A 66,704-nucleotide genomic window follows, 5' to 3' on the forward strand; every position below is an offset into this window, starting at 1 on the left:
CTTGGGAGGAACAGTAGTCATATGTATGCTTTGTTAATGGAAATGCAGCTCTTAAACGTTACATTTTAAGACCTAGAAAGCTGACCTCAATGTAGTGCTTGAAAAAGGACACTTTTTTTTTTTTTGCAGATTCGTTTTATATTCCCTTGGTAAATGTTATTATACATGTTTATTACAAAAAAACTACTTATTGCCCTGTACTGAAAATAAATGATAAACCAAACATTGTTTTATTAGTAAAAAATTAACCATGACTTAACATTGATGTTGGAAATATTCTGTATATGAACAGGTGGGTTAGGCACATGTAAAAGTAATGGTACAATAGTTACAAAACGTGATAAGCAGTTTTTTTTTTTTAATTAATGTATGTATTTAGGTTGTATTTGTTCCTCAGTTTTTGTTCCCGTACAGTTTGGAAGTTGCTCATTTTCTTTTAAAATATACTGTATATATTCCATTGGTTATATAAAACTAGAGAAAAAAAGAGGGAGAAAACAACGGTAACGGGCAGGGTTTTACGTAGTCTGCATTTCACAGATATGTAAGGAATAGGAGTTCGGACAGTTGGACACAAATATATACTAACTATATAGAAAGATATCAACACAGTGTGCTTGTTTTAACTTTTATTTGTACAGACTTGTTTACCTGAACAGCAGTAAACTTTCAATTTTGCTTTCAAAACCAAAAGTGATTGTTAACCTGACATACGCAGACAAACTCTTATTATTCCATTATTTCTTGGAACAGAGCAGGTACTTTCCAGCAGCCTCCCACATGCCGCTAACAGTGTAAAATGTTCAGTGAAATTACAATGTGCATAAGATATAGCCAAAAATGTGTTTCAACAACCCTCTCATTTTCCTTTCATTCTTTGAGTTCTTGCATAATTATTCTGTAGTATGATAGAGATATGTTCAAGGCACTATATGGATCCAACTATTGATACCTTCATAACTTACCCATGGGATCATTACAGGTTGCTCGTAAACTAAGTTATTATATAGCAGTAGTATAAACCAAATGTCAAAAAAAGAAAAAAACGTGAATTAGTTGATGATTCATAGCAAACACTTATTTATGTTAGGTGTATGTAAGGCATTTGTATTAAGTTAAGTCTCAGTGCAAGGCTGTCTACTTGAATCTAATCAAATATTCAGGATAAGCTTGGCTGTCATGGAAGATAACGAACATGGTGGGTCTGGCCACGTTGTCCACGACGCTGTCGTACTTCTGAACCGAGACGGGGCCCTTGGCCGGCGGGATGATCATGTTTTGTTGTCCGGCGGTGAAATCCCCGGTTAGCACTCGACAGAGGTACATGCACTTCTCCCCAGTTTGATTCGGCTGGGAGTAGGTGTTTGAGGCAGAGTAACTAGCATTGACAGCAAAGTATGTGCCATTGCCATAACAAGCAGCTGGAAATGCAAAACGATAGAGTTAATCTGTGAGGTAGTTGCTTTCATTTTCTTATTTTTGTTTTCAACTGTAGTATTCTGAACATTCAAATTAAACTGGGACGGTAACTTCTTTCTAAATACAGTTTTCTTGTAATTGTTCTAAAGCAACTGAGGTACAGTACCGACCAAACTGATTTTAAAATATGCTAAATTGTGATGTAAAAACTACTAATCAGAACTACGAGGAATGGGCTGTGTCACACTGGAATTGTTACAATTGTCGATACAGATGGAGGACATTTTCGGACAAAAAAATGTCCCGTGTTTTCAACTTAAACTTCTCACCGTTCTTTCCTGCGTAACTCCGGTTGAAGCCGTGCTCGTTGATGTGGTCCACCGTGGTGTGGCAGGTGCCGTGGAAGAGACGTCGCTCGTTGTTCTGATGATTGTTTCTCTGCTCCATGTCGCGCTTCTTGATCTGTAGGCTCTTCCACAATACAGGGTTCTGGATCCTCTCGATCTAAGAGGAGGGCAGAGTATATTATTGAGTGTCTGAGTTTTAGGTCCATTACATTATCTGCTTGTCCTGTATAATGGATTTTTTAATAGTTAAAAGAAATAGATGCATTGTCAATGTCAATTTATTTATATAGCATGTTTAAAAACAACTGGGTTGACCAATTGAGTAACAACTGAATACAGAGTACATCACAAGGCGTGTTAATTCCAGCTGATGGGTCATTTGATGTAGATTTGAAAAATAAAACATGAATAATTACATACACTGAGTCCATGGTAAATGCAGTCTACCTTAATAACGTTTTGTTGGCATGTGGCCCGGAACAGATTCAGGACTTCAGTGTGCTCCGCCACCCCGGCCGCGATGGGGACAGCCAGGCACGAGGTGTTGGCTGGCATGACATCCCAGAACTCAGGCACGTCTTCATCTAGTGGCATAAGAAACTATTTCATTTTTGGTGCAACAATTTATTATTATGTATAATATATATATTTTTTTTAAACAAATAATATATATATATTAACTATATATACATTGTTCACTCATTTGTGGTTTAATTGCACTTTATTCTGTCTGCATAATGAAGACATAAGCAGTTTCCCCTGTGTTATTGTGGATGTTAGGCAGGACACAGAAGCACTGTTGCAACAAATAACATGTTTGTACTTATCAGAGGACACAGGTAAGATACCTTTTAGTCTGTCAATTCGCTTTATCTGCAGGGTGCGTCCCTGGTTATCAGTGGCAGGTCCCTTTGGCATGGTGACTGTGTAGTCTTGACCCTGGACTGTAACTTTTACATTTGGTAGCTTCTTTTCCAATGCTTGCTCGAGCTCGAAGTTGCTCATTGAATCAAAGCTCTGAAACTGTTGCCCCTGCTGCAGGTACTGCCATTCTGCCATTGTGCCCGCCAGCTCCACTTTCTTCTTCAGCTCCTCCTTATCTCTCGCCACCTTCAGCATCTTATGGATCTCACGGCTGGCTTTGAGCACGTCCTTGCCGAGCCCCTCGATGGTGACTGAGGCCTGGTCCATCTTGCTCTCAATCTTTATTGTCACGTCCATGGTTTTCTGGATGTCAACAATGCGCTGGTGGTCTGCATCAGAGAAGCTAAGGATGGAGTTGTCTTGAATGCAATTGCTTTGTTGCTCTTTGGATATTAGGTCGTTGATCCACTGCTTGGCTGAGTCTACTTTTGCCTGTGACTCACCGCAGATGTGGAAAGCAGCAGGGTCCACTTTCAGAGCCTCAATGACAAAATCCCCTTCTTTCTTTGGCTTGTCATCACTTCCACTAATAAATAACGCTGCAAGACCAAATTTCAAGATCAAAATCAGGAAAGTAACATTTAAAAGTGATTATGAATTGAAGAATATAAACACCAAAATGATTCTCTTCTGTTCTTACATTTGATTTTGGAGCCAATGGTTCCCCAGAACCCTCCTGTTCCTTTCGGGTCAGTGTCTTCTCTTTGTTGCATACTGCTGCAGAACTCTTTTAGCATGGGTGGCTGGAAAATAACTATCCGAATTGTCTTCAGGGGCCCGGCTGGGTTTTGGCTCAGGACGTCAACCACTGCATCCAACATGGCGTCTGCTACTTGTCTTGCCTGAACATTGCCTTGACCTGAAAGAGTACAGCATTGATCACTTTTGCTACTAATTGTGTACATGTGTGCAGCAGCCCCAAAAGGCACAATCCAAATTAAAAAAAGACTGTACAAAACACATTGAAGAAGCTGTAATTTCTGAGTTTTGTACATGTACACACACCCCTCAACCAAGATAGATTTAAAGAGAAACGCCACATCCTGCAAATAAATCTCACCTGTGCCAATGGCAGGAAATGAGACAGAAGTGTGTGAGTTTTTCACACACATTTGGAGTGCATCTTTCACAACCTTGTTGATTTTCACTGGGTCCGTCTGTCCAGCTAGGTGGAGGATCTTCTTACACTTGAGGTTGCCTGGCTGGGTCATTATCATGCCTGTGTTGGGCTGGGCACCTACAGGTGTAGACAGTGGATTTAAATGCCTTTGAACCTTGACAACTGTGTGTGTGTGTGTGTGTGTGTGTGTGTGTGTGTGTGTGTGTGTGTGTGTGTGTGTGTGTGTGTGTGTGTGTGTGTGTGTGTGTGTGTGTGTGTGTGTGTGTGTGTGTGTGTGTGTGTGTGTGTGTGTTATTTAGGCCATACTCAGTTATGATTACAGAATTGGCTTAATAATTAACTCTTTATCCATGTCATTAAAGTACCAAGCAAGAAGATTATTATACTGTGTTTGGTGTCAACTCTTTGAGTAAATGTTTCCTTACCGAGGTTTTGGCATTCTGCATCAACAGCCTGACCAGCTGCATCCATAATGGCCTTCGATACTCCTAGAAGAAAGGAAGACAAACACAATATCATATATAAAATAAATATAAAATCAATATATAAATATAAAAACAAACAGGATTGTTGATATGTTGCCCTGTAGTGGATAGTACTTTTAAGGTATCATACTTCTAAAGTACTCTCCACTACATGTACATATTCATTTTAAATCTAAAAAGAATCTGAAATTATACTTGTTTTTGCATTGTTGAAAGAAAGCTAAGCTATCATTTACCTGACTTAAGAGAGAAGGTTTCATTGGTGGAGTTGACGATGACATCACTGGTCTCCTTGGTTATGTCTCCCGTGACAACCTGTACGGCCACACTTCCCATTTTGGTCTCATGCATTCCTGAGCTCGAGACAACTTTAGAGAAGGGACCTTGAGGCAGTAGACATAGGAAAAGAATTAAGAGTGGTACAAAAGCCCCTTAAATAAAGCTTTTTGTTAAAACACAAACCCTATTCAGTACTGTTGAAATGACAAATTAGTTTATCGAAAAAAAATTGCATGACTTTATCATTACTGAACTATTTAAATCATTCAATTAAATTTTTTTTTGTTTTTTTTCAGTTTCAGCTTTATAAATGCTATGATCTGCCTGCTATTCTGCATATCATTACAAAATAAATATTTTTGTTGGGTGTATGAATACACTACAAAGTGTTTCAGTCAATAATTATGTTATTTTTTTCCTTACACATTTCTAAATACAGCATTATATTATAATTCCACGTTAAAATGTTGCAACAATGTCGCCTACCTGTACTTTGTTGGGAAGTCGTGGGCAACGGACCAACTGAGGCATTAGGGAACTTCTTTGTAAATTCATCACTAAAAACCTGTAGACAGAAGCACAGAGACACCTGATAACAAAACACTCACAAATACCACGGCACAACAGAAGAAACACAAACACTCTTTGTTAACAGTGCTGTAGGAGTGAGTTATTATTAATGGTTCACACTTTATTTATGGTTGGCATTTTTCAATGCATGCCCAGGTCCCCCACTGACACTAGATGGTTGACATTGATGTGAAATTAAGGCATGGTCAGTGTGTGATCAGATTGTGGCCTCTTAGCACTGGGTGAAAGTTAGTATCTTTGGGCAGCCAGCCAATCACATTCAAGTTATTCTACTATAAAAGATGCCTTTTGTCTCTTTTGGCAGAAGATATGCTTTGACTTCTGGGCTTGGTAATAAGGTTGCCATGATTGTTTTGTGCATTATTTCATGCATGTTTGAGTGCTTACAGGCAATTTTCCATGACCAAATAAATCAGGAGTAAAATCTTTAAATTATAATTTTAAATTAATCTAATGGCAAACTTTATTTTAGTACTGGGGGCATGGAAGTACTACAAAGCTTGTTTTTCTTTCCTTACCTGGATAGTCTGTGCATCTTGTGAGTATAGGATGATCACGACTTTCTTCAAGTGCTTAGGTTGTTTCTTACTGCTAAACGCTAAGATTTCGTCCAACATCAATGATGCTGCAAGGTCTTTCGGGAAACCCAGGTTTCCAGTACCGATGGCAGGGAAGGATATGGAGGTCAGACCACCCTCCTCTGCCTTGCCCAGGCAACCCTTGTAAATGCCACCCAAGGTCTGGAAGGCAAAACATAAATGCTATTAATATCTAGGTAAAATCGAAACAACCCCTGCAACAAAGATATGACTTGTGGCCACAAACCGAGCAGACAAAAAAACTGAAAGCAATCTGTGTTACACAAATTAGCTGGATAATGTTTTACATGACATGCAGAGAAAGGTAAGAGAACGAAAATGTAGACCTTTCATCAAATTCCGATCATACTGTAGAAGTCGTTTAACCCTAAATGTACATGATGTAACACTTTACCTTGTCAGCTGTGCCTTGTCCCTTGTCCCAATGAGGTGCAACTACATGAAAGACCTTTTTGCTCTTCAGCTTGCAGCCATCAGTAACGATGATCTCACCAAAATCTCCAGTGGCATTATTTGCGTTTACCAACTGCTGAAGTTTGGGTCCAGCCATAGCCAGGATGGCACTGGAAACTGCCCCTCTGTTCAGTGCAAGATCTTCAAATACAGTATTCACCGTCACCTCCGTCTAAGAATGTGTAAACAAAATGTTATCAGTTGCATGTTCTTCTTTTCACAACATCGTTATTATTTAATAGAAGAGTCAAGAATCCAGGCTGTAAGAATCGTTCAGAAAACAATCATTCAAGCCCTATAAGACTACATTCAATGATGGAAATACTTAAGAGCTAGAGGATAGTCAGTAGTTAAATCCTACACACTCTAAATATGTAGTCTCTCTGTAGGAATGTTTCACTCCTAAACTAATTGTTGGAAATTGAAATTACCGTGGCATTCTCAATATTTCCTTTAGTGAGAGTGATGTCCAAGCCCTCTTTGGTCTGCACTTGACCCAAGCAGTTTGGGTCGGATGCAGCATGTTTCACAGGGGACGACTTGGTGGTCTTGGTAGGTAGAGTTTGTTGAGAAAGACTGACACCTTGATTTCCAAACTCCTGTCTGACAGCTGCCTCCATAGCCTGAACAGTTTTGTCGTCATTGTTCACCAAATGGATCTTCTTCAGGGCGTTGTGGTCATACCCATCACAGTATTCCTTCACTGCTTTGACGATGGTGGATGCACACAAATTGAGAGGAAAGCCTTGGTTCCTGCTGATGGCAGGCAGAGCCACAGAAACGCAGCCGTGCTTTGCAGCAAGTTCTAAGCTTCCCATAACAGTTTTTTTCAACTGAGTCAGAGGCTTCTGGGGATGAGCTTGATCAAACTGGGGTCCCACTGCATGGATGACTTTTTTGCAGCAAAGCTGCCCGCCTGCATCAGTTATGACACTATCTCCAGGCTTAAGCTTTCCATTCGAGTTAATTATTTTGTCACATATATTCTGCAACTGAGGGCCAGCAGCATTAAGAAGTGCTAGTGAAAGACCTCCGTTATGTTGCAAGTCCTGATTAGAAGCATTGACAACTGCATGCACGGGGTAGCTGCACATATCTGCCTTGCAAATGGCTATTTCCACTCCATCAAGAGTCTGAAGCTGATACACAGGCTTTGGTACGTGTCTGTGGGCCAAGTCGTCCTGTCCACCACTAGTCTCATCAACCAGCTGGACCAGGCAGCCAGTTTCATGAAAGAGTGAGGAAACATACATGGCTTCTTTATCCTGGAAGAACTTCTTCCCTCCAGGCATGGGGACTTTTAATGTTTCAAAGAACACAGAAGAGACCAGGTTTTTAACCAAGGTATGGCAGTCTGCGACATCAACTCTAGAACCACTGAGACAGATAGCATCATTTTGGTAAGACACCACAACTTTTTCTCCCACTTGCTCCATCCAAGATGTTTCATGTTTTTTAATGTATTCAACTATGGCGTCGGCCTTGACCACAACGCTTTCTTCAACTTGAGCATTCTGAGTCAAGAAGTCATCAAGTTCACTGCTAACTGTTGTGACCCTATCCTTGTGGCCAGACACCACCACTTGTTGCTCAGTGGTGTTGATTAGAATTCTCCTGCATGACTTATCGTCAGCATTCTCTAATTGACTGACCAGGTCCTTCCACTCTGGCTTCTCCAGGACATTAATGTCTTCAACATCAGTGTATTGAGATATTAGCAGCCTCCCCAGGTGGTCTTCTGCATCCTTCAGATCTCTGTCGGAAGAAGCAAGGAGCTGCACCCTGTGTGCATTGATCTCAAATGCTGCATTTATTCCATTGGATGTAAGGAGGTCATTTGTAAGCTCCTCTTGTTCTTCCTCCTTCAACAAGTCAAGCACATAGTTATCTATTTCTAAATTCTGTCGTTTTAAGGCAAACATTGCATCATATATGACTTTGCTTGCTGCCAAAATCTCTTCCTGAAAGCCAGTTACTATCAAATCCGGACTCTCTTTCCTAAATGACATTTTGAGTTCTGGGTACACGTGTAGCAGCTTGTCCTGAAGACCGTCTTGACACAGGATGTGGAAAATCGATGGCGACACTTTGATCTCTTGGGTCACGCTCAATGTCTCCCTCTTCACCCTTTTGGCAATCTCGTTTACTAGTTCACAAAGAGTTTGCTCTAGTCTGCTGACATCAGCCACAAGACCAACCACTGACAAGACACCACTGACTTTGTCAGGCACTACAACCACATCCTCATTCAGTAGCATCTGTCTGATCTTCTCCTCAGCCTCTTCCCATACTGTCTCTGGCTCTGGCCGGAGCTTCAGGGATTTGAACTTTGACAGAGCTTGTGCAAATGCTGACTTTACAGTATCTCTCCACTCTTTGATGATGGTTTTGGCATTCTGTTGCTGTAGTAGTGAAGATACGGGGCTCAGGCACACAGTAGATTGGGTGAGGTTTACGCTGCAGAAGTCTTTTGCCAATTGACTACGAACGCTCTCTGCTGCCGATTGATTGTCATTTAGGTATCTCCAGACAGCTTTGTCAATGGGTTCCGAGAGGGCAGCAGGGAGTTTAAGTGAGGGCTTATCTTTGCCATAAAGGGCCGTTCCCAAAGAGATATAAAATGGATACACTTTGATCTCTTCCTGCTTGATGTGATGCTTCTTCTTCATGATTTTCTGAACAGCTATGGGGAAAAAAAATCCAATCCATTATTACATTGCCGAATTTACTTGAATTCATCTAAAAAGAGGCAATTTCTGATGACATACAGTAGAATATTTAATGTGTACTGTAATTTGCATTACCTTTAAGGTCTTTAAAGGTGATGAAGATAGACTGCTCTGCTTCATTAAACACGACTTTTTCCACATCCCCACCTGCATTCTCAAAATAAAGGCGGAGGAGATCTTCACTAATATTTTGTATGTCTTCAACTACAACTTGCTCTGTGAGTTCAAGAGGCCGGACTGATAGTCCCTTCTTAGCGAACGTCCTGTTTTTGGGGCATCTTGTCACGAAATCAGTGTTTTCTGTGAGATAGTGATAAAAAGGTAAGGTAGTTAGGCAATAACACGTTTATAAAACACAAAAAATAAACAGCTCTTTGTGCTTTCTTAGAAAACAGCATCAGCCTTGTGGGGACCTTTCTGTAAGTTTCTGTTCTGTCAAGTTTTTATGAGCTGGTTCACATTTTGTTTATCTCAAGCACATGCAGAAGGAAAACACATGCATGCACCTGTACCAGCAGGGGACATGATTCACAATCCTGCGGATGTTTTCACACTAATCCACTGATAGACAGCCTGCAGCAGTAATGAGCCAAGGAACATAACAATGTGCCAACAAATGCAGGGAAGAAGAAGAAGACTGCTAGGCTGCATACGTAATGGTAAACTGATGCTTTTGAATTATTAAAAAAACGTAGCATTGCAAATATTTTAAGAAGGGGAAATATATATCAAATTTGTTTCAAGATACAATGATTCACACATAGGCCTGTAACAATTATTACACATAATTGTCAATTTTCTTTTACATAATCAACGTTTCTTTGTTTAACCGCAATTAATTGATAACATTAGCTTGGTCTTGAGGCTTATGACTAATAATTGTTGACTTTGTTGAGATGTGCCAAATTGTATTTATATATATAAGTCATTATTGGTTGGACTATATATTTTGATTATTTAAATTTTTAAGTTGTTGGCAATACACGTTCATAGCAACAAAAATGACACAGTGATACGGTTTGTAAAAATGTTTTATGATTATACGAGGCGTGGTTTACTTTATAGGCTTTGTACTTGTGTTATTACATTATCTGGTTCACATAACAGGGATATAACCAAAAGATGTATCCTGGAATTCATTCAAAACTTTAATTTGTTTTTAAAAAGTAATACATGAATTAAGATTTTTAAATTTGAATGAAAGAGACAATTATATTGTTAATTGCAATTAACTGTACAGCCAAATTTGGAATTGTTACAGCTCTATTCACACAATGCATTTTGGTGAAAAACACTGAAGTTAAACATAACTTTATTTAAAAGAAAAATCACTAAAAAGGTACTTTAAATGTTCAGCGGTAATTTCATAAAAAGTACATCAATTTGTCAGGTTCTATTGCATTGCTGATCAATAAGTGTATATTCTGGCATATATATGGCACGTGTGTTTCCTGCTGGCAAACAGCAGGAATGTTATATTGGCTACTAGTATTTAAGATGAGGACACCTCTGTGTTCTTTATCTGTGCTGCTCATTTATGGTCTGCGAAAGTGCATTACTCACCACTTGCAGAAAGTAATTTGTGTGGGATTAATTTGGAATAATTTACTTTATTGTTATGCAAGGTCATGTTAGCTAGAGCCATCAGCTGTCTATTAATGTATGTCATAAAGTCATGTTTTCTCATACCATTTCTTTTTGCAGCAGCAGCAGTTTTGTGTTATTTCCTAATCAAAAATCACCAGAGGGATGCTGGAGATTATAAAAGTGCAACCATGATTGTCTGTAAAATGAAAACCTCAGCATAAATTAATCTTTTTGGAACTATTGTAGGATCTCACACACACACACACACACACACACACACACACACACACACACACACACACACACACACACACACACACACACACACACACACACACACACACACACACACACACACACACACACACACACACACACTTCTTGACTCAAAAAGTACCTTTTCCACTCTGGAAAGTCACGACAGCAGAGGCGATGCTAGGAATGACTTCCAAAGTGAAGCTTTTGCTGGCAGATGGAGAGTCAGGATCCTTTAAAATGTTCTCCACCAGCATCTCCAAAAACTCCTGGTTCAAGCTCTCTGGAAAATTTTCTAAAACAGCCGAAGTGGAGCAAACCTCTTCGTCTGTTGTCTCATCTTCTCTGCCTTTCGCCTCTGAGCAAACGACCGCAGGTGTGCCTTCATCGGCGCTCGACTGCTCGTTGATCACAGCAACATCCGCTGTTAATGAGACATGAAGGTTAAGTGACTGAACACACAGTTCTTAATGAGGTCAGATCATTTAACACCATGAAGGAAATCTCTATTTGTGTTTATTCCAAGTTTCTCCATGTTTGATTTATTTAGGTGGCCACTCGAAGATATTTAATTATTTTTTCAAATTTTGAAGTGATGCTTACTAGCATGTCATAAAGCACAGTACTTGTGTTTTTGCATGTCAGTATAGCTCATAGACTGTATTATATTAATCGTCAACACATCCGGTTCGCCGAAGTGCTGCAAATTCGTTAGTGCAGGGGTCGGCAACCTTTCTGATATGAAGTGCCCTTTTCAAAATTTCTTGTTTATTAGTGTGCCATGTCAACATTAAATCACATCAAAATGTAATATCCAGGGAATCTGTAATTTTATTCCATAGCAACATTTGATAACATTTATTTCTCATAATCAGGACCTTGTAATTATTATTATTGTATATTATTATTATGATGATTATGGAAACATGGTTTTAGTATGCAGCGTCCTTATTTGTGGAAAATGGGCTGACAAAAATATCACTGTCAAAGAGCCTGAAGCAAAAGTTGACATGGAAAAGCCCAGCTTTAATGATGAATGGACTGATAAGCAGGTCCTGTATGCCTCATTTTCAATGAAACGATGCTATGGCAAAAATAATAATAACACAACCAGCATCATTATCAAGAATGAAGAACACGAACATAACGATTGCGTCATTCACGTGCATATTAAGTAGCCACATGTATTTGTTTTGGTATTATAATGCGTCCATATTTACCGCTCCAGCGGAGAGGATGGTTTCTTCAGCCAGCTTAAGTTTTTTTATTTTTTTTTTATTTGCTATTTGCAGAGTAGAGCTGTGTTTGCGTAAAACAGCGCGGCGGACAAGAGTGAACTGAGCAGACAGAGCAGATTGAAATATCACTTTCTACATGTTTATGCCGGTCTACACAGGTGAGTGCATTGTTAAGTATTGGCTTATAACTCACGAAGGTTTTAATGTAGCCTACTTACAGTAACAAGACTAGCGTTAGTTCATCTGCCCCAGCGGCCGTTGGTAATCCTCTTTGTGTTGTTCCCAGTCAGAGATATGAGTCAATCAAACTACCGTAAATAACAGGTCGCGCAACTGTGGACGTTGTAATTTGGCATGCGGATGAGAGAGTGCTTCAGCATTTCAACCATGATTTCAACACATCAATAACTCTCTTGCACACATATTGCCAGCGTGCCATTGGTTAAGGTGGCACGCGTGCCTAAGGTTGCCGACGCCTGCGTTAGTGCCTTAAACCTGCATTCTATCTGAATTCCTGCTGGGGGCGGCAACGTGCGGTTGCAAAAGGAGTTCAGTTTCTATAGAAGTCTATGAGAAAGTGACCCACTTCTCACTTGATTTATTACCTCAGTAAACATTTTCAAAAGGAGTTTATGGTCTCAATCGCTAGTTTTAAGTCTTCTGCAACACAGAATGATGTTCAGTTTTTTAATTATGGTCTTGTTGATTTTAAAAATCGACGATAAAGCAGGGGGTGTTTTAGGGCGTGGCTATGATGTGGTTCACGGCCTGTCTTATATGTAATATAACTATGGGACAAAAATATATTTAAAACCTAGCGAAGCTAAATCTGACCTCAAATTATGTAGGCTAGCTTTCAGCAGCAGTTGCATCCAGATCACGAGTGAAAGTGTGTAACGTAACGTAGAGCGTAAGCAGCATTGTCAACTCTCAGCTAACGTCACGGTCATATACCGCCCAACAGTCTATGGCTCCTCCCTCTCGTCTAAAATCGTCACATCTGCAACCAGGATGGCTGCGCCCCCAACGGCAAACTCGACGACTCATAGCAGATCCCCACAAACCAATGGGTGAGGTCACACATGCTCTGTCCATTCATATTTACAGTCAATGGTATAGCCTAATTGCTACTAGGAGTCGTGTGCACCCGGTCAACACTGACTGGAGGAAAGGAGGGGAGTTGTTTAACAGCCATTTTAGGTCACTAACTGTGACTTAAAACAAGTCAAGTCACTGCTTGACTGTCGTAATTTATTTTCATGTTATTGATGTTTACATTACAATACAACCAACTACGCAAATACACTCTAATTGAGCAATAAAAAAGAAAGGGTGAAAGAGAGATTGAGAGAGAGCGCGCTAGGGAGAGCAGGAAAGAACAAGTGAGAACCATGCAGAGGGAATCGAAAGTGAAACTAACTGTATTTGTGCCAATGTAATATACTTGTGTGAAAGTCTGTGGCTAAGTAATAAACAGGAGTAAACAAGTGCCCAAATGGTTCAAAGCCCAGTATGAAAGGGTGCAGAATGTTTTTTTTGTTTTTTTTAAAGTGAAGCTATCAGTGGAGAAACATTTTTAAAAAGTTGATAAAAGCAATACGTTAAAAAACTATCATTAAGAACAATCAAACCTGGAAGAGAAACAAAAAGCCACATTGAGAATAGGTTTATGTAAAGATGGTGGCTTGGTTTGGAAGGAAATGATGGTCTAGCAAAATCCCAGGTACTGTAAAGAAGATTTTTTTTTCAAGTAAATTAAATTTCACCCTGTGAATTTGTTTAGCTGATGGCTTGTGATGCTTGTTTTCTTGGCTTTTATTACATTATTACCTGATAAATACATGGTTACATTTGCTACTGCTGATGTATTGTGCAACAATGTGCGTCTGTTTAAGTATATGTTATGTTAAATACAGGTTTTAGTCTACTTGTTTCAGTATAAAACTTCACAAAAATCTTACACACAAAACAAATGTATATCTATACACAAAAGGTCTGGTTTGGCTGACCTGAAATGGCAGATATTATTTGGCCACAGAGCATGTGGCCACAATGGCAAACCAAACGACACAAGTTTTGCACATTACAGAAATAAATCAGACTTACAAGGCTGAGTTCCTGGTTTAAAAAGGTCCAGTGTGTAACGTGTTTAGTCGTTCATCAAAATCTGTGTTGCCCGTTCACAAACTTGTCCTTTTTCATGAATATTTACCACCACCATCAATTCCAAGTATTCCTATTGGCTTGAAATTTTACATTTGCATGAACTGGGGTAGACGCTCCATATTCATGCACCATCTTGAAATACGTTAGCCGTTAAGGGACATACAGGACATGCTGCTCCGCCTTTCACGTTTTCGCTGTCACATGATAAACTCACAGGTGCTACTAATGCTGCTAATGGGTATCGTAGCTTCCCGGCCCCGGCAAGTTTGAAGAAGGAAACACGGAGGACCACGCGTATTCAAAATCCAAATTTCAGGAACAGGAGTCTTCTTCTTCGCCCAGAAAAAGGAGACTGAAAAGAGCAAGAGACCGGCTTTTTGAAGCGTGAAGGCTACCGTAGCTGTAATACGTACTTTGAACTGCGTGGTGCGAGAGAGTTGATTGTGATGTATGATCTCAACGCTAGATGGGAGAAATTCCAACACAGTGGACCTTTAAGAAACTGCTGCAGTCACAACTACCCCATGTTGCTTCTGCTTTCTGGGGCCATCCGGCCAACATGCAAAAATATATATATATATATATATATCTATATCTTTGGTGGCCTTGAGAGTTCAACATACAGCAAATTAAAAAAACATGCAAATGGACACAGCATGGCGCAGCATTTTAGAAAACGCAAAGGAAATACAGAAAAGGCACTGCAAAAAGTTAACAACACAACAGAAAATGTTTCCAGGGGACACTAAAAAGGGATGCACATGGCTAGGAAACACTTTGTAGATTATGAAGATATAAAAGTCGGCAATCCGTCAGTGATGTTGGAAAATGACTTAAATGTTTTTTTTATTGTGATGGCATGATTCAGATATTATTGCAGATATTTGCTGTTAACTGTAAACTTGAAGATGTTTCTTCATCAGTTTGTGTTGAATCTATTTGCATGTGTTTTCTTAATTTGCAGTGCATTGATGGCCAGAACACTCAAAACTGTACTTATTGATCTTAGAGACTACTAATTGAGAAGACATTTATTTCTGAGTTGAGGAATGGCTTCCTGTTTTCACGTCAGTATGGTTTGAATGGTGGGCCGCAAAGTTTAAATGGTCACAGAAAAGTGTTTGTTTAGTGTGTGTATATATATATATATATAAATATATATATATATATATATTTTATTTTTTTTAAGATTTGTTTTGTGGCATTTTAGGCATTTATTAGATAGGACAGCTTTGGACATGAAAGGGGAGAGAAAGGGGGAACGACATGCAGCAAAGGGCCACAGGTCGGAATTGAACCCGCGACCACTGTGTCGAGGACTTTGCCTCTGTATATAGGCGCACACTACCAGGTGAGCTACCCAGGCGCCCATATCCAGATATATTTATAAAGATAACAGCAGTTAATAATTGAAACTAACTTTTTGCTCAGGACATAAACAAAATTATTAACTTGTTATTAGTAGACTATATCTTACCTACGGATAAAACTGACTGCTGTTTATGGAATTTTTGTATTCAAGCTACCATAAATTCCCTTAATCACATACTGTACTACATGAGAAGATGTGGGTGTATGTTTCTGTGTGTGTGAGAATCTGTTCAAGAAACAATCACATATCAAAAATAAGTCAATATTGATATTTGATCTGATTTAACAAAACTCACTGTTACGGAGTAAGACACATTTGTTTTAATGAGTACTTACATGTCTTGTTAAGTCCGTCAGATGGAGCTTCCTGTATAGGATTGGAAAGGTATAATAATGAATCCCCTTTTTTAAATTTATAAATCACTCATGGCATCTCATGCAACCAGTTTCACATGGCACAATGCCCTAAATGTCAGCTGGTTTGAAAAGGAATGGAGTCAGACAAATTATCAATTTTTGTGTCAAGGAGTAAGGCCCTTACACAATATCCTTCCCAAGTGTGTTGTGCTTCTGGTTTGGACCTCTATGATACCCACACAGCAGGAATTGATAAGATTCTAAATCTCAGAATGTATCACCATCTTAGGTTATGATTATTCAAGACTACAGTGAAATGGAAGCCGTACAAGGAACTATTCTCTTTTACAGCTTGCCCCACACTTATAACAGTCCCATCAGATTCAGGGAAGGGAATGATCCCCAGACACTGTCTGATATTTGTCTGGCAGACAGTGAGGAATAGAAAAATATCATTGCCATTTCATTCGAGGACAGGAAGTGAATGTTATAAGAAATGATGGCAGATTTAACTTGCTTCGTGACCTCCCCATGTAGGCTCTTTTAACACCTAAATGACAACATAGCCTGCTCAGGTGGGGCCTCAAAGATAAACACCTTTTTTGTACACTGACCTGCGTTGTTTCTGTTGTTGTTGTTGTTGTCTCATCGGTAGGTAAGCAAACTGTCAACTTTAACACGCCTTTATCCAAACTAATCTGATGCGCCTCTTTCCCCAAAACATTTCGCTGGTCTGTGGAAAAAAAAATACAACCACTCTCAGTAAAGAAGTCGATTTATAATATGGGTATCGAAACGTTTTAGACAAAGTAGAGGTAATTATAAGCTACGGTCTAGTTTATCAGGCCAAACTTACCCTCCTCTCTGCGGAAGCGCAACACCGCTGTGCTGCTGCCATGTTCATACTCAACTTCACAGTCGCCACCGTTAGATTTCTTACTTTGAAAGTATTTTACTAATTTGTTTTTTAGTCTCGGTACGTTGTTTTCTTCGAGCTTCACGAGCAGAGCATACGCATATGCGTCGGCCATCGTGGCTGGTCCAACACTGTCCTGCTTTACTTTCAGTTTTGTTTCTTAGGAAATGAAACGGTGACTTGTGTTTTCGACATCGTCGTCGAGTGCTGCCGTGGAGTGTTAACGCAGAATGGACCAAAGGCAGGACACAGGCATAGACTTAATATAGATGGACACAGGTACGTGCCTATTTACTGGTCAAACCGCACCCCGTCTCACTGTTTCGCTTTCTGTATTTCCTCGGTACTTTCCAGCGTGGTGGGTGAGTATAATATCTCCGCATACATGCCCTTCCGTTAGTCTTTTAAATTTGTTGAAATTAATATAGCTAAGTGTCGAAATACATGTTGGACTTAAAGTATGGTTTATGGACTTAAACCTAGCATAAACCAGTTTGTTTTGTTGTCTCGTCAACACCGCATCAACTCGCCCGCTCGCGCAGATATAAAAAAAACAAAAATGGCGGTTTATTATACGTATCTACTATCTAAACCAAAAATGTTATGTAGTATTCCAACCTCTTTGTCTATACTAGTTAGAAAAGTCTTAATAAATGTTTAAACAGTGAAACGAATACATACAGAATAGTACAGTATGTGTCTTTTGCAGCTTTAGTAGCGCGGTATTCATAAGCTGTCAAAAATTAAGAACTTACTTGATGTCAATATAATGCAAAGCAAACTAGATTTTGAAGTGCAGTGCAATGGAGAGCAACTCAAGTGAGACAACTGCAGGACATATCAGAAAACACAGTATTTGGGGCAAATGTTTTGTTTTCTCTTTCTAGTTTACACATTTAAAAAAAAAATAATAACTTGCTTGTATACTCATTGCCAAGCAGTATACCAAGCATGTTAGTGCACACTATATTCTTTTTGTAGTATTATGGCATGGGAACACATTTTGCTCATGTCTTTTTGAGACAGCTGATTGAGTATTGAGTGGGATACCCTTGTACATTGGTTACTGTCACTGTCTCCCTCTACTGGAGGGAAAGGAAAATAGCACTTATATCTGTCTTATATCTGGGTCTTGTTCAGTCATTTCCCAATTCATCAAGAGTGCTCTCCAAGAGTGTGTGGCCGCAGACCTCCACTGTGGAGTCTCCTCTCCAATTCATAGTAACATAGTTCAGACCTGATAACACTGTCAATAGCAGGGAATTAAGTTGTGTATTAAATGTTAAAATTATTATATATGTCCACAAAACTATGATACAGTTAACTGTGCGTTGGTGGGTTCCTGGTGCTGGGGCAACAGTTTACACAGCTCTGCATCAACAAATAGCCTCAGCTGAAGATGTGATTCCCAGCCGGTCTAATATAAGCTACACACTAAGTGTATAGGGGAGAGTTTTTACCTATGGAATGATACAATGCCATCGAACGATCTATGGTGTGGTGAATAATAACCAATAATCAAATAATTTACGCAGATTGACTGATAATCCTATTTTGTGCCTCACCTGCTGTTACTGTTTAAACATTTTAAAGACACTGACGATCATTTCTCTTCGGCCATAGTTATTTCTTACGTATTCACCTCAATGTATTTATTGAGCGTGTAAAGACTTTATCAGTCATTGTTTTGTGACTTTTGTCTTGATTCACTTTAAAAGTGATGTTTTCTAATGCTGTGTATCAAATATATTAAACACATACTGGTGTCATTGTAAGATTTACTCACAACGTTTTTCCATAGCTCTGTTTAGGAACCATGGACAGTAAATTTGATATTCCTCTTCGTGGACCTTCGGTCAACATTGTGAGACGATGTGGATCTGCTCTGAGTGATGTCCTTCAAAGCAAATTTGGATGTGTTGCCACCATCGATGGTGTTGATTTTGAAAGAGGTCTGAGCACTGTGCAGCAGAGAGGGCCATCCGTTGTCCCAGAGAAAAGGTTTGCTGTTACGCTACATGGAGGTGTTCAGGTGTCTGTGTGGAAGGCCGATCTCACCAATTTCCAGGCGGATGCAGTTGTGAATGCTGCTAATGACCAGCTTCATCATTATGGTGGCCTTGCTCTAGCTCTGTCCATGGCTGGGGGTCCACAAATCCAAAGAGACAGCGATGATTACATCAGCAAGTACGGTGGCTTGAAAACAGGAGATGCAATTGTCTGTGATGCTGGGTCCCTACCATGCAAGAAGATAATCCATGCTGTGGGCCCATATGTATCAAAATATCCCTTGAAGTCAGATGTTTCGGCGGCTAAACAGCTGTTGGAGAGGGCCATCATGAGCATTCTTGACAGAGTTAAGGAAAACCGTCTGCAGTCTGTTGCCATTCCAGCTATAAGCTCCGGTCTGTTCAACTACCCCCTGCCAGACTGTGCAAAAGCCATAGTGACAACGGTGAAACACTACTATGAAAGCTCTGGCTCTTCAGGACATCTTCCTAAAGAGATCTTCCTTGTGAACAATGACGAGCCTACGGTCAAAGAAATGAATAGGGCCTGCCTTCAGTTATTAACCAACCGCAGAACCAGAGGTGATGCCAAAACCTCAACACCGACTGTCCAGTTAGGAAATGTCCATCTGACACTGAAGAGGGGCAAAATTGAGGAACAGCATGTAAGAATCTGTAATGTTTTTTCATCAATTTGCTAATTACTTACCTATTTCATACAATATGGATGGCTGCTTGTGTAAAAGAAATTGTTATGCGTTTCTTTATTATTTCGAGGAATATTTACAAATAAGCTTTTACTCACATTTTGTGTCTGTTGTGGTTGCTCAAAGCATCTTCACAAATATGCACCTAGCCTTGTCCATAGTTGGATTGACATATAAAGTACTACAGAAATATATGGTGTAATATGTTTGAATGTGTGCCTCAGAGGGATTAATATAAGCTTCTGTAATATAGTCAATAGTCCCAGTATGTACATAGTACTTGTCGCAAACCGCATGTTTGCCTTCCCGTGTACTAACTATGTTTTCTCTCAGACAGATGTCATCGTAAACACTGCATCACCACAGCGAGACTTGAACATTGGTGAAATCTCCAGAGCTTTATTGCAGAGAGCTGGTCCTGGAATGCAACAAGAAATATATAATGTCCCTCAGACTGGACATGTGATTGTCACAAACCCCTACAAGCTGCAGTGTAAACAGGTGTATCATACTTTTTGCACTGAAAAGTGGAAAGACCCAGCACAGCAAAGAGTGGCGCAGCAGGTACAGTATGAGATAACTGTTATGGGGCATTTAAGTAAAGGGATAATATATATAATATATAAAATGTGTTAATAGTCTGGTTTAAATTTTGTTTTGATTTGTCTTACTGATCAAGAGAGCACATATTCCAAGTAGCATTAAATTGCGCTCATTGCAAAACAAATATGCATTAAAAAAAAGTACAACTGAAAGCCTGAATACTGAAAATGCACACTGTTAAGAAAGTAAATATTACTGCATATAAAGTAAAGGTTTGACGAGACACCCAGTTCACGAGACAAGACAGGAGATCGAGATGAGACAAGATTTTAACACTATTTTACAGAAAACTACAATGAAGAAATAAGACTGGAAAAATAGGCCTTTTATTCAATAGAAAGTCACAAAATGAAAACCGAGCACTGAAAGGTTTTGACATAAACTCAACTGAAAAACCAACAGTTACACCGTTACTTATTCCATATGTGTGGTGGAGAGAGAGTCTCTTCACTCAGAGAACCAAAGTTACAGTATTACCAAGCATTTTCTGGCAGTAGAGACCAAATGTTTTGTACTTGAATTTGTCATTGTACAGTAGACCGAGAGAAATAAAGCTTATTTTACTATTGTTTCACATTGATAATGTTCTAAAGCACAAATAAACTACCATCAAACACTCAACAGATGATTTTTGTGAAGGAAAAGGAAGGAAGTAGGTTACTCTAGTATCGATTTATGACCATTATAGGACGAAGGGAGAAGGGGGGGCACGAGATCTCGTCACACCTCCTAATATAAAGTGTTGAATGTGTCCATTTCTCTGTCCACTGATTTAATCATTTCAGATTCTTTTCAAGTCGGTATCAGAATGCTTATGGTTGGCGGCCGCAAAACACAAGTCAATCGCCTTTCCTGCCATCGGCACCGGAGCCCTCGGGTTCGATAAAAAAGAAGTTGCCCAGATCATGTCAAATGCAGTGGCCGACTTCGCCCAAAACGCCCCACAGAAGTTTGAAGTTCACTTTGTCATATTTCCTTCTGACAACGACACATTCAAGGTTGTATTGCAACAATACAGGCATGATATTAGAATAATATTACCGTAAATGCAAGTTACAGTTATTTAGTAAATGTGAAATCTGTAATGTTTTAATTAAATAGCATTGTAATTCTATCTTGAGTAATATCTATCTGTTAGGTGGAATGTGGTTATGTTTTTACTCTAGTGTGAGACACTCCCTACACATGCTGAGAACTTGTGTGACCGGGTTGTCCTGGTCACACAAGTTCAGTTGCCAGTACTCTCTAACTTAGTAACTCAAATGCCATTAATGCTTTGTGACTGTGTCTTATACAAAATAAAAAAAATACATTTATATGTATTAATGACCTTCTCTTTGTAGGCTTTTGAGGAACAATTCAGATATCTCCAGCAAAAAGCGTCTGATCCCAACTTTACACATGGTAACACAATATTTCAGTTGTCATTTAATGTACACAAAGGTGTCTTTTGATGCAAATACTTATGGGGATGATGGTTATGGAATGCATCATACTACCTAAAGCACTGCAGTGCAGAACACTAGTTATGATTTAAGAAACTAAATCTACATTATCCTTGTAGTGACCTCCATGTCTGCATATGATTTGTCTTTATTACAGCGGTTGCTGTAGAAACCAGTAAAGCTAATCTAGGACAGCTAATGTTAAAAATGACCAGCATAGTAGGAATGCATGTTTGACCAAACCTATTGCTGAAATGATTGAATATAACAGTGATCTTAACTTGCCGCAGTGGACGTAATGATGTCTTCCCAGCCAGCATTTGAGCACAGAGATGACTTCCAAGGCGACAGAGCTCTCACTCCACAGATCAGCTTGATCGGCCCCTCTGATGAAACCACACGTGAGGCTGAGCGATGGCTCAGTGGCCTTCTCTTCCAAACCTTGGACACTGTTGCTATCCGCAACAACTTCATCCAGCACTTTGGCGAGAAAGAACATCTGCAACTGTCCCGTCTCATCAAAGGAGGAGTTTCCATTGAGGAGTCCTTTGAGAACGGTCGTGCTGGCATAACTGTAAAGGGGAATTCAACTGAAGATGTCGTAGTCGCTGGGTTGCAGGTGGAGGCCATGCTCTGCAACATCCAGAAGGAGTTTGTCACAGAGGAAGAACGTGCCATGCTTTGTGCTGTGTTGCCCGAGGATGTGTCCTTTGAAAGAAAGACAGTTGACCGCTCGAGCCCAGAGTTCTCAGAGAGATCATCCGCATTCAAAAAGCACGGGCTCCTGCGTATATTGAAGGTACAGTATATGTAAATGCAACATGCTTGATGATGTTGTGGAAAACTATAAAGCGTTGTCATTTAAGTTCATGTCACAGTTAGGTTGTTAATGTCTTCATATGGTTTCATGTGTTTGATTTAATCATGCTACACAGGCAGTTTAAAAGTGGGCATATTCTTAAATTGGAGGCGTGTTTGTACTCGTTTTAAATACTGTTAATTATAATTAGCTACAGGTGTCTTATTTTAAACCACTGTTTGACCAATGTAATATTTTATTTTTAGTTGGACAAAGTGGAGAACCCTGCACTGAACGTGCTCTTTGCCCAAAAGAAAAATCAGCTCTGCTGTTTCACGCCACAAACGATGTTTCAACGCATACCTGCGCAGTTCTGTGAGATGGTCAGCCACATTGGATTCCATGCAGAGTACGCACCACCTGATGGTATGATAATGCTTCTAGGAACAGCATTTGATAATGCAAACAAATTCTTTTAATCAGTTTAATGCTAATTTTCTAGGAGTCTTTAAATTTGAATGAGACCTGCAGATACAGAACATTGTTAGAAAAGGGAAAATAACAAAGAAAAAATACAGCTATTTTTCTTTTGTATCTTCCTCTCAATATAGAGCCAAAATATGGAGAGGGCATCTACTTTGCCGGCACAGTGGAGAAGGCCATGGAAGTGTGGAAGGGGCAAAAGGAGGAGTATCTGCACTTTGTGGAGGCCAAGGTGCTGACAGGAAACGCCACCTCTGGTAAACCAGGTCTCATTCTGCCACCTGCTGTGGGGACAGATCCACCAATCCTGTACGACAGCGTGAGCGGAGAACGTGATATCTCGGTCATATTTAGTGGTTATCAAGCTCTGCCCACATACATTATCACATGTAAGGTAGTCTGAAGAGTGGTTTCTTCACGGTTTGCTCTGGGTTTATCGTGTTGTATGGAACAAATACAAGTGTAGCAATGCTTACCCTACTAGAGGAAACTGGACAACAGGAAGATAGATTCTTCTGAAAACAAGCTGATGTGCATTCTTGATTCATGTAATTGCTATTAGAATACAATTTTTATTTTGCATTACTCCTTAAAATCATATAATGGAGGCCATTACTACAATATTAGCTTATATTTGACAAAGATGTCATTCGTTTTGATTATCTTATTTCTTTCATTACTTGTTTCTTTTTGGGTGACTAAATTAAACTTATAGCAACAATAGCATACTTTTACCACTGGATGAGTACTTTTTTTTTAGTGGCACCAAATGATACCATATATGCAAACATTGTATACAGTGATAGACATAAAACTGATTTTATTTTGTTTAGAGGACAACTAATATAACCCTTCATATAACGGGCAAACGTGAAAAGCTTTGGCTACAAGAACCTGATTGTAAAATAATTGTAAATTGTTCATAAAGCTATCAAACACAACATGGAAATTGTGATGGAGCCCATGGGGGCAGCTGGTTGTCTGATGCAGATATCAAAATTAAAGAATGTTAAACCAAAAATGAATTTATTGTATTATTTTTTGGTTTGAAGAATTTCGCAATTTCTGTTGACATCTAATTAAATCACAACTACTCCAGAGAATATGGAAACACAGTCCAGGTTTTTTTAATACTATAATATATAAATATAAAAAAAAACAGTCTTCATCAGTTGATGACTTCCACAGTTGTCATCGAGACCATTTGAGTTCACTCTTTTTTTTTTTTTATATTGGTCAAAACTGATGTCTGGTTTTCACTGTATTTTATGAGTGCTCTATAAGTAAATGCCCCTCTTTTCAAAATGAAAGCATTTGAGATACAATGGAAACCTTTTCAATCTTTAATTTCTGAACATGACTTTATAAAAAAAGCTTACATTCTGTGTCACCACAACATCAAAAAAAAAAAGACTAATAATTTGACAGCACAACAGGATTCCACACATCTCTGACAATAACACAGTCTCCAAAATTTGTCTGGATATCAGTGATTTGCTTCAGCTGTCTATATGATTTATTACTGGCAACAATGTCACTTCCTAATGATTGTCTATGAAACTTCAGCGTTTCAGTTGTATACAATGTACCCTAGAACGTTTGACACATCTTCAGCAGTCTGCCAAAAGCTAATTACATATTACTGTAATATCAACTGGCTGGACCAATCACAGAAAGACCAACACATCAACGTAGTACTACACAATGACTACTTCTGAGAATGGAAGGAATAATCTCGTGGCCTGCTAATTCTCCTACTGCGCAATATTGAAAAATACAAGAAAGCGAGCATGAAGAGCAGGGAGAACAGGTGGAGTCTGGAGTTTGCTGCTTATCTGTAAAGTGGCTTGTTTTCTCCGAAATGACAACCGGTGCAGAACGTCTCTGAATCAAGACAATCTCAGGCCTATCCACTATCCCCTAAGTGAACGCCAGCTGCAAAATGTCAACAGCCACAGGGCAAACCGAGCTAGGCTGAGTCAAATAAATATGGCACGTCTGGCCTCTAACGCTGATCATATTACTGAAATGGATAGCATTTATATCAATGTACAGTACCAGTTTACAACTCAAAAAAGTGTTTTCAGTGTGAACTTGCATTTTGAGATGCTAAATCCCTTTTTGAGGCTGAAAGGTATAGCTGCAACATCTTTTGTAAAACTGCCCAGACTGCAGGTCCTGTCTTCAACCCTTACTATAATATATTAATTACAGAACAACCCTTACAGGACCAATACATGGCTAATATACCCTGCACAGCATGGCCACCAAAACACAGGAGCGCGTATTTCTGCCAATTGGTCCCCAACTCTACTCTACACTCTGCCTCTATTTCACATAGATACCAAGTCACACGTATGAACCGCGTCTCTGCTTTCATACAAATGTAAACACACATGCGGTCACTCTGTGCATTCAGCTATCTCTGTGCCATCCACGAGCAGCGTGTGAATGATCCCGTCTCGTCTCTTCCCGCTGCTCACGGCCTTCACGCAGCAGTTGTGGTCTCCGAGTGTGAAATGCGTTTCTGTGCCGTCGTCCACAAACTCCCCCTGCAGGTGCAAATCGGGACAAAAAGAGCGGACGGAGAAAAGCAATCGTTCATTTCCATATTGTCGGCTTTGGAGCTGCTCTATACGCATATGACGTCTGTAGAACCACAGGCTGTTTGAGGCTTTCTACCCATAGGAGTCGTAATGTTTATCGTGCTAGGGTTTCTGACTTTAGGAGACAAGCATTCTCAACTGTTGATTTCCCTTGACGCCACAATTAAAAAGGAACACGCCGACTTATTGGGACTTCAGCTTATTCACCGTATCCCCCAGAGTTGGACAAGTCCATACATACCCTTCTCATCTCCGTGCGTGCTGTAACTCTGTCTGACGACCGCAGCGCTAGCTTAGCCTAGCACAGATCCTGGAGGTAACCGGTTCCAACTAGCCTACTGCTCCCAATAAGTGACAAAATAACGCCAACATGTTCCTATTTACATGTTGGGATTTGTAAAGTCACAGCGTGTACAAATAACAAGGTCACATGAGACACAGCCGTCTTCTAACCGTATACAAACTGGGGACTATATTCTCAGAAAGGCGAAGCACTGCTACTTCTGCTACTTGGGCGGAGTGATTTGCTCGCAGCACCTGAAGCCCCGTGGTGAGGAGCAGAGAGTTCGCTCAGAGTTGGAGTAATAGAGTCAACAATTACTAGATAGTAAAAGCATAGTGACCTTGTTATTTGTACACCCTGTGACTATACAAATCACAGCATGTAGACAGGAACATGTTGGCGTTATTTTGTGCTGTATCGGGCTAGTAGTTACCTCCAGGATCTGTGCTAAGCTAGGCTAGCGGTGGGGGCGTCAGACAGAGTTCCAACACGCACGGAGATGAGAGGGGTATGTATGGACTTGTCTAACTCTGGGGGTTACGGTGAATAAGCTGAAGTCCCAATAAGTCGGCGTGTTCCTTTTAAAATATGATTTTTTTAATTGAGTGGTGTGTCATTTTATTGCATAACAAATCAGTATCCATTACTGTTGCTGTACTTACTGCAGTCTCAATGTTTTGTCCATTACACCAAACATCCATGGTGTCTTTCTCTGAAATCAGAATAAGAATCAGAAAAAAGGCTTCTTGCCACACTTAAGTTACACTTAACGAGGAATTTGCTTTGGAGATTGGTGCATGCATAACAAACAAGCACATTAAACATGAATATGAAATAAACAATAAATACAGAAACAAATCTATACAAACAGCTGTTTAACATAAGAAATTAAAGAACTTAAAACAGACACTGAATCAATGAAACACACCACTGTTAGGCAATAAAAGCATGTGATGTGACTGCCAGTTAAAAGTTGCTAAACCAGTCCCAAGGAGTGCACAGCCATGTTTGAGCCATTTGTTTCTGATGCTGTTAGAATGGCGTGAGAATGTCTGAGTTGATGTGATCATCAGGTGGTGTCCCAGAACAAGAGAACAATTAGAGAGCAATGCCCTGGTTGGTATCTGTTCTGTGGATCACATGCAGGCTTTCCCTGACACATAGATCATCTAAGAATAGAAAGGATATCCAGAATATCCACCCTCTTTTGAAATACATAATAATAGTTAAAGTGTATATATGCTTACAAACTGTGGGCAATGTAAATCAAGTTATTCACATACAGTATTTATATCTGTGTAAATCTGTAAATAAAACTTGGTTGGCAGTATTTCAGTAATCTCTCTGAGAACTTTTTTTATTTAATTGGGAAACTTCCAGCTGAACTGAGTTAAAGGTCCCATGACATGGTGCTCTTTGGATGCTTTTATATAGACCTCAGTGGTCCCCTAATACTGTATCTGAAGTCTCTTTTATATAGACCTTGGTGGTCCCCCAATACTGTATCTATAGTCTCTTTTATATAGGCCTTGGTGGTCCCCTAATACTGTATCTGAAGTCTCTTTTATATAGACCTTGGTGGTCCCCCAATACTGTATCTATAGTCTCTTTTATATAGGCCTTAGTGATCCCCTAATACTGTATCTGAAGTCTCTTTCCCGAAATTCAGCCTTGGTGCAGAATTACAGCCACTAGAGCCAGTCCCACAATGAGCTTTCCTTAGGATGTGCCATTTCTGGGTCTGTAGCTATTGAGGAGGAGAGAGGGGGGGCAAGGTGGAGGGTGGGGGTGTGGCCTTGACCAACTGCCACTTTGCTCGTTTGAAAGCCATGATGTCTCTCTCTCATGGGGGGGCCAAATTCTCTGGGTGGGCAAAGCAGAGAAAGGGGAGGTAATCTTGCTCCTTATGACCTCATAAGGAGAAGATTCCAGATCGGCCCATCTGAGCTTTCATTTTCTCAAAGGCAGAGCAGGATACCCAGGGCTCAGTTTACACCTATCACCATTTCTAGTCTCTGGGGGACCATAGGCAGGCTGGGGGAACGCATATTCATGTTAAAAAAACCTCATAAAGTTTTCATGCCATGGGATCTTTAAGATAATTATTATCACAGCACTAAATCAAATCATAAAAGAGGAAATGGCCACTCCCTGAAAATCTTATTTCCTTCTTTTTCATTCTGAAAGTACAATGTTTGTAACCCTGATTGTGTATGAACGTAGACGCTTAATCCCTCTGAGGGTACCGAAAGCTACCGGTGAGTTGAAATTGCAAAGAAAAAGCATGATTTGATCTAGGATGTCCCAATCAGCTTTTTTGTACCCCGATCCTGAGCCGATTTTTTAAATATTGAATATCTGCCCATGCAGAGTCTCTATCCGATATTTACAGTAGATTTGCCTAGATAATAATTCTGCAAACTTTTTTTGTTTAAAAATAATAAAATAACCAAAAGATTCCTTCAGCTTAATACATTTAACTTAGTGCAGTTAGTATTTTTGTAAAACTTACATATAAAATAAACTTCTACTCAGAATGGTATAGAATCTCCTGATGCCCATATCGGCTCCGATCCGATCGGGACATCCCTAACTTGATCTACATCAAATGTCCCATCTAACGTTTCTATGGCACAAGTAGAAAGACTAACGGCCTCCCAGAACACCACACACAAGCAACATTAAGCTGGTTTAGTGGTTCTGATGACAACATGTTGACAAGTTATGTTATTATCAACAACAGCTAACTTGGTGACCATGATGCCACAAAGATTTATGTGTGATGCTGCTACTGCAGATCACACCGACATATTTCTGCCACTTCGGTGAATTATTTACAGTCTTTTACTGTTGAGATGTATGCATATTTATTGCCAGGGTTTTCCATATAAGGCTTAGACGCAACATCCAAGTCCTTTTGGGCATCACGTAAGTCGAATGAATGTAAAATCAATGTGAGCCTCAAAACTAACTAAGTGACTTTTCTCAGGTCTAATGACTGTAGATGGTCCCCAGTGGATTTCCTTAGCGAGTTTTGTCTTTAAGTTTTTTGAGAGGTATTTATGTATTATCAGCTCTAGCTTTTCCAACGTTTGAGATGCAGATATGGTAATAATAATGGTCAAAAATTGCATATGTTTTTTTATTGAAAAATTTCAAAAGATTTTGAGGGAGGATCCCTAAACTACAGAAGAGGATTAGGGCCACTGGTGAAAAATGTATTTGAGGTCTGACTTAATTCTCAGAATTCTGAGTTTAAAGTCAGAATTCTGACTTTATTCTCAGAATTCTGAACTCACAATACATTTTTCACCAGTGGCCCTAATCCTCTTCCGTACTAAACCCCCCCTCCAAATATGTGCACCCAAGTCTTCCATACACCTAGCTAGGAAAAACATGCGTTTATGGCACGCTAATGTACAGTACTTCTTATGTGTTGCACATGCTTCAGGTGGCATGCATCCTAATCTACTGTAAGCAGCATACTTATTAAATGGATTAACTTGCTCAGATGCCAGAGGTGGCTGAAGATGGTTTAGGGCTTAAAGCTGTTAAAGAGCTTAACCTCAGCTCCGACATAATATTAGTGGGTAGTTCTGAAGGGGCAGAAGTCACACTTTGCTAAATATCAATCTGATTTCCATCCTGATTGATTAAGTGGACAAACAAATGAACCCATAGACTATACTGTAAGGTATATCATCATAATAAGCGATGACATGACATGAATAACTAGATGTTGAGGACAGTGGGTGTATAATATACAAACACAAGTGAGGCTCTCACCCAGGACCACCCTGCAGTCAGTGCCGTCCAAGTTGAGAACCCAGGTGCTGGTGACCTTTGATCGGTTCTCCATGTACTTCTTCAAGCTCTTCCCGTTGATCTCCAAGGTGTACTCATAGGCAAACCCGCTGACTGCATCAATGTTGATGGTTGCTTTGGTCTCTGATTTGCCCACACTGAACGCCTCCTTCCCCACAAGTTTGAACATCCAGTCCCGTCTCAGTATCTCCTGCAGTGTGATGTGAAATCAAAACATTAACAGCTGACCTTGTAATGAGAAGCTGTCGTTCATAAAAGGGGTCATAATTAAATACTGCATTACTAAAGATCATGAGCCATACCTTTCCATCAACGTAGATGACCCTTTTCCCGGTGGTCGTGCCGTGTTCAAACTCTATCCTGTGGACTCCATCGCTCAGTGCCACCTCCCACACACCAGCAAGATCATTCGACATCCTAACGTTACCTTCTTCAGACCCTGCAGGAAACGGACTACAAAACAACTAACGTTACAGTTAAATGTCAAGGAAAGTACATGACTCACGTCAACCCCTGTTTACCTAGCTAGCTAACTAACGTGAGATAAGCTGACGATAGTTAGCAGATAACAAAGACGTGAAACCTAATAATACTTTTTAGTGCAGGTATAAGTGTATCTCCACCTGTAAGGTCAGACTATATTAACGTTATCTTAGTACCGTAATTGGAGCGCATTTTACAAAAATATTAACATTAGTTTACTCGTCATAGACGAAGGCTGACGATAACGTGGTAAGTTATCGCTTTTTGTTGCATTGCGACTTCCGGTGTCAGGGTTTCCCTTTCACAATTACAGCACGCAGTGTTTGAAATAAATAACTAAATACTTTTTGTGTTAAAAACAAAGAAGTTGGCTCTCGTCTCGTGTGAGGTTTTTACATTCGAAGTAATACCATTAACACTAGCAAAGCATACGTATGTGACAAATATTCAACGGAGTAATGAGTATTTTACAGAGTCCCTGGGGCCCACGCATGGATATTATGGGCCCATGGTACAAAAAATATTGATGTGGAAACCCCATGGATGTATATTTATCACATATAGGTTTTTTGTCGTACATACGACATACACATATGTCTAATGGCATACAGACAGGCTCCACATAAATATTTTCTTAAATTAAAGTTTCAACAATTTTAAGGCATATTTGCTCTTCAGCAAGACTCATGTGATAATAACAGATTTACAAAGCACTAAAACAGTTTCAAAAAGTATAATAAAAAGGATAAGGTACTGGTTTTCTGTTCACTATCAAAACAGCTGGCCTCAATAAACTACTTTATTTTGAAAAGAAAACGGAAGCATTACTGCGGCAGTCAAGCTTTATGGTATTTTTTCAGTGGCTCTGACCGCTAATGTTACCTTGTTTGGAAAACCTCAGACATGCGCTCTGGAATATCATCCTTCACTATACATCTCGATTACCTTAATGCTGCTGAAGTAAGCACTCTAGCTCACTGGTTAACAGAAATGATCAGCAGGCCACTTTATTCACAGCTAGCTAGCTAGTTAGCTACTGCAGAGCGTGTCTTAATCATAGACAGTATGGTCTTAATACATCCATGGCGTCAACAGGTAAGCTGTGACTCTGCTGTTACTATGGTAACATGATATCCGCCTACGTACAGGCTAGACCACGCCTCCTGGAGGGGGGGGGCTGCTTAAAAATGTGTGAGTGTTGTGTGTTGTAGTCTTTGGGTGGAGCCAGGGTTCAAATTTTACTTTTTCGTCCTCCAGACAAATGGCTAGTAAATGTTCAAATTTTATTAGCCACTCAATAAATTACCACTGTTTTTGGGCTGGTGAGTGATGCAAATCTTACAGCCATTTGCATATTTTAGCAGCATTTGGCTGGTGCTAATTTTGGACCCTGGTTGTAGCCAGACCATATGCTGTAGTATAAAATGGTTGTAGCAAGAAAAAGAAAACAGTCATGAAACCTGAGCCAGGGCAAAGAATTTCTAATATAGGAAGAAGTTCCACTCCCTCATTACTTCCGGCTTCTGAACTGGTTGCAGTTCCAGCAGAGGTCCATATAGGGGGCGCTAACAGGCCAGTGCAGAATGAATGGGACTCTATGGAGCTATACCCCTCAAAATCCACTTTTCTCAGGATATAATTTTTAGTCTAGTAATTTGAATGTTGCATTCCAAAGGGGAGGCTAAGAAAATACACAGTGCTGGGTGTCAGATTTTTTTAAAGTCGTTTTTTTGTTCTAAAAAGCCTTTTAAAATGTCAATGACGTCATACACATATACGGCCGGAGATACTGCTTTACGGGAAGCTCTGAGTCGCTTCCTTTGTTCTCTCGAGGCATCGACAACACAGCTAACAGGTTAGGCTCTCCCTGTTAATACATGTGCTAGAAAGAGGTTTGCTAAAGACCACGCCGAAATATTCACTCTGACATTCAGGCTCTGCTTCGGATGCCGTCAAGCGGGATCTCCGATCGTAATCAGACCTTCACTGACCAATCAGCATCCATTAGCAGAATGCTAGCGTGTTATGGGCTACAACAACTCCCCCTGTAAGAAATCAAAAGGACATAAGTACTCGTTCATTCAACTTTCGACCTATAACCCATGTTGAACTTGCAAAAACGACAATCGGGCGAAAGAGAGAAATTTAGCCGTCTAGCTCCATAGAGTCCCATTCATTTTGCACTGGACCGCGATCACCCCCAGTGGAACTCTGGTGGAACTGCAACCAAATTCGGTACAATGGGGCTGAATGATGGATGTATTAAGAGAACTGAATAGGGAGTGGAACGGCTTTTGTAGACCGGCTTTGGCCAGGGTTACCAACTGTCAACAAACAGCTGGAGTGAGATTCGGATTCTTAAAGAAGGTACAACAATTCAGGTGGAGGAAACCCAATGTCAGTTTATCATTCTACTCCACAACATTTCAGGGGTAATTAATGTCGGCCTACTTTCTATTCCGCTACATTAATCCACCATTAGGAAAAAGTAGGTCTTGTTAAGAATTTGCTTAAGCTTTACCAGCTACAGCAGTAAACTGCTACTGTACCCTAGCATTAATGCATCAGAAATAACAATCCACTAATATATTGAGTATATTACTTGAAATACTTTTAGTATTTTGACATGGCAAACGGGCTTGTGTGAATACTTGCTCCAGTACTGTCTGCCCTCGCAGGTGTTTTCATGCTAATTAGACCTCTGCTCAGGTGAAAGTTGGCAGAGCTATGTAACAAATTAGGCTACCTGATGTCACCAATCATTATGTACTAGTAAGTATTAAAAGATATAAGTTGTCCCACCCTAACAGGTTCAATGATTCAGTGACTGAATGATTTGGTGGAAAACGGCTCCATCTTCTGGCAGAAGGGCCTTGGGCCTACGATATGGAATGGCTTAAAGGACAATTCCGGCGCAAAATGAACCTAGGGGTTAATAACATATGTGTACTGTAGTGGAAGTTTCCTTTGCAGCAGGGGTAAAGGTTTGAGAGTTTAGTAACGTGAAACAAATAAGACAGTCAAAACTAAACCAAGGTAGTTTTTGTATTTTATTAAAAATATATATTTGCAAATACAGGAGCAACATGATTTCACAAAAGGCACAGCAGCCCAGTGTGGAGTCAGTCCCTCAAATGAGTGAACAGAACACTAGGCTTATATGCATCTTCAGAGTGACAGCACACACGCACTTGGCTTATTATGACGCTACAATTTTTACAGGCAGTCTGATACACATGAAGCCAATCAGGAAAAACACAAGAGACATCTCGGAGCCATCTCACCTCCTCCTCCATGTACGACTTTCACCCCCCCAGTTACATCTTAACTGGCATGGGAAAACTAGAGATAGTTTAAGGGTGAGCTTGTAGCCCCTATCTGTTCAGACAAACAGTGCTCACATTATGTTCCAGACTTTGTGAATCAGATTTCTACATGTGGAAATGAGAAAAACTCCCTTTCACCATTTGTGAGAGAATTAAAGTAGAAATAAAACATAAAAATATAAGGAATTATGCTTAAATGTAATTTTGACTCGGTACACATGTGTTATTAACCCCTAGGTTCATTTTGCGCCTGAATTGTCCTTTAATCTGAGTACTCAGAGGGAAAGATGAGTGATTTCATAATTTCATAACATCATGTAAAATCACAGGGCAGACTCCGGTACCAAACCACTGCATTACTCTTTTTTCTTTTTTTAAATGAACCTGATATGGTTTTGTAGTCAGAAGATCCTTTAAGAAGCATTCATTCTTGTCTGTTGTTCACTATTACAGGCTATAAGATCAGAGGGTCATAGAAAGAGTGGCAATGCATTTTTGACATTTTTTGTAATTGATAAAAATAGTAATATTGTATAATGATAATACAAAATAGAACACCTTGACAGACAACATAAAAAAAGCACATTTGTTAAATAGGTGACGTGAATTGTTAAATAAGAGAAAAATGTGCAGAGTATGTTTCCTGAAAACTGTACTTCCTCTATTTGCTTCTAATTATTTTGATCAGATATAAAGTTGACGTGTGAGACATTTTGAGGTCATCTCCTCTTCTCACTTTTCTTTGTTCAGAGCAAAGACTTCCAATGGGAAAACTTAATAAAAAAAATGACTGGCCAGTCTCTGAGTGCACTTAAGCCATGAGTCATCAGTATTCCCAGTTATTTCACATCATAAAACAGTTATTCAACATATTATTCCTACATCTACTCACAGACACAACTGACACTGAGTTAACAGTCTGTGTGTTTTTGCCTTTTTCTTCTTATTATTATTATTCAGTTCTTTTAATAACTTTTTCCTTTCTATTTGGCATGGCTTGTGACATGGTAAATACTAGTTTGGTGACATTTAATTTTCTTAGTGCATATGATAGCCTAAATTAATATTACACAACGTCAGCTGAATTTCGTTGTGCAACCCTGTGTTGTGCAATGACAATACAGTAACCTTGAACTATGGGAATTAGCAGTACACCAGCACACAAACAGGAACGTGGCCCGAACGTGGGCAGCATAAGAAAGCATCAGATAGAGTAACAGAAAAAAGGTTTCTAACCAATAAACTTCACAGTGAGTTGATGACCAAAACCGAAACATGATTACAATGTTTTACTTTCAACTCTTTACCTATTGCTTGGAGAGAACAGTCAAAAATCTTACCTTATACACTTGTTTCCTGCTCCTCAGTACTAAACTGTAATACACGGATAGTAGAATCAATTTAATGAATGAAATAACAAAGTGTCACACAACTTGACTGAGGAAAGACCACACGTGGTTTTGGGTTTAATGGTTTATTTTAACTCAAGTATACATTTCATTTGCTTATTTGCACTACACTATTTGTGTACTTTTGCACTATTAAGCCATTTTCTCATAAAAGCTCAATACTGTATATTAGCTAAATGGGAATTTGTAATTACACTACACATACATGTTGGGTTATATATGTTAGAAAATGCATTTTAAAAAAAACTTTAAAAAAACCAAACAGAACTATTAGAAATCGTTCAGAAGAGTGTAATGAGTTTTGCAGAAACAACAGAGAATAATAGGATAATACCATAATAATTCATATGATTAGACAATGATCATTCTAACCCCTACATGTAATTTGTTTTCCATGTATGGCAGCTGCACAAGTTCTCATGAAGACACTTTCTCCCTTTTGTTTCTTTATATCAGCCACAGAGCTCCCCACACAGGTATGCAAATGCGTTTGCACACACGCGCGCGCGCACACACACACACACACACACACACACACACACCATATCCACACGTACTACCTGCACATACAAGGTGCTGATTCCGATAAACAGATAAAGCATATCTAGAAAACAGTTGCTAGACCTTGAGCATTTTAAGATGATAGCATTGATTACAAAGAACAATGTTATACAGTATGTTTCCTGCACATGCAGTTTGTACAGACCCTAGAGATGTGGCCAAATGAAAAGCATTCATCAAAGAGACAGACAGCACTTGTTTTTGAAAACAGAAAGCTGATTTCATCACATCTTCCTGTTTGAAAGTTTGATATCTCTGATTACGATAAAAAAATGTTTCTACTAATGTCTGGAGTAGGGACAAAAAAAAAAAAAACAGGTTCACAGTGTTTCTATGAAAAGACTGCAAAATAAGAAGATGGCTCTCCAGTCACATCCGTGTCTCACAATCAAAAACACAAGAAAAATGACATTATTAAAAGACATAAAGGACTGTCTTACCAAGAAAAAACACACAAGCTTTGTACAACATACACAAACAATTTCAATAATTGCACCAGTTCTCAAAGTTACAAAGGATGGCACATGATCAAAGTATCAATAGCTGCACGTCTTTCTCATTCACTATTTTGATAGCTTCACATCTGATTTATATTTTTGAGGTTGTTTTGAGGATCTTGAGTCCAAAATTGTTATGCTCAATAATTACCCTTCAAACGAGGTGAAATCACTTAGCATCAAAAGACATTAAGGCAAGATTTTTTGTTGTTGTTGCAAATGCTCTCTGAGGCTATAGGGGACACATCTGGGTCGTGACAGGATCCTAAAGCAGACATCCTGCTGAAGTTTTGACTATACCATTTTAACTTTAGTACCATACATGTGAACCATGCACGTCCTTAGTAATATTTGTTCAGAATTTGGGGATGACATGATTTAAAGAAATATTTCGACATTTTTGGGAAATAAGCTTGTTCACTTTCTTTGCAGAGAGTTATTCGTGAATGCCTGTCTATTCAACATAAGGCTACAGCCAGCTGCCAGTAGCATAGCTAAAGACTGAAAACAGGGGGAAACAGCTAGCCTGGTTCCAAAAAATACAGAGCAAGGTTAGCTGTTAACCCCTGTTTTTTGGGGGTTTTTTACATGCTAGCAGAGGTGATTCTAGATTTAATGCTCCCTGCACTGTTGACTGATCCCTTCCTGTGAGCCACCAGGAGCTTCTTGCTGATGATCCCGTGTTTGTACAGAGCTAAGAGCAGCTGGTTACGGAACTTCTCCCCAATGAAGGCGTACAGCACTGGATTCACTGCACAGTGCATGAAGGCCAACACTTGGGTCACATTTAGCACCATTTCCACTGTATAGCGAGTTTCACATGTCTCCATTGGAAGTGTTCCGCCTCGTATGAGTGTGTCAATCAGGACAGTGATGTTATAAGGCAGCCAGCAAAGAACGAATGCTGACACCACTGCCATGATGACGCGTATGACCTTTTGCTTTTGTCGATTGCGTGCGTTGAACAGCGTCACCAAGATCCAGCCGTAGCAGACAGCCATCACCACCAGTGGCAGGAAAAAGCCCAAAATGTGGCGCATGACACGCAGGCCAACACGCCAGTGGTCACTGCTTTCACCGGTTAGGTTTTCATAGCAAATGGTTTGGCCCAGGTCTTCAGCATGCAGGCTCTCCCTTTGAATCGCCACGGGTAAGCACAGCACTCCGGCCACCAGCCACACCATACCGCACACCACTTTCACCAACAGGTGATGGGAGGTCAGGACACGTGTAGCTCTCACAATGGCAAAGTGGCGGTCAACACTGATGCACACCAGCAAGAAGACACCACTGTATACCGATGCCTCCTGGAAGCCCGACAGGAGTTTGCACAGGAAGTTGCCAAAGATCCAACCAAAGTGAGCATTGACGGCCCAGAACGGGAGGGTAAGACAGAAGAGAAGGTCTGCCATCGCCAGGTGCATCAAGTAGATATCTGTGCTGGCTCTACCTTTCTTCATAGAACACACCACATAGACAACTACACTGTTGCCCAACAGGCTGAGGACAAACACGACCATGAAGGTGATCATCAGGCCCAAGCTATTAAATCCAGGCGGAGTTACACTGCAAGGAGCAGATGGTTCATCTTCATAATAAGAAGAATTGTAAATGGAATTCCAGTAACTTACATCAAGGGTAACTCCCTCTGTTGTCAGCTGCAAAATAAAAATGAAATCATTACAGTATGTCAAGTAGCAGTAGAAGAAGCAGCATACAGTTCAGTGTTGCCATAGTTGCACAATAGAGAATAGAAAAGTACTACTACGCACTAGGTAATAATTATTAGCCTAAATCCCAGAGCAGGGTGCCATCTGACCGAAATTGACATGGTTATGTTTCTTATTCGCCCAATTTATTAGGAGTGACAGTATTTTGGTAAGGTATGGTCGCTTGTGGGGTATCTTCTCCATACAGTATCAGAATGAAACACAAGTTACCTACTTCTTAAGGGAATAGTTTGACATTTTGAGAAATACGCTCAAATCACTTTCTTGACAATAGTAAGATGTTACCTTTGACCAGAGCAACGGCTGGACATGTGTCGACCGGTCTCATCTAACTCTAAGGAAGTGAATAAAAGTACTTCCCAAAACGTAAAACCTTTCCACTTTTCATTTTAAATAAGAAATTGAAATACAATTTCCTGACCTACTGGTGTATACAATTGCTCAGTGCAGCTTTAATAGTTAAACATTTGACAAAATGTACTTATAAAACATTTAAACCCTTCAAACCAACCTCAATTGTTATTGCGAATAATTAAAATAAGTTTAATATCACCATTTAAGACTTGCATTGTAGTGTATCATAATAGCATATACTGTATTTACCATAACATTACACTAAAAGGCAAAACAAGTCTTTTTTTACAACAAAGTCTTTTTTTAAATAATAATATAAATAATTATATTTATAAATTTGATTTTGAATGACAATTCAATACCCCAACTGCAACCTGAAAATAACACAAATTCAGAAAGTTTACCTGTTTTTCCCCATCTTGTTGATTGGTTTGAACCAAATACTTAAAAACACAAACGATCAAAAGTTGTAGCTTCATCCCTCCTTTCTTGTTGCACCCAGGTTAACAAGAATAAAGATGTTTGGCAAGAAGTGTTGTCTTTACTTTCAGACCTGTTGTAACGTGTGTGGGCTGGTTGTGTTATTGCTGATTGTCTATTAGCAAATTCAAAGGAAGTAGGTAAACCATAGATTTTATCTGCCACATGACTTCTTCATGTCTTCTCTCAAAACTTAAATGTCAGTTAGATGTTGGATGTTGATAAGATGAACCTGCTGAGCAAAACTGATAACGTAACAGCAAATAACTGGCTTGAAATAACATATATTGATATGATTTGATGGTGTTTAAAATTGTTCTTTATTCTAACACCATGTAGGAAATAAAGTAATTTACCAAGTTAAAAATACCCATGTTGCTACCATAGTCACAGGGTACAACACAGCTACACCCATTTGTTGACTACAGACCTGTTCTTCCTCAGAAAAATACAAGAAAACATTGAATAAAAACATTTGGAAAATAGTATTTCTGCAGAGTACGTGATGTGTTTCAGTGTGGTTTCAGATGTAACATCGCACTGAAACAGAGAAATCTGTGATCTCAAGATCAAGGTTTGAGTTTTCCATTTCTATTATGTATTTCCTTACATCGCTGCTGCCTTTAACAGTTGATACTGTTATTCCATTGGCCTGTCAAGATAACAGTTTGTTACACAGAACCATCTGAGAAGCCATCGTTGGAAACTGTTTGGAAAAGGACAGCCACTTAAAATAATACCTGGCAGGTGATTGGATAAACCATCTGTCTATCACGCCTGTGTCACAACATGATTCTTGTTTGTAACGTTTATTGCTTCAGATATGATGACTATATACAATACAGCTTTTCAAAAACATGTCTAGAAAGATGTACGCTCTGAGGATTAACACTTTGTATTAAATGTGTGAGTAGCAGCATAAAGTAAGGGATTTAACCTCGTCTTGTACTTCACCTTCAGAATTTTGATGAATGCAGACCTTGATTCTTAAAACAGACCCAGACTCATATATTGGAACGGGCATTGGCTTGTGCTTGCATAATGTATGAAGATTATATATTTATCTAATCTTACTTTTTCTTCCTTTTAATTCATTTAAATCCTGCTGTTTTTGACCATTTGTCCAGTGGAGGGCAGCAGCAGTCTTGATCGATGTGTTCACTGCAGAACTTCTCTGGGACATACTGGAATAAGTATTTTTGGTTTTATTACAACCTTATGGGACACAACACTAAATTGCTTAAGAAAAACAGATTATATTTGAAATATTCATCAACAACTATAAACCAAACTAATAACAAAAACAAATACTAAAAAAAAAAGAAAGACCCAATTTGCTTGGTTTAAAAATACTTGAAAAAAGTATTAATTTCTTAATGTCTGTAAAAACACCCACAATGTAGAAACAAGAGTAAGGGAAAGATCAGGCCCTCTTCAAGGTTTCAGACAGATGTACTGAAGATCTAATTTTGGTGTGTGGTGTATCATAAACTTACTTGAAACAACCTATTACTTTCTTAATCAGTAACTCATTGAAAAGTAGTTGCCTAAACGCAATTCTTTACTAAATACTTAAAACCTACGAACCAATATTGATCATACATCTCTTCAGAGATGGATTTTCCACAATGTGTGATTATGAAATATTGAGTTTCATAATCACATAGACTGTGTTTACTCCACTCTGTAGGACTGACACCAACAAGCTGTGAACATTTAAGTCTCAATATATTTACAAAATTCTTCTGACAGCATCGTAAATGTCTCAACATGATCTGCATTTGGCCAGTCATGCATAGAACTAGTGTTGTAGTCTACGTGATACGAAGGTATACGCAGTATACCCACTAAGAAAGCTCCAGGATTTCCATATACCCTCTTAAAAATGCCCAACGACCAATGTAACAACATACTTTCCATTATATTTTTGATATATTTTGAATTGTCATCTGTGTTTTTCTTCTTTGCATAGGCTAAATTAAGGTATTTCCACTGTAAATTGGTCAATAAAAGTTATTTGAATGCAGGAAATGAAGTCTTTGATGCTCAAAATAACCCTGGGGGAGGACAGCCAGACACCCCACTATGATATGCCCCACTCCCTGAAAGGCAGATTCTGGCCCATATATATAAGCCAATATATTTATATACAGTACATTGTACCCAATACAATACACTACACCTCTGCATAGAATTGAGAAAAGTTCTCCAGCTGGAAAGCAGGAATGTCATCACGGGTTGTCAAGTAGGCAGTGCCCGCCACAGATGTTAGACCCAGTTCGGCTGACATCACACCACAAGGCTCCCTCCCTGGTGGTGACCCTACACCACTCTTCTACCTGCTTTCAGCGCTTATTAAAAGGAAATGTTTTTTAATATAACCCTGCCTGTCCATTTGAAGACTGCTGTCTTTTTCCATCTGTCGAACCACAGGCTGCTCTAATCAGCAAATTGTAGTCTGAAGGATTGGACAGAGGTCAAATGTCATTCCCTGTCCCTCAGCCATTCCATGTGCTCTATTTGACCGATACGTACAGTGTTTAAAAAGTTGTAAAATGACACAACCAAGAAAGCAGTTAAACCTACTTTACAAATGTACCCAGCAAGTAATCAAGCGAATTAATCTAAATTGTTACTGGAGGAAGTGACAGTAGTCCTTGGTGACAAAAATGGTTAAACCTGTGAGACACTTTCTGAAGTATTAAACCTCTAGGGTCTAAGGATGTTTTTTCCTCATGGGGCATAGTAGCTCTATAGAAATGTATTACCTCTGCAAGACGTTGACACATGGTTGTGCAAGGCACAGTGAAGACAAGGCCTCTCTTAGTTCCATCTAACCCTAGAGTTTCCAGGCATTCCTCGTCCCAAAATAACTTTATTTATAACCTTACAGTTCAGAACAACAGACCACTTTCAGTGAGCATCTGGTGACTGGATGCTACCCACAAAGAAAACGTAGTGCTGTAAGTGGAATTAAAATACACTCAGTTGCCAGTTTATTTGGTACATCTAGCTAAAACTACAGCACTACAGTACTTATAAAACAGCCCTGCATTAACACTACCTTCATTAAAATTTTCTCTTTATTTATTTTAGAGAGGTGTTGATCATTTAGGAGGATGTTGTTTGTTGTGCTATGCAATTGTCTCTAATATTTAGTCAACCTTCCCTGACATAAAAGGGGTCAGTGTTGTATTACGCAACTTTCCATTATGAAGAGTGCTCTGTCAACAGTAGTGTCTTGGCATGTTTCCATCCCTATACAGTATATCCACATATGAACCTGCTGTTCCTTGTCAGTGCTCCTTCCAGCAGCAGTATCTTCTGAAGCATACTATGGAGCCAAAGTTCTGACGACCCCTCTGGGCTAACCACGTAACTCAAAGGAATCTCAAATCTTCTCACTGGTCTTTCTGAAAAAGTGAAACATGTTCCTATAGAGTTTGCTTTCTATATTCTGAGATTAATGAATATATACTGTATATTACACCACTTGCTTTGAGAATTCAAACTGTCTAAGATTCAAACCGTTCATGGGTTTAAATTAGTTTTAAAGGTGCCCTGCCACACGTATTTCATTACTTTGTGGTGATGTCTGAAGTTCTACCATGGACTCTGTAACATTTGTTTGTGGAAAAAATGCCTTGGTTACCTTGTTTCAAGCCATTCTAGTTTGGTATAGAAAGCCTGCAGGAAGACTCAGCTCGATTTGTGCCAGTTCTCATTAATATTCAACAAGCTAAGCTGTTTGAATCTGATTGGCTAACAGCTAGCCAATGAGAGCCTGGCTGTCAGCATCCTTTACCCAGCACAACTGGGTGAGCTCATGAATAGTAATGAGCTCAGTCAACATGATGTCAGACAGACCAGCTTTTGTAATTGGCCTGATTCCTCTGCTTATTTCTTTTCAGTGGCTAGAGCTGACAGAGGAGGGCACAGTTCATTTTCACATTCACCACATAACACAAACACATCTGGACCTAACATATTTAAAAAAATACAAGAAAAAACGGTTTTGTGTGGCAGGGCACCTTTAAAAATTGACTAATTTGTTCAACTTCTTGGCTAACTACTTCAACCAATAACTTGAAGTAGCTCTAAAAAGCCAATGTATTCTACCTGCCAGCTGACAAACAGCAGTTATACTGTTATGACCCAGCTCTTATGGTGCGTTCTTTTTGTCCACCGAAGTCGTTTTACGAGTTGTTTTCCGGAGTTACGACCCGGAAGTTGCAAAAAGAACGCCCCCGATGTCGTATTTACGACTCGTCAAGTCGTCTGAACTCAGAGGACCCCGAGCTCACTTTCAAAGATGGCTACGTCGTGCATCACACGTAGTAAACATTGTGGTTATCTACAATTTTAAGCACTTTTGTCTTTGTTGTAACCAAATGAAGAAGTCGTACACATAGCGCTGTATACTGCTACCTATAGGAATGTCGCTACAGTCTTATTAGGAGTTAAATACCGCCTAATTAGTTATTTTGTAGCTTGTGCAGCTGAAATTGGCTAGAGACGCTCGGTTGCTATATGACAACAATGGCTTTAAGCCGAGTCTTGAGCAGAAAGCAGAGCAGTAGCCTAACGTTAACGTTAATCAAAACGTAATTTTCATGTATCAAACTGTGAAATATATGTGTGTAATATGTCAATAACTGGGTGAATAGAATCCTAAATGTTACTAAAAATGTTACAAAAATCCATCTTTTCTCCGACTCGTAGTATTGTGTGACAAAAAGAATGCAACAACCCGCGGTTATTCGTTTTTCGACACGGATGTGACGTCACGCTCGACCTACTAGTCGCGATTACAAGACAAAAAGAACACACCATTAGGCCACAACAAATGGAGACACACCATGATGAATTTGGAGAAGAAAAAAAATTAGATACTTTATTAAACCAAATCAAACCCAATTAGACTAAATTAAAGGAGTATTAACGTGTGGTTGTCAGTATAGTCAGTGGTGTAAGTGTTCATGAGTGATAGATGTGAAGGAGTGTGAAGTGCAGACAAAGCATGCAGATAAACTAAAGCAACATGACCAAAATAAACCAACAGATAAGAAGGGAGAGCCAGGCTTAAATAACCCAGGAACACTCAGGTGTTCCAGGTTACGCTGACGACCCACCTGCAGAGTCAATAAAGGGGCCGTCCACATGGAAACGTTTTTTTGTGCAAACGCACGTTTTGCATCGTTTGGGCCGACCGTCCAGACGAATCCTGCAAACGCACTGCCTGAAAACGCACTTTTTTGAAACCAGGTCTCAGGGTGAAAAAATCCGAAAACGGCTCTCGTTTGGCTTCGTATGGATGGTAAATACGGATCCGTATCGATGATGTCATCGCCACACCCCTCTTTTACACCCTCTCCCACGGCCGCTGACGCACACAACTGCGGTGAAGCTAAGCGAGCATGTCCCATCTCCATGGTCAAACCAGCTCACTTCATCTAAATACTCCCTGACCCTTCCCTCTGGATTCTACACAAGATATATTGCTAACGTTATGTAGCCAACGTTAAACATCGCTAAAGTAGCTGACCGCTCCAGCAGCGAAGTAACGTTAACGTTAGCTGCTAAGGCTAGCTGTTTATAAAGTGGAAGTAGACAACTTATCAACTAGCTAGCTAATCTGTTTGCTTATCAACTCCCTGAACGGATTATAGTTACTTTTACCACGGCTTATTGTAGAAAGGCTACTGCAAGAAAAACGTGTAGATTATTAAAAAGACATCATTCATGGATCATTGATGTTTGTTTGACTGCCGATGTTAGAGCTAGCGAACGTTAGCGCGCTAACGTTAGCTCGCTGCTAGCGCGCTGCAATCATGCAAAATAAAAAGCAATCCAACAGCACATTATACAATGTAAACAAAGACACGTTTTCTTGCGGCAGCCTTTATAAAATGAGCAGTGGTGAAAGTTATTATAGTCACGGATGTATTAAGAGAAAATGATAATCTAGTTAGTCATGTTATGATGGGAAGTGGAAGTGACTATGCTCTTCTTCTCCGTTTTTTTTGGTGAATTTCTGTAGCAGAAACAGCGCCGCCTATAGGCCTGGCATATGAAGTAGCGTATTGAGTAATTTACAAGTGGATTCGTTTGGACGCAACTATTCTTGAAACGAATCCAGGGAAGACTGGTAAAAAAAAGGGTACGTGTGGATGGGGCCAAAGAGACATGTGAATCACACAGCAAACCAGACACAGCAGGGGTCGTCACAAGACAGTTAGCGTCTAGCTGGTGGTGAACGTCTTTGCTAGGCAAAGCACTGCTGTATCTAAGCTCACTGATCACCGTAGCTCTATCTACCAAAGCAGATACATCTCTTTAGTCACCCCAAAAGCCCACTCCTCCTTTGGCAGCCATTCTTTTCAGTTTTCAGCTGCCAACGACTGGAATGAATAACAAAAAACCCTAAAACTTGAAACAGTTAATCTACTCGCTGCCTTTAAAGTACTGCTGTCCGGGCTCTTGTCCGACCGCTGCATGTGTTAACTCTCCTCCATCCGCATAGTGGCACATTCTTACCGGCACTGCTGTCAGATGTTTATTATTTGTTGTTAATTCTTTTTGTACATTACCATTTGCTCAAACTGTATACAGACACTATATTTGTCCTGTATTTTTCTGTATTGTATTTTGTATGTTTACTGTGTAACTCCATGTTGTCTCGCACGTGTTATGCCTCCTCTTGGCCAGGTCGTCATTGCAAATGAGAATTTGTTCTCAATCGGCTTACCTGGTTAAAAAAAAAGGTAAAATAAAAAAATAAATTCAGCAGCTAAAGAGATATTTCCATCATTAGTTAGTGAAGACCAAAAACAGAGCTAAAAAGGGAGAGTAATAATTTAGGCTACACTCAACGTTTGTCAAGTGACCAGAAACATGACCACAATGCCAATGTTACCAAGTGTCTGTCGGACGTGTAGGAGCACATAAGCTGTGCATGTGTTGTATGCACAGCTTGTTTCTGTTGCCAAAAAAGTTAAAAGAACAGTTATTTTTAAGATATATCTGTTTAGTGAACTTCACGACTAGTCCTGCTGTAGAAGAGCTAATGTTGTTGGACTTTCATGATTACAAATGCCAATAGAATTTTGATTGCTGAAGTTTTACTTTGCCTTTATTCCAGTAATCCATTTTCCTCGTGTACAGCAGCCATTTGAAAGGAAGTTGACCTGGCAGTAAAATTCTGAGTGACTTCAAATCAGTTCATCAGGGAAGGGATTTTAACTTCCTAATTAGCCAACATTGCTAACAGCTGTGCTGGATCAAGCTGCTGGTTCTAATTAGTGGCACTGACTGACATAATTATATTCATCATGTTTGAAGGTGAAGAATTTAGTGAAGAGAAGTTGTGCGTGAGTGGCGTTATTGGTGGGTTTATGCATTTAGTATTTAAGTGATATTGCCATGCCTATTTTGTTTTTTATAAAATAGTGTTTTTCTGCATTAATTGAGCATTTCTATATTAATGCTCAAATTTCTGTGTCTCGGGAGCTGCTGTGGATTCTAAAGCAGAGCAGGTGCATGTTGTCTGTTACACATGAATTTCAATTCAATTTTATTTATAGTATCAAATCATAACAAGAGTTATCTCGAGACACTTTACAGATAGAGTAGGTCTAGACCACACTCTATAATTTCCAAAGCCCCAACAATTCCAGCAATTCCCTCAAGAGCAAGCATTAGCAGTGGCTGTTGCGACAGTGGCAAGGAAAAACTCCATTTTAGGAAGAAACCTCGGCAGACCCAGACTCTTGGTAGGCGGTGTCTGACGGTGCCGGTTGGGGGTGTGATGAACAGTGGCAAATAATAGTCACATTAAAGATAATGGAACAGTGACTACAATGGTAGTTGTAGTAGTTCAGTGATAGGATGTGCCAAGCTAAAAGCTCCGATGGTGTGACAGCGCTTACAAAATCCTTTTTCCTCAAGCATCCATTCAAGGTCTTATTTCAGACTTTCCTGCTATTTTAACACCTCAATCTACAGTAACAAAAGAAAATCCAGCACACAGACCTGCCTATTTGCCTTATGAGCTGTCAGTTTAAATTGGGACCACCCAGACAACCCTCCCATCTACCCGGCCTGCTCTGTTTGCTTTTGTTTTTGTCTGCTCGATGGCTGGAGATTAGGTTGTGGACACACCACTGAGAGCTCCTGAGTTGGATGAGACAACAGTAGCCAGTGTACACTCTGGCTTGTCAGTAGAGATCTTTATTGTTGTGTCAGTGACACGTTTAGCCTGTGCTACCTGACACTTCTAATGCAGGTCAGCAGCTGTATTTTAGGAATTCAGTATTGCAATCAGGGACAAACTTCCTGTCTTTTTCTTTAGTTCCTCCTATTTTTTTATCTGGCATTGGTGCACAAGTGCAGCTAAAGAGTAGTATTACAAAAATTGTTATCGGAATCAGTTTTATAGGCCAAGTGTGCTTTTGCATACAGGGTTTTTGACTCAGGTTTTCAGCAGATTCTAGTACTTGCTTATATCAATCAAAGCTGGAAAAAAAAGACTACACATAGCACTCAAAAACTGAAAAAAAGATTGCAATTAAATAAGAATAATAAATAGAATACTATGAGTATGTGAGAGAAAAAAGTCTGTCTCAATTACTGGGCTACAAGTCTGTCTCTTTACGAAGTGTACACTATATTCTTCACTTCCAGTCTCTGGACTGGGACACAGGACTGACTCTAATAGTACTACAAAGGGAAAGGGGCCATTTACAAAGTGCCATCTTTACTTAACAAGTGCCCGTTATTGATCCATGCTGTTAAGTGTTCCTGATAGGTGGCCTATGTGAGAAAGCTGTTCCTGTCTCTGGTGGTTTTGGTGCACATTGTTCTGTAGCACTTGCCGGGGGGCGGGGAGGAGTTCAAACAGACTATGTCCTGAGTGTGCGGGGGCCTATGATTCTTCTTAAAAACTGTTTTATAGTTCATAAACTATGCTTGGCAACAGTTACGCAGCACATTTTAAGGACATTCACAAGGACAGGTCCATTTAACAAAAAAATTACCTCTGGATCGTTGAAAATATAAGAACTCTGACTCAGCACTTTATTTTAGTCACATCCGTCTTTGTCTTCTTTTCTAATGAACAGGAACCAGCGAGGAACTGTGTAACACTGGCTTTACTAGAAACCCAGCCTGCCTAGAGTGTATTACAATTGTTGTATGGCTGAGACTGTTGTATATTTTGTTTTTCTCTGCAACAATATGTCCTCTTAATAATTAGTTTACGTAAGCTGTTTCATGGAACTACAGTATATTGATTCATTCTTACCAAGGACCGTGCTTCTTACTAACTTTCTTCCTTCCTTTTATTTTAAGTGTCAAGGCCGATTTGAAAAGCATTTGTTTTGCACACGACTCATATATTCATATACAAAACAAGAGTGACCCTGCCCAGTTTTATGACAGTTTGGGGTATTTTTATATTAAAATGGCTCTGCTTCAGCGTTGTCTTCTCCGAAAAAAATGAATGCAGTTGTTATGAATCTGTTCCATTCCATTCTGTGAAAAGAAAAATGCTAAACCATGCCTCTCTCATTTATTAGGGCCCAAGCGCCGACAGCAGCGAAGGCTCTATTGAAACTGAAGGAATTCTTCCTTTCCTTTACTTTCCTTTCTTCTGGCAAATTAATTGCCTTTTTGAGGGGCTAAACATAATCAAAAACTCACTAAAATTGGCGGTTTCGTCAATTATGGTGAGAATTTACGTATTTTAAGGGTTTCGGGAATAGGAGCACAAAAATGGCTCGCTAGCGCCCCCTACAAAATTACAAAAATTGAGCCCCTGCAGTACGTTTAACGTAGATTCATGACACTTGGTACACATATGAAGCATGTCAATGCGTACAAAAAACGTCATTGTAGCCATACCCTAAACCCAACAGGAAGTCCGCCATTTTTAATTGAAAGTTCGAAATTAGTGTGATTTTGGCCATTTCCATGTCGTACTTTAACGAACTCCTCCTAGAGATTTTATCCGATCAACTTCAAACTTGGTCTGTGCCATCTTAAGACGTTAATGATGAAAAGTTATTAAAAGAAAAACTTTTCGTCATAGGGCATGGACAAGGCGGGGCGGCCATTTTGTGCGTTTCGCCATCGAAACAGGAAGTGGGTGTAACTTGAGTGTACATTGTCCAACTGGCTCGAAACTTTTCAGGATTCTTAAGACTCCAACCCTGAGGACATCTACAGTCCGATATTGGCTCATGGTCATAGCGCCCCCTAGTGGCAACAGGAAGTAGACCTAAAAGTCAAGGTACTATACTTTAACGAACTCCTCCTAGAGATTTCATCCAGTGGACTTCAAATTTGGTCTGTACCATCTCAACACCTTAAAGATGAAAAGTTATTTAAAGAAAAACTTTTCGTCAAACGGTGTGGGCGTGGCGTGGCGGCCATTTTGAGTATTTATCGATGAATGAAGAAGTTGTTATAACTTTAGTGTACATTGTCCAATTTGGCCAAAATGTCTCACGATTGACAAGACTCCAGGCCTGAGGACATTTTTAAGTAAAAATTGACTTTAGGTCATAGCGCCCCCCGCTTATCTTATCATAGGCCCCCTTTCATAACATTTGAACCGTTTAAGGTAGAGTCTAGGTATCATTGAACTCAGCAGAGAGTTCCTTCTTCATTGGTAATGGTTTGGCCTGCCCCCTATGCTTCAGCCACGCCCCCTTTCATAACTGGTGACCCATTTAACACTAGAAGTGCCGTGAGTGGTCATTTTGACCGCCACATTCCAAACTCTATAATCTCTCATGATAAATACCTAATTGCGATATTGTATTATGTATTGTGTTAGGATATCTTTAGTGTAATGTACATTTTAACGAGTTTAATTATACATTTGAGTAGTAATACGTGTTTCAATAATTCATATCATGGCATAGTAAACCGTCATTATTACATACATTCATATCCCGAAAAATATGGAAATTCATTCAACTTAACTCATTACAGCCAAATAACAATTAAAAGTATCTTATTTGAACATTTAGCTATAACCTTACCCAACCTGGCTCTGCTGTGGTGCGCATTGCTGCTCGGACCGTGCGCCGCTGCCCTTTTTTCCTCTATAAACGCCGCTCTCAGCTCCTCTGCCAGTTGCTGCATGAACTTCCTCCGGACAATTTTACTGCTGGTGCACTTCTTGGAGAGGATGTGTGCAATGATTCCAGCCAGTTCGAGAATGTATAAAGTTATATGAACATGTAAACAGCCACAGGCCATCTACGTGTACTGCGCCTTTCACAGAGCAAGCGCCCGGCGCTTGCCTTCTGATTCAGAACAGAGTCCATCCACGCCGTATTTATTGTAGTAGCCTACGTTACCGACTCTGGCTTTGCCTTCGGCCCATTGGTGATGCCCACACTTGTTACACGTTTCTCTGACAAAGACTATGGTAGTTACTAAGCAACCAAGATGCATCTTCAATCGCGCGAAAAAAAATCCGAGCGGTCAATATGACCGTGTATGGCCCGAAATAGGTAAAAGTGATTGCATTTTCTTTGCCTTTTGTGTAATGTATGTAAAAACAATTTTAAATTAAAATACAGACTATTTTAGGAAAAGTCATGCAGCAGCAGGATTGTATTTTTTCATTCAGCAAAGTTATTACACACATAAATTTCAAAACGGTCAAAATGACCGTCATGGCCGTTCTAGTGTTAAGGTAGTCTTGTGTGAAGTATCATTGAACTCAGCAGAGAGTTTCTTTTTGGTTGGTGATAGTTTGACCCACCCCCTATGCTGTAACCACGCCCCTTTTTTATAACTTACGACCCGTTTGATGTAGACCCTTGTGTGAGGTATCATTGAACTCAGCAGAGAGTTCCTTATTCATTGGGGATGGTTTGGCCTGCCCCCTATGCTTTAGCCATGCCCCTTTTTTATAACTAATGACCCGTTTGATGTACACTATTATGTAAGGTATCATTGAACTCAGCAGAGAGTTCCACTTTTATTGGTCATGGTTTGGCCCACCCACTATAGTCTAACCACGCCCCCTTTCACAGCTAATGAACTGTATGATTTAGACCCTTGTGTGAGGTATCATTGAACTCAGCAGAGATTTCCCTTTTCATTGGTGACAATTTGCAGAGTGCAGTGTAAATGCACGGTTGCAAAGAGTGGCGTCCGCCAGTAACCCCGACGCGCGCAGAGCAGCGAGGGCCCGTCCAATGCTGCTTGCAGCTTTAATTTAGATTGATATCGTAAATTTGTATTGCAAATTGTAACAATTGTGCATGAACCAACCCTGAATCAATCCTCTCTTCCTCTGGTGCCTCTTCCTTATCTTACTCTCACGTCATTGAAGTGAATGGAGAGATTGTTAATTCAGAACATTATGAACTAAACCTTGATCCGTGTCACATTATTCTCCGAGCACTCGTAACTGCTTTCTGAGTCAATTCACAGAGGTAAAGCCAGTAGATGATAGGATACGGACCACATAACAATCATGATAAGGTTGTTTCATAACACCAATAATGAGGGCTAAGTTGAGTAACGTGTTCTATTCATCCATCCATTCAAACTGTATTGGAGAAGAACAAAATTGGACAAAAAAAGGGAGTTTATGAAGGAAGCATACAGCCAGACCTAACCCTAACCTCTTCACCAGAGAGGCAGCCGATACACAAAAGATACACAGTGAAGCTTTAATGTTTGTGAAGCGTAGAACAGCTTTGTAAAAAATAAAAGGCGTCTGTATGTGAAAATGGACGATACAATGCACTGTTACCTATAGTATGTTTATCTGTTAAAGTAGACGTTAAAAGCAGTTAAAAAAGAGGGTCCATCTTCCCTTGTGAACTAGGTTCAACTTCATTGACCAACTTTGCTGACACATACAAGGAATTTTACTTACTGTGGATGTAAAAGGCAGAATCACAGTGAGTCAGCATTCTGGTTTTTAGAAAACTGTGCCGATTCTGTTTGGAATGCCTCATTTCCTTATGCCCTCTCTTGTTTTTATGTTGCCTCGACAATATCTATTTTCTAATCAGTTCTTTTTTTCCTGTTTTATCAATTATAGGAGTATTGTCATGTTGGGAGTTTTATTTTTATTTTTTTACTGTTGTAAGACAGAACTACAGCAAATTATAAGTAGTTCACATTACTATTTGCATTCTTTTCCAACCTCTATGCTATCTGTTTACTTATAATGTTCCCCTGTGGGCTCTCTAGTTGCACTATACTCATGTCAGTTTTGGGAGAGCAAAATGATAAACTGTGTGGACTGAGGATGTGGTTTTATATGTATGATGACATCAGATGGTCTTATTTTAGAATCCAAACTCGTTTTCATTCAATAGAAGGCGTGTCTATTGGTCTTCACATAAGGAGCCAGAGGCAAACCACAGCACATATATTCCCAAACCAAATCTTAATCAAGGTCAACCGCCATGCCATTTTGGATATTTTTGAGCATTCAAGTCTAGCTTAAAATAACAGGCCTGTTCTTTCACAGATATGTTATGCCAACCCACCCACTTTTGGTGTGTGTGTGTGTGTGTGTGTGTGTGTGTGTGTGTGTGTGTGTGCGTGTGTGTGTGTGTGTGTGAGAGTGTTTTTGCCTGAAACAGAAAGAAGTCTGTGTTTAAGTGGCTGAGAAAAGCTCAAGCTATCTGGCTTTCTCGGACAAAATAACATTTTTGCCAACATGTAAGCTCTCGCCTTGAGATTTTGGCCCCCAAAAGTTTTAAAGTTTTTTTTTTAAATATGGGATTTGTGAACAAGCAATCTGTTCAGGTGACACTAAGTGCAAACCCAACAGTGTTTAAAACATTGACGAACAGTCCCAATTTCATTTTTTGCGTCTTGTTATGTGACACAAGGAAACTCCATTTCACTCTTGAACGAGTTGGAATGATGAGACTGTACCCTCTGTCTTTCAAACAAGCCAATATCAGGTTCTAGGAACAATGATAAAATGGGTTTTCTTTAGCAGTTAACTCAAAGGTTACCAGAAGTATCATGTTACAGAAAAACAGCTCAACCTCCCGGGTGCCCCTACCTAAACTAATCAAAAGCAAGCAGGTTGGATTTTGTGTAAAGGGAGGAGTGTCAGTGTTTGAAAAAGGTTTGGTCTGAAAGCTATTCAGTATGTGAAGGTTAAGTTTGCAAATGCATAACTGACCCTAAGAACCACACTTAAGGCATTGCACGCAGCTGGAGATTATCATGCTAGGTGGGGGTATGTGTGGACGACTCCAATGAACTGAGTGCACATCAGTCTGACAGGTCATAAGAAATGTTAGGTCTCTCAACAAGATGAAAATATTCCATATGCCTGTGATAAAGTACATTATGTTTAACAATGATTGTGATATTGACAAAGCACCAAAGTCAGCCCACTGGCATTTAGCAACATTCCAATGTGCCAGAGGACACAGAGAAAGAAAAAGCTTGTCTGACAAAGACCAACATTCATTCAGTGACCTGGAAACTTTATTTTTCATCCAGTGGAACCAGTTTACCCCCCTCCTTCATAAAAACATATATTTACCTTTTTATAACAAGTAGACAAGTAGACACGACACAGCAGGCAGAATAAATGTGCAGGACTTACAGTGACATACTATTTACACATAGTCCTCCCCCGAAAAATACCCCCATAAATTGGCTGTAGTTAATTGGATGGGAGCAAAACAGAAATTGAGGTGAAGAAGTATAAGAGCACCAAATTCCACGTAAGGAGGCAGGTTGAGGAAGTGGATGGGTCAAACAAACAGGACTTTTGCCCAGAAGACCAAGGTTCGTGTCTTTTTTGAAAATAAAAGAAAACAGTGAGTTTTGTTTTAACTTTAGGGAACAAACGTAACATACAGAACTTAGTAACGTTCTGCGTCATATGCGTAACCGGAAGTGAATTAACAGATGTACTGATTTAAACCCAAACCACTATCTTTTTCTTAACTAAGTAGTTTTTTTGGGCCTAAACCTAACCAAAATGCGTCCGTTCCATGTTAACGTGTTTAAAACTGTGAACGCTACGTTCTTTGGATTAGACGTGAAGATGGAAAACGCTCCTGTGGGTCGTATTTCCTGCAACCGCTACGGGCGCTAGTTAATGAAATGCTCTGTGTCATATTGGTATTAGAGGGTAGAAATAAACATCCTACGTATATAATGGTATGGTTTGGAGGACTCGCTGCAAATATAGCATGTTTTCGCTATTGAATTATTATAAGCACTCAGTGAATGTTAGGTATTTGGTGACTCAACAACAGCATTTGTTTGCAACGATTGTGTGCTTCATGACTTTGCATAGAATACCTGTTTAGCAATAGGCTGTTGATGAGACATGCTTCAGTTTTCACCTCTTCATTGTTAGGGTTGTTGCTGCATGTAACACCAATATCTTTGTCCCTCTGCTTCTACAATCGCTTGAACATTGAGTACAACCCTGCAAAACAAGAGACATAACCCTGCCTCGCCCTCTCTGACATACACACACACACACACACACACACACACACACACACACACACACACACACACACACACACACACACACACACACACACTAACAAAGTCGTGTCTATGCCTAAACCTAGCCAAACCTTTACCAAAGAGTGTGCTGTCAGATCATCAATGCCGATGGGGGAATCAGTTCAGAAAATGCACCTATGATTGACCTAATGTATTTTGTAGTTTAATTTAGAGGGCGTCCAGCAAACGTAGATCCGCCACCTCATATGTTTTTGTGGCGAAAGTGCCCTAGAGGTCGTCGCTAACCATGCTAGCTAAAAGTACCTGATGCGACTATACATAATGTTACTAATATAATACCGACACAGTGTATCGTGCTCTTAACATGTTCAGCAGCACTAAAATTACTTTTTTTATGCTAATGTTATCTGTGTTTAGGGGAGTGTCTGCTTTTAACCCGTGCTGCCTGGTAACGGTTTAGGACACACACACAGAGATGTCATGAAGAGGATTTTGGAAGCAGTAGACAGATATTTGGGTTCTTCCATGGCTCTTTTGACGAATAGGCCTGAGTCTTACACTTTAAACCTTACAGCTGTTTTGTGGCTTGACTGGAAAAAAAAGTGGAAAATAAATTATTTTGGAGGCGGACACAGCTGTTGTGTATACCATAAATCTGCCACTATGTTTTTATGAACAACCACCCCCAACCCCTCTTTTGTCAGACATGAGTGAAAACTCACCACACAGATAAATAGAAGGATGGATTTATTCAAACAGTATGGACCCACTGTGTTAGTCAGCTGGTGAGACATAGTTTGCTTTAGTTGCTCAGGCATTCTGAACTCTTTGTCATCCTTCATGTTTTGGTCCTTGAGCCAAACCACTAGACCTTGGTTGGTGACGCAACATTTTAGAATTTTTCTGATGTGGTCTTTGTTCAATCCAATGCTAATCAGAGGTGTCAAGTAACGAAGTTCAAATGCTTTGTTACCTTACTTAAGTAGAAATTTTGGGTATCTATACTTTACTGTAGTGATTATTTTACAGCAGACTTTTTACTTCTACTCCTTACATTGTCACGCAATTATCTGTACTTTCTACTCCTTACATTTTAAAAATTGCCTCATTACTCCTATTTCAGTTCGGCTTGTTTTCATTGTTGTCATCGTTCAATAAAACACACACACAAAAAAAAAAAACCTATCCAGATAAATCGCGCCATCCAGATAGAGTGAATTTGATTGTGGTTGGATGAGAAGTATAACCATACACCATTCCAACATGCGATCCATCGCACCTGCACAGACCCGGTGCTAATATGGCGCCGGTGCCTTAACGACCGTTATCTACCGGAACAAATAGCAACGCGGATTTTGGTGCTTTATTTAGGTGCTACTTAAAATGCCTGCGCTTCTCTCTGATGCTCCGAAAACGGACGTTAGAGGGAACTGAAACATCGCCAAACGGGACACTAGTTAACACTACACTCGACAGCAGGTAACGTTAGCCTAGCGTTAGCTAGCAGCTGGAGTAAACACAGTTAAAATGCTGACAGCTAAACGGTGTAAAAGTGTGTCTGTATTTCACTGGAGAGGATTCTAACACCAGACTGTAGCTGCCGTTGTCTGAAAAACAGAAGAGATGTGTCACCTTTTTCAGCCCTTCTGAGTTTGCAGGTATGATTTTAATACATTTAATACAATACAAAATGTTTTTTGTGGAGGTGGGGTAGTGCACTACAGGCCCCTGTGGGGCGGGCTAAGCTTTTGTCCTTAATGGCATTTTTTCCCCCTTACATTACTTTTACTTTTATACTTTAAGTAGTTTTGAAACAATTACTTTTACACTTTTACTTGAATAAAAAGCTTGAGTTGATACTTCAATACAGAAGTCTTTTCAAACCCTAGTATCTATACTTCTACTACTTTTGACACCTCTGATGCTAATCTTTCCAAATATCAGCATATCCTTTCATCATAAAGCGGACAACATTCACACACCTTTACATTGAATTCATTCGATCACAGTAGTCATAATCTTTGAAAAGCAGTTTTTTTTAAATATATATATATACATATAATGCAGATGAGAGAAAGAAGATATACTGTGTGAATCCCTCAGAGAAATAAATGTTCTTCACACCATCAAACTAAATCTGTTGAATTGTAATTCTCAACATTAACCACATTTAGACAATAACTTTCAATAAATGACTAATTGGAAATCTAAACCCAGTTTAATATGTGCACTGGACTATGTGCCCTCATGTACAGCATAATGTTATATGAGTACAATTTAGAGGGTGATGACAAATTATATTTTGCCAATACGTTTTCAATATGCTCCCTGATAATGAGAGTTGGCTCCAAGTATGACATTTCTTTTTATTTATTTTTTTGAGAAATTACTTTCTACCAGACTCCCAGGCACCCAAGACTTTAAATATAAGCATTTTAATGTTGCATCACATCATGTCATTCTATAAAATAAATCTCCTAGAAAAGCTGAAGACCCAGATGGTTTTGACTATATCCCAACCGTTTTGACCTCACTGAATTGCCTCCAGCGTCGAACTTATAAAGCTAGTTATTGAGGAAAATGTGGCGATGCCAATTTTAAATGCTCGTTTATGATAAAGGGATTGTTAAAATCTCAAACAATGGTGAAAACAACACTGGCTCACTGTGATCCAGGGGCGACAGACTGGGGGGACTGAATACCCAGGGCCCTCATGTGAGGAGGGCCCAAAAAGATGCTAGAATGAATAGCTGTGGATGCGGGGAGGGGCGCATAGAAAATGCCTTTCTACAGGGCCCAGAATTTTGCGCTACGCCCCTGCTGTGATCTGATGTTAAGAGGAAATTTCACATGAATCACACATTTATAAAAATGCTGACTTATAACGGACTAAAGTTCATCACTGGAAAGTCCATTGTGATTTATTGTCATTGTCATTATTCATGTCACAACAGCAACATAATTCAGACAACATAATTTCTGGAGTGATAAAATTATTTCTCTGCTCAAAGGTTAAGAACTACCTATTGTGTCCTACATGTAGAGAATGAATACTGGCTTCTTGTAGAAGATTACGCTTAGAAAAAAATGTGGAAATCTGACTATTTTAACTTTCATATGCAGTTGTTTCCTGTCATGTAGTCCCTAGTAAACTGAATCTACTGTTCCCTGAGCAATGGAACATTGATCCATAGTTGGAGTAACTTGTTATTATTCTCACTTCCCACTGGATATCCGGAAGTTTATATCACAAGCTTAGCTGAAGTAATTATCTTATTCCAGCAGCCAGCATTTCTTGTCATTTCTTTGTCATTTAAGGCTGCTTATCCTATCAGCACTATCAGCGCTATGGGTTTGTGGGCAGTTTCTTCCAGTCAGAGTGTAAAATGTCTGTAATGTCTGTTTTATGTCACCCTTACACAATGGGCCCACAACAGGCTAGAGATGCTGTAAAGAACCCAAATCCTATAAACCTACAAGTCACTGTCACATTGCCCTTGCTTGTATGGTCATAAAGATTAAAGGGGTGACAGAATGATTATATAGGGTATTTTACACTGTTCCTTAAGGTCTCCTAATAGGGTATGTAACATTGGTTGGGCTGAAAATGGCCCGAATGCTATTTTATTAGGCCCTTAACTACCCTGTGAATATGGCTCTATTTGGAACAAGAGCTTTTCTTCCAAATATGGTATGCTCATTAATATTCCGAATGAGCTACGTTGATTGGTTTGAGCAAACTACATAGAAACACATGGGAGACTCTCATATTTCAGACACTGCAAAGTTATACATTGTTTATCGGGCTATTCCATTACAAAATTCACTTCTGAAACTTTTTTATGCGAGAAATCAACTATGTAAAGCTCAAATATGGGCCGCTTTACGAAAATGAATGGCTAACTGCAACTTTTGTCCGACTGTGTGTCGGAGTTCATCGCCGGTGCTGCCTGTGTTGCTGCCTCGCCGCCCGGCCTGCCTTCCTTCACAGATCCCGGCCTGCTATGAGGTACTTGGAGATGGCAGCCCACTGCACTCCATACCCGCGCAAAGTCACCGTCTCTTGGGCTAATGACAACCAAATGCCCCTGCCCTGACAGAGCTCCAGGGCTTGCAACTCCCCTCTTCCTGCTAGCTAAATGCCCGGTGTATGTGAGTGAGAGCGCGGTCAGCGAGCTTGTTACGCCAGCAATCTCTTACCACAGGTTTCAGTTAATCTTTTAATGTGTGTAATTATAATGTGTTGAGTTATTTAAACAAACGATTGGGGAAATAATCGCCGCTTGTCCGCGAGTCCCATTGATAGAGCCTGCGGCTGGATGTAGATTTGTAGCTACAAATCACGGATAGTTAGCTTCATTTTCGGCGTCATTCCGAGTATATCTACAGTTTGAATTTCGTCACGCCACGTATAGAACATCTAACTATGTCTTATAAAGTTAACAACGGCGTCCGATTTTAAATTAATGCATATTTGTGAAGAGTAGGGCTTCCGTTAGCTGCAACTGTCCCTTCAAACCTAGCTACCTGTCTAGCTACAAATCACGGATAGTTAGCTTTATTTTTGGTCGTAATTCGAGTATATTTACAGTTTGAATTTCGTCACGCCACGTATACAACATATAGCTAAATGTCTTATAAAGTTAACAATGGTGTCTGATTTCAAATTAATGAATATTTGTGAAGAGTAGGGCTTCCGTCAGCTGCAACTGTCCCTTCAATCCTAGCTACCTGTGTAGCTAGCTACAAATCACAGATAGTTAGCTTCATTGTTGGTCGTAATTCGAGTATATTTACAGTTTGAATTTCGTCAAGCCACGTATACGACATCTAGCTAAATATCTCATAAAGCTAACAACGGTGTCCGATTTCAAGTTAATGAATATTTGTGAATTTCAGAGGAATTCTAAGAGGAGGCTAGCTAGCTCTCATTGATAGAGCTACATCCAGCAGCAGGCTCTATCAATGAGACTCGCGGACGAGCAAACATTGTTTATTTCCCCAGATCGTTTGTTTAAATAACTCAACACATTTTAATTACACACATTAAAAGATTAACTGAAACCTGTGGTAAGAGATTGCTGGCGTAACAAGCTCGCTGACCGCGCTCTCACTCACATACACCGGGCATTTAGCTAGCAGGAAGAGGAGACTTGCAGGCCCTGGAGCTCTGTCAGGGCAGGGGCATTTGGTTGTCATTAGCCCAAGAGACGGTGACTTTGCACGGGTATGGCGTGCTGTGGGCTGCCAGTCGTGACGCAGCTCCAAGTACCTCACAGGCGGCGAGGCAGCTACACAGGCAGCACCGGCGCTGAACTCCGACACACAGTCGGACAAAATTTGCAATTAGCCATCCATTTTCGTAAAGCGGCCCATATTTGAGCTTTACATAGTTGATTTCAGAAGTGAATTTTGTAATGGAATAGCAGAGATCTGCGTGACCTAGCTAGATTCAGAAGACTACCTGATCTCAGGTCAGTTGTGTAGTTTATGTAAATGTTGGGGCGTGACCATTCTCTTAATACACCCATGGGCTGACAAAGGTTCCGGTTTTTGGGAGGTTGACGTCAACTTCCAGCTTTGTTGAGATTTTCATAGTAAAGGGGTGTCAATGGGATTTTGAGCTTCTATGTATGTCCTATTTACCCACCAAACTGTCGTTATTCAACTATGACAGGGTAAAATCGGTTTTGCATTCTATCACCCCTTTTTTACCCAAGATGTCTTACTAAGAACTTTGTTTTGTTTATCTCATCTGCAAACTATTTCTGCTGACAAAATTATCCTTACACAGGGTCTAGACCTACTTTTTCTTAAGCTTTCAACTACATCTACTAAGGTCAAGAATGAACTTTCTTGCTTGTATTTTCGGATTACGGATCAGCATTTTGTATTCAAGCAGCCAATGGATTCAAATCTGCACACGGTGATTTAGTAACCACTCATATCCTCCAAACGTTGGTAGCACTGTTCCCACAAGGATGATACAGTACACTTTGTATAAGCAAGTCATCTCACTATGTCAGGATCCTGCTGTGCTGACTGCCTTCGTGCCACCCTGGTGGCCATTTTGTATTTTGTGTTGTGTTTTGTGCTTGTTGCTTTTTCCCATGAGCTCTGTGGTTACCTGTCATGTGTCTTTGTCTCCGCCCATCCCCTTATGTGCTTAAGTTTGTCCTGTGAGAGTCTTGTTCGTTTGTAGTTCTAAGTTTGTAAGTTGTACATAATAAAGCATGTTTGTCTGAACTTCTGCCTGGAAGAGTCTTGCATTTGGGTCCTCCTGCTGTATCGTGACACGCTATTACAACAACAAGCGTCACTGCAAAACTGTTGCTCATAACTGTAGTCATGGCTCCCTGGCTGAGAGTAATTTGCCCATAAAGGGGGGGTATGTGTAATATCCCGACATACTAAGTCTAACTTTGACCTAGTGTGTAAACTGTGGCTTACTAAGAAGCTGTGAGACATCATGACATCACCACTCAGATATGAGAGGGCAGGGCCTGATGGAATAAACACATGTGCAGGACAAGAGCCATGCTTAAGCTACTAATCTTATATTGCTCTTCATCCAAAAGCATGTTTTGAAACTTAATAGCTCTCGTCGTTCCATCAGTTACTTGGACATGGATTTAAAAAATTAAAAGGAAAAAAGGGTAAAGCCAACCGTGGTGTGAGAAGATTGATGGATAAAAAGAGCCACACCCGACCCTGATATACCATTAAGACCATTAAGGATTTTCAAATGGACTCAAATTTGGACTTAAATTCAAATGATTCCGTTCTAAAGTGAAACTGAAGTTTAGCCTTTACTTTTTTATTTTCATGACTCCAAACACACAAATCACTCCTTCCTCCGCAGCGTCTTACTGCTGCTTTGATAGATCATCTCATTTTCCTGTCATCCAGAGGAGCGGTGCTGTACATGCTGAATCAATGGTGATCTTAGCAGTTTTACCCAGCCCATAATTCCTCTCTGTCCAACTTCACGCCAAGACTTGCCAATATGGCTGCCAACACTTTTACTCGTTTATGGCTCTTTGGCACGGTCATGCTGACATCGCCAGAGTAGCGTGTTTATAACAAAGAGGCTGAAGGGGATTCATAGTCTGAATTTAGGACAATTACTTTTATAATTTGCCAATTATTTTATGCTTAGTCCTTCAACGAGCTAATAAGATGGCATTTCTGGAAGACAGAGAACACTCTGTATAGAGATAAAACATAGGTAGAATGTTTTTTTTGACAAGACACAAGAATGGGTAGAAATGGAAAGAACTAGGGAGACAAGCTTGGGTGAGTACAAAGTTACAAAACCTCCAAACTAGATGTGAGCAACAGGAGAGCTAAGTTACACAATTACAAGGAATTATTTCACACGCAGAGATTGTGTGGGAGTCTATACTCCCATCCAGTTTGTTATAACTGGTGTAAAACATGATTTATTTTAATACCTTTTGTATGGAACTATTTCAACATTTGTAAGCAGGTGATATGTTTTTAATGAACTGCAGACAGCTGCTGCTGCTTTTGGATGTGCCGTTAAAAAGCTGAAAACAGCATGAACGAAGTGTTTTGGTGTTACAGTCATTTTCCAGAATTCAAGTTAAACATGTCACAATGACGTTTGATTTGTTGTGAGCAGTGGGGGCAGCGGGGCACAGAGGCCATCCTCAATAACCACATTTCCTGTGCCTTGAAGTGTTTCCTTTTTCTCCTTTTAAAAGACTGCCTCAAGGATGTTTACGCCAAGGCATCAAAGATTGCCCCTTTATAACTTGAAACTGTTGATTTAAGAAGATTTAGGGGAGTTGAAAACTCAATCGCCCTTGTAAGAACGTACCTAAAAGGATACGGTTCGGTTGAGGTATTGGACTTTCGCTATGCTGCTCAGCTCTCTGGCTAACATTGTGATTGTGGTTATGAGGACAGTTTAGAACTGCAATAAAACAACAGGGGGCTGTGTTTGTAAGGACTTGTTGCTTTAGATACCAGCAGGACATAAAATATGATCCAGAAAGTCCAGTTCCATGAGTTTGAGAAACACTGCACTGCAACAGTTTATAACACTCTAAGATAGGATTTTACAAGTCTGGAAAAGTTATCATGGTTGCAATTGGTTCCGCAACCAGAGATCTAAACTGTAGAAAAACAATGTTCGTCTTAGAAAGTAATCAACCAAGACGATATGTCACTGCAGCGCCCTGCTGGATGACATCACATTGAGCCAGGTTGAAGTTTTTTGCCGATCAACCTTGCATTTTTTTCCCCTGGAAGTCTGCTTTGGCACACCCGCTGCACCTCCGGACTCGCCTCATTCAAATAAATGAGGAGGCTGCGTTTTTTTCGTGCAGGGCTTAATTTCAGTTAGCAAAACGCAGCTTAGTCTTTGTTCTATGTTAAAATGCATTATAAAATTGAGTAAAGCTGATATGTGGTTAGCCAAATTGAGTGGATATCTTCCAAAGTTACCTTTTTCTAAATTATGAAATTCTGCATTTGTGTTACTAACCCTCAAATGCAGCTAGGGAACACTGTCTGGGGAAACATTAAGAGGGAATTTTGTATTAAACATTGGGGAAAAAAAACCCTACCCACACCAACTGTTTATCTCAATGTGCTCCTCCAAAATCACATAACAAACACCCATGTATTTTCCTCAGATGAGTTTCTGGAAATTCTGTTAAAATTTGCGTTGCATTTAGATGGAAAACTGGATTTAGACTGTAAATCTAAATATGGTGCTACCAGTGACTTTTAGAGCCAACCGTGTCAATATGTTAAGTTCAAACGAAGATGAAATTAAAGATTTTAATCAAGCTTCAACTTATTAACATCATGTGGTTGCAAATTGGTACAAATTCTTTGAATTTGATCGGAGAGATAACTTATATTTGCCTGCAACCCACGGAACAAAGCTTGCCTCTTAACATTAACAAACAAATGGACACAACCTGAAGCCACCTGTTTCGTTAAGAAGACAAACAAAAGCTGTTGTTTCAGGACAAAAAAAAACCCGGGACAAGATAATCATCTCTGGGTCCCGCCATCACTACACCCAGCCCCCGATACCCTCACCACCACCATCTGCTACGGGGGTAGGGCTGTCTGTTTCCATGGTAACTCCTGCAACCCCCTCCTCCCTATAAGCGCTGAGGTGTCTTTTGTGTGTCCTGCGCATGTGCAGTCTGTTACAACTGTACCCCGTCCATGCGACTGAGGGGTGCTGGTGGTGACTGCATAACAGATACAAGGGCTTTCATAACAGGATCTGCACCCATAGAGAATGTACAGTAGTGTTTCCCCACCTTCACACAGTGTAACAAAGATGGTTATCACAGATTAGATGCTTTTGGGAATTACAGCACAGGAAAGAGTTGAGTCATTGTTGGGAGCATCAGGCCCCCTCCCCCATGCAAAACATGGTAACCTTGCAAATTAAGCCCACCCACCCCCTTGCCTTATCACCCTGTCCCCCTCTAAGGACTGTCCCAGCCAGGAAGGAAGAGCAAGCAGTAAACCAGCAAAGAAGGAGCAGTAAACCAAAAACTGCACTGAAGAAAGAATTCATCCTCTTACTGAGGGATAACCCCCCCACCCCCCCTTCCCAGCACAAAGCCACTATCACTAAATGCAGATCACAACTTTAAAAAAAAACTTCAGTCCTAAGTTTGTCAATCAGCCATAATCTTTACTTCTGTGGTAGCAATCATTGAATCTGATATGATACTAGGTATCTTATATTGCTTTGAAAATTAAGCTCCTCACACATTACATTGTAATACATACGTATGTGTTTTGTTGGGGGGGGGGGTTTTTTTTGTGTGGGTATGTTTTGTTTTTTGTTTGGGGGAATGGGGGGGTGGTGGGGTTGTTGGGGCTTTGTAAAAAAAAAAATAAAATTATAGAGTGTGGTCTAGACCTACTCTATCTGTAAAGTGTCTCGAGATAACTTATGTTATGATTTGATACTATAAATAAAATTGAATTGAATTATCTGGTACAGTCAGTACATAGTATACACAGAGGACTTCTGGATAAAGAATAAATGTCAGACTTCCAAGGCCCTGGAAATTGTCCATACTGTTTTAATTCTGTTGTGACATAGGCCTTTGTGAGATCATGTTGTCCTCTATCACTGAAAACAAGTCCAGTCCTTCTGTATTTGTTAAATTGTGGGGTTAAGTTAAACTGAGCCACTGTGATCTGAGGCAGAACCGTATTAGGCACTATTTTGGAAACACAGACTCCTAACAACACACAGATGGAAAGCATTAGTCGTACTGGCAGGAAACTCAACTTCCCTCTTGTACTGTGAATTAAAATGTAACAATGTGGGCTAGGTTTACTGCTGAATTTAATTCAGAGTCCAGTGAATTATTGCTTAAAACCTTACAGGTGCGGGTAGATTTGCCACCTGAACATTACCTGTATCTTTCGGATTAATGGTCCCATTTACATGCATGATTGAGCACAGGAATGACTAAATAAGTAGCTGCAGAAGTGGAAAATTACTAATAATACAGCCAGGCTGCAAGAGAAAGGAATTCCTTTCTGGCTCACAGCGAAGACACGGCTGGTCATTTTTCTAAAGTCATCTTGGATGGTCGCCATGGTTAAACTTGTGCTAATGCCATCTAATAAAATGAGCTATGTCCTCTTTCCTGGGTGTGTTGGCAGGGAGACTGCCTCAAGAATGCAAATTGAAAGATTAAAACCAGCAAGAGCATGCAGCAAGCATTTCTGCTAACTCTAACACCCTAAAGTGACTGTCACTGAGCATTTGTGGGCTTGTGTAATTCATCTACCATGCAAAGATGGTGTTAGATATATAGATAGATAGATAGATAGATAGATAGATAGATAGATAGATACTCTATTCATCAGACAACCATAACACAACAAACACATACACATATATCTCACATACATAAAAATCACTCACAGAAATTTAAAGAGTTAAAGGTGCTAAGGTAGACTGTGTGCAATGGTTGTAGTGCAAATAGTAATTAATATAGAGAGAAAGGGAATCCCTTCAGAGAATGTGTGTAACATGGTTATTAATACAATTATCATGCATCAAGACAGCGGAGGAACCACAATGCATATTTTTTTTTCTCCACCTTCATGGCTCTGTCAAGCATTTCAGTTCCTTCTGCTGGCAAAAGAGCTGACAGCAACTGTCTTTAGAGGGACAATATGGCTTATCTAGAACTTGCACAAGGGCACAAAACCAGTTGCTGACTCTTCCATCAAAAGTTTGTGTGTGAGTGTCTTTGGCAGGAAAGCAAAAATCACAAGGGGATGATTCACAGTGGGTCAGGTTCTGAAACAAACAAGAGGGCAAAGCCCTTTCCCTTCTTAGGAAATGTTGCAACATCTTTGGAGCTGTCGCCAGAAAGGAACATTTTGTCAGTTAGTCAAAAGGTCAGAAAGACCAGCCAGTACAGGCAATTTATTTTGTGGTAACAGAGATGTAAATAGTATAGGGAATATTGAGTAAAAGCAGTAACAAACAATTAGGGTTAGACCATATCCACACCAATGTGGATGAATCATAAAATGCTATTTGTTTTTTAAACTCTTTGAAACCCACACTTTAACACCACAACAACAGAAGAATGTCTAAGTCTGCTCTGTTAGGTATCAGAGGCAGCTTTAAAGGGATTGTACCTGACATTCAGAACATTATTTATAGCGCTAACAAATATTTGCTTTGAAAAGATATAGTGGAGTGATGGCGTCCCGAGCAGAGAACGAAGTCACACTCCAGTAGCCAGTCCAGCCGCGTGTGCATGTTAGTGCATGTGGCCGTGATAAAAACATAAATATTTCACGTACAGTATAGGGAAATGGTCACTGCGAACCATGTGGAGGCGATCCCAACCGGCTGCTTATATCAGGATTATGAGTACAGTACCTTTATGCCAGATTGTATGTCATACATCAGCATTTGCACAAAGATCAGTTTCCACATCAACTCGTCAATGCTGAAGAGCTGTTTTCATTCTCTTTTGGTTTTGTCCACTTATAGCGCGAATGGAAGCTGGAGAAAAACAAATGTGTTTTGTAATAGTGTGTGCAACAATGGCTTTATTTTAACCAATTAATGCAAACTACATCAATATACAGTACATTCGTCATAAAACGTATCCTAACATGAATAGCACCACTCCCATTCCCAATGTGGCACTTCTGAGTGGACTAACCTGTTCTGAAAATGACCATGAGTCCATACACTATGCCTCAACACAAAGGATGTAGAAAAACAGCCTTGGGTTCAAGAGGCCTGTTACTGTACATTGGGAACAACATTGTCTTGTATAAATACAATGCTAACTTTGTGGTGTTTTACACTTATGTGTGTTGATAAGCGAGTGTTGATGTTCAGTCCTTAAGAATCCCAACCAGCGTCAATTTCAAGAATAACTGTATCTTAATACACATGCATAGGCCTACATACAAATATATTCTGTGTTAGCAACAAGAAAGCTAACTTCAGCTCATGGTCTGAAGGGACCACAAGGCTGGGCTGCTCAGTCTCCAGATTATCTTTCTCTGTCATTTGGACTGTGGTTTACCAGGGCTCCCCCCCCCCCTTACACCCTATGAATAAAAACATGCTCGTGGTTCACAATAGAGCTTTGCTGCTCCCCTTGAGAAGGGGGAAGGGCATTGCATTCCTCTACTGACCTCCTGTTTGCAGCAGATATTAAACAATATCTGTGCTTTTACCAGTTATCAAAAAGACGAGACGAAGTGCACCAGTTCCCGAT

At 39.9% G+C, this 66,704-nt stretch overlaps 4 protein-coding genes across 8 annotated transcripts; 1 reads left to right on the forward strand and 3 right to left on the reverse strand.

Annotated features, from left to right (window-relative positions):
* Positions 1-614: 614 nt before the first annotated feature.
* On the reverse strand, positions 615-16,977 carry parp14rs1 (poly(ADP-ribose) polymerase family member 14-related sequence 1). Its single transcript, XM_039817702.1, has 17 exons — positions 16,777-16,977; positions 16,535-16,653; positions 15,900-15,930; positions 10,931-11,212; positions 9,022-9,246; positions 6,649-8,900; positions 6,159-6,389; positions 5,684-5,905; positions 5,061-5,139; positions 4,532-4,678; positions 4,236-4,298; positions 3,751-3,927; positions 3,331-3,549; positions 2,615-3,229; positions 2,214-2,350; positions 1,749-1,923; positions 615-1,421 (listed from the first exon to the last, which is right to left on the reverse strand). The coding sequence occupies exons 1-17, from the start codon at positions 16,949-16,951 to the stop codon at positions 1,138-1,140; spliced, it is 5,433 nt and encodes a 1,810-aa protein (XP_039673636.1). The 5' UTR covers positions 16,952-16,977; the 3' UTR covers positions 615-1,137.
* Positions 16,978-23,903, forward strand: parp9 (poly(ADP-ribose) polymerase family member 9). 3 transcript variants are annotated; one of them, XM_039817705.1, is made up of 8 exons: positions 16,978-17,115; positions 18,638-19,510; positions 19,886-20,116; positions 20,941-21,153; positions 21,499-21,558; positions 21,887-22,399; positions 22,666-22,825; positions 23,011-23,903. In XM_039817705.1, exons 2-8 carry the CDS (start codon positions 18,653-18,655, stop codon positions 23,283-23,285), a joined length of 2,310 nt encoding a protein of 769 aa, XP_039673639.1. In that variant the 5' UTR covers positions 16,978-17,115; positions 18,638-18,652; the 3' UTR covers positions 23,286-23,903. The 3 variants fall into 3 exon arrangements, with proteins under 3 accessions (XP_039673639.1, XP_039673638.1, XP_039673637.1); XM_039817704.1 differs by having other exon boundaries at positions 17,067-17,198; positions 21,499-21,559; positions 21,891-22,399; XM_039817703.1 differs by having other exon boundaries at positions 17,067-17,198.
* A 308-nt stretch (positions 23,904-24,211) lies between these two features.
* faima (Fas apoptotic inhibitory molecule a) lies at positions 24,212-31,136 on the reverse strand. Of its 3 annotated transcripts, none has more exons than XM_039818853.1 (5): positions 31,025-31,136; positions 29,899-30,049; positions 29,558-29,786; positions 26,434-26,483; positions 24,212-25,434 (listed from the first exon to the last, which is right to left on the reverse strand). In XM_039818853.1, exons 2-5 carry the CDS (start codon positions 30,010-30,012, stop codon positions 25,285-25,287), a joined length of 543 nt encoding a protein of 180 aa, XP_039674787.1. In that variant the 5' UTR covers positions 30,013-30,049; positions 31,025-31,136; the 3' UTR covers positions 24,212-25,284. The 3 variants fall into 3 exon arrangements, with proteins under 3 accessions (XP_039674787.1, XP_039674785.1, XP_039674786.1); XM_039818851.1 differs by having other exon boundaries at positions 30,962-31,123; XM_039818852.1 differs by lacking the exon at positions 31,025-31,136 and adding an exon at positions 30,220-30,362.
* Positions 31,137-34,870: 3,734 nt separating this feature from the next.
* Positions 34,871-38,526, reverse strand: cxcr2 (chemokine (C-X-C motif) receptor 2). Its single transcript, XM_039817236.1, has 2 exons — positions 38,361-38,526; positions 34,871-37,530 (listed from the first exon to the last, which is right to left on the reverse strand). Exons 1-2 carry the CDS (start codon positions 38,433-38,435, stop codon positions 36,457-36,459), a joined length of 1,149 nt encoding a protein of 382 aa, XP_039673170.1. The 5' UTR covers positions 38,436-38,526; the 3' UTR covers positions 34,871-36,456.
* Between the last annotated feature and the right edge of the window lie 28,178 nt (positions 38,527-66,704).

This window comes from Perca fluviatilis, chromosome 12 (assembly GCF_010015445.1).
Source record: "Perca fluviatilis chromosome 12, GENO_Pfluv_1.0, whole genome shotgun sequence".
NCBI classification, from domain to species: Eukaryota; Metazoa; Chordata; class Actinopteri; order Perciformes; family Percidae; genus Perca; species Perca fluviatilis.

Bases quoted from the DNA above. Each gene is read 5' to 3' on its own strand.
- parp14rs1 (XM_039817702.1), bottom strand. From the start codon at position 16,951: ATGGCCGACGCATATGCGTATGCTCTGCTCGTGAAGCTCGAAGAAAAC. The intron at 8,901-9,021 runs GTAATGCAAATT...TTTTCCCCATAG, and splicing joins CACCTTTAAAGACCTTAAAG to CTGTTCAGAAAATCATGAAG. The intron at 1,924-2,213 runs GTAGACTGCATT...CCCTCCTCTTAG, and splicing joins GCCAACAAAACGTTATTAAG to ATCGAGAGGATCCAGAACCC.
- cxcr2 (XM_039817236.1), bottom strand. From the start codon at position 38,435: ATGAAGCTACAACTTTTGATCGTTTGTGTTTTTAAGTATTTGGTTCAA. The intron at 37,531-38,360 runs GTAAACTTTCTG...TTTATTTTGCAG, and splicing joins AACAAGATGGGGAAAAACAG to CTGACAACAGAGGGAGTTAC.
- parp9 (XM_039817703.1), top strand. From the start codon at position 17,106: ATGGACACAGGTACGTGCCTATTTACTGGTCAAACCGCACCCCGTCTC. The intron at 20,117-20,940 runs GTACAGTATGAG...TAATCATTTCAG, and splicing joins AGCAAAGAGTGGCGCAGCAG to ATTCTTTTCAAGTCGGTATC. The intron at 22,826-23,010 runs GTATGATAATGC...CTCTCAATATAG, and splicing joins AGAGTACGCACCACCTGATG to AGCCAAAATATGGAGAGGGC.
- faima (XM_039818851.1), bottom strand. From the start codon at position 30,984: ATGTCTGAGGTTTTCCAAACAAG. The intron at 30,050-30,961 runs GTAACATTAGCG...GTTGTTTTGTAG, and splicing joins TCTGAGGTTTTCCAAACAAG to TCCGTTTCCTGCAGGGTCTG. The intron at 26,484-29,557 runs GTGAGAGCCTCA...TTCTGATTTCAG, and splicing joins TGACTGCAGGGTGGTCCTGG to AGAAAGACACCATGGATGTT.